The 71866-nt window shown below is 41.9% G+C and overlaps 1 protein-coding gene, 1 non-coding gene and 1 pseudogene across 3 annotated transcripts; 2 read left to right on the top strand and 1 right to left on the bottom strand.

Annotated features, from left to right (window-relative positions):
• The first annotated feature begins 27643 nt into the window (after positions 1-27643).
• On the top strand, positions 27644-28043 carry LOC116877449 (annotated as a pseudogene).
• An 11002-nt stretch (positions 28044-39045) lies between these two features.
• On the bottom strand, positions 39046-39117 carry TRNAD-GUC. The gene has a single exon. It is a non-coding gene; the product is annotated as a tRNA-Asp (tRNA).
• Positions 39118-39545: 428 nt separating this feature from the next.
• On the top strand, positions 39546-71539 carry LTA4H (leukotriene A4 hydrolase). Of its 2 annotated transcripts, XM_032874275.1 has the most exons (19): positions 39547-39791; positions 45960-46090; positions 47932-48052; positions 49625-49693; positions 51504-51608; positions 52597-52649; positions 55133-55205; positions 55692-55832; positions 56633-56656; positions 57096-57166; positions 57628-57739; positions 58504-58648; positions 60067-60170; positions 60609-60679; positions 63137-63191; positions 67255-67350; positions 69499-69581; positions 70273-70377; positions 71256-71539. In XM_032874275.1, the coding sequence occupies exons 1-19, from the start codon at positions 39633-39635 to the stop codon at positions 71371-71373; spliced, it is 1836 nt and encodes a 611-aa protein (XP_032730166.1). In that variant the 5' UTR covers positions 39547-39632; the 3' UTR covers positions 71374-71539. The 2 variants fall into 2 exon arrangements, with proteins under 2 accessions (XP_032730167.1, XP_032730166.1); XM_032874276.1 differs by lacking the exon at positions 69499-69581 and having other exon boundaries at positions 39546-39791; positions 71256-71370.
• The last annotated feature ends 327 nt before the right edge of the window (positions 71540-71866 follow it).

Here is a 71866-nt window from a genome sequence, read left to right as displayed (position 1 = left end):
CCTGAGATCAAGACTTGCATGTTCCACCTACTGAGCCAGCCAGGTGCCCTATAGACGGTAATTTTTAACAAATTACTGTCTTTGTGATTTGCAGTTAGATGAGGCCATGTGTCTGGGTTCTGGCAAATGGCATGATCAGACATGCACTGCCTTCAGGCCTCACCCATTAAAAACTTCCAACAGAAAATCCTCATTTTTTGTTCTCCATTTGCTGGTTAGAAGAGAAGGACTTCGGGGCTTGAAGGTACAGGAAAGCTACAAAATGAAAGGAATCTGGATCCCTAAACTTTCTACCAAACACCTGCAAGTGAGTTACATGCAATGAGAAATAATCATTTATTGGATTAAGTCAACAAAATTTTATGGTTTATTTGTTATAGCAACTATTATTGTCCTCATACAACCTACTTCATATGTTTGTTATCAGGACGGAATGAGTTAATGTGAAAAATGGTGTCTGGTTCTTAATATATGAGAAAGGGGCTACATAAGTGTTGTCTACTCTTATTTGCTTGAGAACAGGCAAAAATCTGTCATGAACTCAGGCTTGGCAGAGAGCAGCAGCAGCCATGGAAAACAACATAAACTCAAGATAATATTCCTAGCTTTAATTGGAAAGTCTTGGAGCCTCTAAGAGCCAGACCCTAATCCTGGGGCACACTTGGGAATTTGTAATACCTCATCTAATCTGCCTCCTGAGCCAACCCTAAATTCCATTCTTTAGTGCCATGTAAGTTTCAAAGCCAAAAATGTATTTACTTTAGAATCCCTCAAACAAAACCCAGGACGATGTGTGTTATGCAAATATCCAGGTAACTTTAAGAGCTTGCTTCACAGAACTGAAGAAACATAGAGACTTTCGGTACCATAGCCTGCCACCGGAGCAGAAAATGGAGTCTCTCCAGCCAAGAGCAAGGCTCAGAACTAGCTGAGTCTGGTCTACCAATCTAAGATTAAAAAAAGAAAGAAAGGAGGAAAAAAAAAAGTGAGGCATGACCATATTCTAAAAGGAGAGTCAATTACTGACTCCATTCACTTACATCCTGAAACAAGTTTTTAAAAGTAAGTCTTGCTATTTTATATTAGACTTTGTAGCTTTGTGATATTCTGAGAAGTTTCATTTCATTCCATTTGACAAATACTTATTAAGGGTCTAGTGTATGCACTTGGCTGTTTTTAGTATATCTGGTTCTGCAAAATGTCACGATGATTACAGAATGTGCTCTTTTTTTTGTATACAATATGCTTACTGTATCATAAGGAATGCTATACCATGTGAACTGTTACAAAAGGAAGACACTGCTGATTGGAGAACTAAGAAACTAAGAATGATGCTAAAGTCCTGTGCTCTTATTAATCAATGGCAAGGTTGAAGATGGCAAAGTTACTCTTGTTTTCAAGGTGAAGGGAGGTAACTCATACAGCTATATGTGGATCTAAAGTTATTTAAATAATCTGATCCCAAGGTATTGGCTTACAAACTCCAAGCCTATGAAAAAACAGATTGTTGTTAGCATGCAAGGCTGTCTGTAGGTCTTTGAGTAACCCCTCCTAACTCACCAAGCCATCACTCTGAACAGGTTTATTTGCATCTCCAGCAGGGATTTCAAGGTAGTGATGACCACCACTTCCAAATGTCACGACCCCTTGACTTTTCACCATGCTACCCTTCCCAGTTGGAAGTCCTGGGTAACTGTTAAAGTCATTCATCATACTTTCCTCTGTTTAGGTTTCAGAAATACAAATGATGCAGTCTTTGGCAACACAATTGAATGACAAAAGATGATTAGCCTTATTATATAAAGAACTCCTACTACTCAATAAGAAAATGCAAATATTCAAAAAACATATAGAAGATAGAAATGGCAAATTCACAAGGTAATTAGTATAATTAGCCAATATACATTCAAAAAACTTAATCTTACTAGTAATCACATTAATATAAATAAAAATATCCTTTTTCTCCAAACAAAAGGAAAAATTTAGAAGAGCAAAATGGTAACATAAGGAAATTCAGAAATGGGCAGTTTCATACTTGCTGGGAGAAATAAAAATTAGCATGATATTTCTAGAAGTCAAAGTGCCTTGTAAATCCTTATAAAAGACAAATAAAATGTATCATTTTTTCTTTAGATTTTTTTAAAAATTCCAGTATAGTTAACATACAGTGTTATATCAGTTTCAGGTATACAATATAGTGATTCAACAATTCTACACATTACTCAGTGCTCATGGTAAGTGTACTCTTAATCCCCATCACCTATTTCACCCATTCTCCACCCCCCCCCACCTTCCCTCTGGTAACCATCAGTTTGTTCTCTATAGTTAAGAGTCTAGTTTTTTTAAACTGTATCTATTTTTGACCCATCGTTTCTGCATCTAAGAATTTTTTTCTATGAAATAATCATAGATAAAAAAAAACTTTAGGTAGAAAGAGAGTCAGTGCAGATTTATCATTACAAACAACTGGAAATAAATTCAACAAAAAACAAGATAAGATCAGGCAAATAAATGATGCTATGCTATTTAAAAAAAAAAAAACTTTATTTCCTTATTTAGAAATAGAGAGTGTGCATGCTCACATGAGTAGGGGGATGGGCAGAAGTGGAGAGAGAATCCCAAGTAGAAATCCTGCTGAGCCTGGAACCCCATGTAGGGCTCTATCTCAGGGCCCTGAGATCATGACCTGAACCAGTATCAGGAGTCAGACACTGGGGGTGTCAGGTTTAGACAATCAGTTAATAGGCTGCCTTTGGCTTAGGTCATGACCCCAGGGTCCTGGGGTGGATGGAAACAGCAACAGGCTCTCTGCTCAGCAGGATCCTGCTTCTCCCTCTCCTCCCCACTTCTGTTCTATCTTTGTCACTGTCTTTCTCTCTCAAATAAATAAATCAAAATAAAATCTTTAAAAAGAAAAAAAAAAAAGAGTCAGACACTGGACAGACTGCACCAACCAGGTGCCGTTTTTATAGAGTGTAACCACTCAAAATAATGTTGTACAAGGATACATAGTGACCAGAAGGATATATTGTTAACAGGGAGAGAAAGCAGAGTACAAATACAGAAGCATCTTATTTGTGTGTGTGCTTATGGCACTGTGTGTGTGTTTCTAGCTGTGTATCTATATCTATGTATCTATGATCATTTTTAAGTTCATATTCATTTTTATGTTCATAAGTTAACTGGCTATCTGTGTGTGCTAGGATTTGGTTAACTGGCATTATTTTATTTAATCTTTACAACAATCTTATGAGTTAGGTTCTATTTTCTCCTTTTTCACTGTGATGAAAACCAAGGCTTAGTGAGGTCTAGAAGTTTCCCCGAGTTCCTTACTTAACTAGCAAGTCAGGAACAGAGCTGAACTCAAATTGTTTGACTTTAAAACCTACACTGTGCTTTTATGAAGGACAATGTAGTGAGTTATCTGTGATACTAAATTTATCCAATATAAATAATAGTACTTTTTAAGAGATTAGATCCTTCGTGCTTTTTTGAGATGAACATAAACATTCTGTGATGAAAAGATTAGATTGTAAACAGTAACTGTTTTATTTTATTTTTTTAACTTTAAAGATTTTATTTATTTATTGAGAGAGAGACAGTGAGAGAGAGCATGAGAGAGGAGAAGGTCAGAGGGAGAAGCAGACTCCCCATGGAGCTGGGAGCCCAATGCAGGACTCGATCCCGATCCTGGTATTCCAGGATCATGACCTGAGCCGAAGGCAATTGCTTAACCAACTGAGCCACCCAGGCGCCCATAACTGTTTTATTTTTTTAATGGCCTTAGTTAGAACATTTAAAAGTTGGTAACCTGATATGAATTCTCCCATTTTACTTTTAATTGCATTAGTCCTAACATTTAAAAGTTAAGGAGCCATGGATGATTAGGGGAGAAGTGTCTGCAAATCTCATGAGATTACATGTAAAAATATGGTTATATGTAACTACATGCTTTCTTCTGAGAGAAGCTCCATAGCTTCCTGGCTGATCCTTGAAACCATCCTGACTAAGGCGATTAAGAGCCTCTATTTGATTGTTTCCTCCTTTATTATCCAACACACACCCCCACCAGGCCATGGGATCCCATCCTCTGAGACCATCTTTCATGAATTATCTTTCTCTCCCCTCCTCTCCTACCTCTTTTCTTTATGCCTTCAATCTCTTTCTCTATTCTGGTGCCTTCCCCCTATCCTTATCTCCTTAACTCTTAAAAAAATCTTCCCTGACCCTACCTCTCCCTTAAATTGTCATTCATCTCTTCATTCATACAACAAGAACATGCTGAGTATCTACTCTATGTCAACCACTGGAAACAGAGATGAACAAGACAAAGTTTCTGTCCTTCTAGAACTTCATTTTTCGGAGAAGACAAGAAACCTTACCAGGTGAGAATGCTTTCAACCACAAGAATGGACGCTTCACTCACAATGGCTTAAACTCTTCTCGATGACACAAAGTCTAAAGGAAGGTGATTGCTGGCATCAGTTGCCATCAAGGACCCAGAGTTTTTCTGTATTTCTGCTCTGGTATCTTAAGCATGTTGCTTTTTCGCCATTATGTCACTCATAGTCACAAGATGGCCACGGCAGTGCCAGAATTCCACTTTTAGCACAGAAAGAAGGAGGAAACGATAGAACAATAGTGTCTATCTCTTTGGTGGGGAAAGCAAAAGCCTTTTCCTAAATATATGAGAAGACAGACTTCCTTCTGTCTCATAGTCAGGATGGCGACTGGGAAAATAGGGATATGGCATCTTTGCATCTGCTTGCAAACAGCAGGTAAGAAGAAGGCTGAGAATGGCTGTGGGTTAGCCCAGACACAGTGTTCAAAACACATAATCAAACCAATAAATACAACAAACTCAAAAAGTAGCAAGGGTATAACACCCCACTCCTCAAACATGGGTTGTGCATACCGACTTCCTTCTAAAGAGTACAGTATCAAATGGAGGGAAAAAAGTAATTTTATAGTGAAAACGTGACTAACACTCCCTCAACCAGATGATCAAGGTCAACACCAATAGTCATAAATCAAACCAGATCATAAATAAAAACTGCTGATAAAATGTGATGAAAATGGTAATTTACCTCTATAGTCTTTCCCCCCCAAACTCATAGCCCAGTATAATCATGAGAAAAACATCAGATAAATTACAGTTGAGAAACATTCTATAAAATACCTGACCTGTACTCCTCAAAACTGTCAAGGTCATCAAGAACATTATCACAGGGGCACCAGGGTGGCTTAGTCCGACTCCTGATCTTGGCTCAGGTCATGATCTCAGGGTTGTGAGATCGAGCCCTATTTTCTCTCTCCCTCTCCCTCTGCTCCTCCCCATACTCTCTATCTAAAAATAAATAAATAAAATCTTCAAGGAAAAAAAGAACATCATCACAGCTGAGAAAACTGAATGTATGTACTGTGGTATCCTGGATGGGATCCTGGATGGGACATTGGGCTAAAAACTGAAGAAATCTGAATAAAGTATGGTTTAGTTCATATAATGTATCAATATTGGCTCATTAATCATGACAAACGTTCCATACTAATGTGAGATGTTAGTAATAGGGGATATTGGGTGCAGAGGTGGGAGTATAAGGGAACTTCCTGTATGATCTTTGGGATTCTACTATAAATCTAAAATTGTTCTTTAAAATGTAGCTTATTTAGATAAATAAAAATAATAAATATTAAAATAAAAATAAAAATAATTAAATAATTATTATTTTAATATAATTTTATATAAAATAAATATATAATAAAATATAATTTTATATATTAGTCATTAATGATTAAATAATTAAATAATTAAAACGATTATATAATTAAAATAAATAATTAAAATAAAATAAAAATTAAAAAGGAGAAGGGTGGAAGGGCTGCTATAAATGGGATAGTCAGAGAAAATCTCTGAGAGGACATTGATGTCAAAACCCAAATGCTTAGGTATCGGACCCTGATGAGTTGGGGGAAGGGCATTTCAGGGAGAAGGAATGGCAAATCAAGGGCCTGAAGGAGTTTAAGGGAGAAAGAAGGCTTAAGGGGCTGAAGCAAAGCGAATGAAAGAGAAAAGGTGGGGGCTTGAGATTAGGCAGATGGGCAGGACTGATGGGGCCTGGTCTGCAGACCACAGCAAGGAATGTGTCACCGCCTCAGGTTGACTTCTGGATTTGACAGCATGAGAATATTAAGTAATATCATTGTACGAATCCCCTCTTGCTGCCAGAACAAATTACCACACAATTAGTGGCGTAAAATAACACAAATGTATTATCTTACCGTGCTGTAGGTCAGAAGTGTGACATGAAATCTTACTGGGCTAAAATCGAGGTGTCACAGGGCTACATTCCTTCTGCAGGCTCTAGAGAACCTGTTGCCTTGCCTTTTCCAGCTTCTGGAAGCTGCTGGCATTAAGGGGTTTATGGCCCCTTCCTCCATCTTCCACTCCAGCAGTCATGGCCCTCCACCCTCTACTACCAGCATCTCCTCCGACTGCCGCTCCTGCAAAGTCAGCTTCGCCTCTCTCACTTATAAGAAGCTTTGTGACATTGGGCCACGCCAGACAATCCAGGAGAATCTTTCCCATCTCAAGGTCCTTCACTCAATCACTCCTGCAGAGTCCCCTTGGCCATGTAAAGGAGCATTCACGGGTTGCAAAAATGAGGATGGAACATATTCAGGGACCATTATTCAGCCTATAATAATGATAATAACAACAACAACAGGACTACAGACATCCGATTGCTGACTATTTTGTCAAGTTGGGGCATTTGAACAAAATTACCATATACTAATGATACTGGAATGTCATCCACAGGTGTTAAACAGAGGAAAGGCATGATCATGGCCTCGCCTGTGCTTGCTACGGAGACTCCTTTGTGAGGATGCTGGTGTCCCTGAGAGATGATGTCCTGCAAGTTTCAGCCTGTCCCATAGCCCAGAAGGCTGGGGCAAAATACAACCACACAACAATAAACAATCATTCTGGATATAACCTCATTTATGTGTGAAAAGTTTGTTTTTAGGAACACCTTATTATAGAAATCTCAAGCAAATACAAAAGTAGAAAATATAACCCATTTCCATGTACCCATCACCCAGATCCCACAATTATCCATACATAGCATCTGTGTTTCCAGCAACCTCCCTATCCCTGGATTATTTGAAGCAAATCCCAGACATCATCGTTTTGCTCATAAGTGGAAATTTTACCCCTGATATTGTGCAGAGAAAGGTTGTAGGAAGAGGTAGTGGGAATGCAAAAGTAGAGGGCAGAGTGGAGGTAGACCAGTTGGATGACTGGGAGTAGGACAGTGGAAGTGGGAAAAAAAAGAGATGTGGACACATTGGGCCCATATCGTGGAGGCAGAGCTGACAGTCACAGCCAGTGGATTTGTATGTAGGTCAGAAGGGAAAGAAAGGAGTCAAGGATGGCTCCTAGGGAATGGCAAGTACTATGAGTTCACCAAACTCTCTTCCCTCTTCTTCCTGGGCACACAGAGAGACTACATTTCCCAGACTCCCTTGCAGTTAAGTGGGGCCCCGGTGGGACTGAGTCTTGGCTGATGGGATTTGGTCAGAGATAGTATCTGCCCCTCCCAGCCCTCAGACCTCCCACACAATCCTCTCCAAGACTTCTCCTTTCTCTGCTGATGCTATGCAGAGATCCAGGACTCTGAGGCTGAGGCCCTAGAAGAGAGGCTCCCAAACTATCTGTGGTGAGGATCTTTTCTTTTTAGTTTTAATCTATCGTGGCATGCTACTTTTATAAAATACAGTAAAAATAATTACTGGAAAATTTTTTAAAAAGCAAAACATAAGCCCAATTCTATTTTTTTATTATTAGAGTCAATGGACCTGAAATTATTCTGTCAATTTGCTATAATTTCTAAACACTCTCAGTTCTATAATTATCTTGGCACAAAATGGTAGGGAAGAGTTCATGAACCAGCACTAGCCTGGAGACCACATCCTGAGTATCACGGTGCAAGATGGCAGAGCCAGGTGGATGACGCCTGGGTCCCAGATGGCTGTGTGGAGCATGGGCAGTCCCCCGCCCCCCAACACTTCCTCACCAGCCAACATACACTGGACTCTTACATGAATAAGAAATAAATGTTTGTTCTGTTAGGCCCCTGAGATAATGGAGTCATTTGTTAGGACAGCGGGCACATCCCAACTAATCCATAGGGTTTTGGTCTGAACAACAGGATAGATGCTGATAATTGAGATGGGAAGACAGAAGAAAGACCATCTCTCTCTTTCTTCTTCCTTTAACCCAAACTGCTTGAAAGTATAATTTAGCCCTACTAAGGACTTTCTTAACGTACTAAAATTTTGTTTCCACCCTTATCACTCTACCAAAATTGCTCCTGGCTGACTCCCTCAGGAAGGGGTAGTTGTTCTGACATCCGTGGTTCCATGCCACTAATTTTATATTAAATTACACTGAATAAGGGCAGGGACCATTTGTGAAGAATGAATAGATTATGCACAATATGGGAGTAATTTCTGTGTGAATCCTATCAACCTTCACACCGCTGAGCAGGGTGAGTCCTCGAGGACGCGTGCGATATTCCCACCAGGACACCTAGCTGGGACTAGTCCGCCAACGTCCCTAGTAAGTGTTGCTAATAGACTCACCCACGGCCCACTTCCTCATGAAGCACAGTTTTAACACACAGTAACCTCCAGGTAAAGTTCTAAGCTCTAGCCAGATTCCTTCCAGAACGTTGGTGCTCTGCCTCTGGAGAGCTATCAGAGGAAAGGTAGCACAGACTTATTTTGCCGGCTCTTTCTTTTGCTTGTTATGATGCTATTCTATTTTAAAAGATACCACCCTGGGGCACCTGTGTGCCTCAGTCGGTTAAGCGTCCAACTCCTGATTTCGGCTCAGGTCAGGATCTCAGGGTCATGAGGTCCAGCCCTGCATGGGGCTCTGTGCTCAGTGGGGAGTCTGCTTGAGTTTCTCTCTCCCTCTTCCTCTCTCCTCTCCCCACTAACGCCCTCTCTTTTTCTCCCTCAAATAAATAAATAAATCTTAAACAACAAGAACAAGCAAAAAAAAAAAAAAAAACAAAAACAAAAACCTGATACCATCCTACCAAAGAGTGTAAAACAAGATCCTGCTGGTTGACCGCAAGCACATCAGCAACCAGACCGACATTCTTTCTTTAAAAAAGGTGAAACTTCAAGGCTGCTGTTTGTTGATTCAACAAACATTTATTGAGCATCTACTCTTTGCTCAAACTGGGTTAGGTGCTGAGGATAGACAGGAAGCAAAATGGATAACATCCCTCCTTATATTTGCTTCCTAGGGCTGCAGTAAGAAAGTACACGGACTGTGTGGCTTAAAACAAAAATTGTTTTCTCTCACGGTTGTGGAGTTGGTAAGTCTGAAACCAAGGTGTCGGCAGGGCCATCCTCGCTCAGAAACCCACAGGGGAGACTCCTTCCTTGCCTTTTCCTAACTTCCGGTGGTTTGCCAGCACATGGGCATTCCTTGGCTTACAACTGGCTGACTCCAGTCTCTGTCTCCATCCTCACAGCATTCTCCCTGTGTGTCTGTCTCTGTGTCTCTTCTTTTTATATAAAAGGACACCAGTCATAGGTAGGAACCCCAATAAGTTAATAACTAATCACATCAACAACAACCCTATTTCCAAATAAGGTCACATTCTGGGGTACTGGGGGTTAGAACTTCAAGACGTCTTTTTTGAGGGGACAGAATTCAACCTATGACACCGCTTTTATGGAGCTTCTAGCTTAGGAAGGAGCCATACAGTAAATGTATCATCAGATAATTAAACATGAAAATGCCATTTGTGGTAAATGCTCTAATGGTGACAAGAACAGGAGGAAATTGTTAACAACAGAAGCTAAGCTAAGGTAGTCAGGAAAAATGTCTCTGAGGAACCGAACTTCAAAAAAAAAAAATTAAGGCCTGAAGAATTTTCAAGCCTGGAGTATTCCCAGGTATGGAATGACAAATAGGGAGCCCCAGGCTGAGGAGAAATTTGACAAGTGACCCATAAAAGACCCTCCACAAAGGGCGCCTAGAGAAAACTTGAGAGAAAATAGAATCTTTCTTGTTTCATTCACTTCAATACTCTGAATGGCCCCGACAGGTTGTGTGTGAGTGGGAAATCCAGTTACCCTGCTGAGTCTAGGAAAGAAGGAAGATCTGTCCTATGATCAAGTTCTCCTACTATTTTAGTGATTGTTTTGTTTAGCCTCTTCAAGGACCACATTGAGTGAGCCAAATTTCATTTACAGTCTTCTCCCTTTGGGATCTGGCTGAGGCTGCCGGGTGTTTTGTCTGACGAGGCAAATGTGATAGAGTCACTTCCAGTTTGAAATGTTTGAGAGAAACATATCGTATTTACAAGATTTCTGGATTAGTGAAAATCAATGCGAGTGTACGATTTCAGTCAGCTGCTGCTGGAATCATTGTGAGTTTTCAGCACAACACTGTTTAGTGAGCAAACCTCTAAAAGTATGCTTTTATACTTTCCACTCACCCCCCCACCCTCCGCCAAAAAAAGTCTCCAAAACCCAACTATCCTAAAGGGAGTTAAGACTTCCTGAAGCAGTAGACAAAGAATTGAGTGTTAGCTCCTTGACCAGGTTTGGATTACCTCTGAAGGCAACTGGGCCATCGGACGTGACATATATTTTTAGAGTTAGAAGAGGAGAAGGGGCGGGCCATTGTAGGGTGTGCTATGACTGGGTGTGGTGGGAAGTCACCCTCCCTCTTTGGGGACAAAGTGTCCCACCCTAAGCCGGATAGTGACATATCACAGCTCACCTCCCAATTTCACCCACTGGCCTCTGTTTCCCATATCATCCAAGGTCAGAGAGACTCAAACCAACAGAGGTGACTCCACAGCCTCACAGGAAACTGAAGCTGTGAGAATAAGGATGTGGCACCCCATGAACATCCCCAAGGAGTTGTCTGTGCACGGGGCCAGGGCTGCTTCCGGGCCAGCGTCCAGGTCTGCTGCTGAGGGCCAGGTGGTGTTGGAGTTGGCCCACTACCCCTCCTCCATCACATTTTCCAGGAAGGGGTGGGTAGGGACGGGTGGTAGGTGGGGACATTGTCGGCAATGAATGTTGGTGTTTTTGAGTGGGAGCCAAAGCATTGTGTGTTTCGGGGGATCTGGCAGACTGCCTCCACTTAGGGAGACACACACGACAAGACTGCCACCTCAGCCTATAGCAAATTTGTTTTAACTCTGCAGGGTCAGGTGGACACTGGGGTAAGTTCCATCGTGAGGGCCAAGACTTTTTTCCCCCGGCCTGCCATCTCCAAGCAAATGAAGCAAAGGGGCTAAATGATGGGCTTCATGAAGTGGTGGTGGGGCGTGGGGGCAGAGTACTGTTTATTACCAGTCCTGTCAATCATTTCCAGAGTTCTTCCAGAGAGTTCTTTTCTTTCGATTGTCCAATGCTGCAGTCTAGATCTTAGCTGAGGCAAGTGGGCATTCATAATGGTGGTCCAGCTCGTAGCCAGGGGAGCACAGTCAGGCCGTGGTGAGTTCCTAACTATTCGCCAAACCACTTTCCAACTGTGCTGAGACTCCTTCCTCACAGAAACTCCTGGGGCCTGAGAATAACCCAGGAGGACAAAAGCAGGAACAGAAAGGTCCAAGTCCAGAATGGCCAGCTTCAAGCAGCTCTCTAGGAACTTTTCTACCAGGCGCGGGTCCTGCCAGCACAATCTTCTTCAGGAGCCAGGTTGCCGCAGGGCTGGCTTGAGCTGGCCCCTTTTCTGTTCTGTCTGATCACAACCTGTATGTGCTTGGAAGCTTCAGTGCTGCAGGCTGTGTCCCACCTGGGGTGCGTTATCAGGGGTACTACTGCACCTGGCCTAGCGTGTGCTACAAACTTGAGGCTTGTGCTATTTGAAGCTATACAATCGTCTGAGAGACTGAATATTCATGATGGCAGCGGGGGTTGAGGGAGGCCAATGGGACAGAGCCCTAGAGTAGACCATCCCCACCCTCAACCCAGGACCTGAGCATAGCCTGGAACCCTATCGGTTCAACATTTCAGAGGCCGTATTAGGTTGCCAGATAAAAAATACAGGCCATCCCAGTAAATTTGAATTACAGCTAGGGAACAAACACTTTTTCTGTAAAATTATGCCCCAGATATCGCCTGGGGTAGCCTTGTGTCAAAAATACTTGTCCTTTACCTGAAATTCAAATTTAACAGGGCACCCTGTATTTTTCTCTTGACAACTCTAACCCAGGTCCGGGATGCCTCCCAAAGCTTCTACTAAAGACAGAAGTCAAAGGAAACTCTGAGAACACTGGCTTCTTCATTTGATAATTAGCCTTTCAACCAGTTGAGAGGCTGTCCAGCAGGTGTGCTGATGGAATGAACAACTTGATGCGGAGAACCTGAATGGCCAGTTGTCACCAACCCAGCCTTCGGGGACTCTTCACACAAAAAAAGAAATGTTGTCCTTCTAGAAAACGTAAACCTTGAGGTATTTTAGCTTTATCTCAACAGCTAGCTGATGCCTCAGCAGGGAGCTGCCTCAGCCCAAGCCCTGCCCCCCCCCCCCCCCCCACCCCGGGGCTTCTCTTCTTTCCTTGCTTGCTCTCCTGGCCTCCGGCTGTGAGGAGGGCAAGCCCCATATCCTCCCCTTGGGTATCCTCATCCCTCCAAGCAGTATCTCCCCCAACCTGGTTACCTGAGATTCTGGGCCACAACTTGGTAGGAAAAGCAATTTATTGTTTGCATGGAGGTGAAATTTACATAGCAACAAACGCAGCACGTTAAAGTGCAGGATTCCATGACTCTCAGGACATTGACAGTATTGTCTAGTTCCCAAACATTTTCCTCACCCCAAAAGAGAACCCCATTAAGCAATCTCTAGCAACTTACTTTTGGTTTCTTCAACACACGGAGCGCTCCCTGCTCGAGAGAAAAGGAGGAGGGAGCACCAATTTGCTCTATGAGCCTCATCGCATGCCTCTCATTGGTTTGTAAAACGGAAGGTTTCACAATTAGAGGGCCCCGGAAGGGGACAGGTGAGGGTCGCCGGGAAAGGGTGCGAGGCAGGGCAGGGCTTCCCTGCAGAAGCTTCGAGGCTGCGAAATTACGGGAAGGGAGCCTTCCTCTTGAAAATGTGACTTGTGAAAGATGTAAATCTGCTCACAGATCACATTCCTGGGGAAGGGAGTCAGGGCAGGGGCACCACAAAGGTGCAGAATTGGGCCTGAGCTTCCGCGTTCAGCGGGAGCAAATGACTCATTTTGGGGAGGGGCCAGGCCCTCCCTGGGACTGTCAGTCCTTTGAGGTTTCCTGATTTACAGAAGGAGTCACTTCCTTCTCGAAGGAACCCTCAACTCTCTCCTCCCCAGAGGGACCAACCCTCCTTGTCGTGTATAAAATCTGGTGCAACTGCATTTTTGGAGACAACTGCAAGAAGTAGCAGTTGTTTTATTTTCCAGCTGGTTCCAGCTTCCTTTCTTGTTTTGCGGCCGACAGGGATGCCCAGCTTACGGCACAATCAGAAGCTTCCTCTTGTGATACAGAACCGGAAGGGGAGCCCTTGGTTCAAGATTTAGCTCAGGTATTGAGCTCATGTGAGAAAAAGAAGCAACCAAGAGGGAGATCTTCAGAGACAGCTCGAACTACCAGGGTGCGCAGAGCCAAACAGCCGTCTACTCACCAAACCCGTACTGAGTGCATGTTTGCACAGGGTCCCGGACTAGAGGGACGCAAGGCAGTGGCAGGCCTTTAGGTGCTGGGTTTTCTGGACCAGGCACTGTCCAGAATGCTGCACTGATATTCACTCATTGAAATACAACAGTCTTGTGATTAGTGACATGAAAATGAGCTTGCCTTGGCGGGGGGTGGGGGGGAGGTGTCCTCTGCGTGGTTCGCCCTCTGTCCACCAACGCCCCAGCCTTTGAGAGGAATTCAAACCCCCCTCTCCTGGGAAGTAACCACAAGACACAAAGGAGTTGCTGTCAGGACAGCAGAGAAGTGGAGGAACACAAATGTGTTTACCCCTCTGTGCACAGAGCCCACCCCCCCAAGTATCTTTACACCCTTCCCTTGCTCCCGTGGCCCACGGAGGTGAAACCACTGCCCACTCTGTCCGGCCTATGACGCTTTGCTCAGGAATCAGAGAAGTAACAGTATTCAAACAGACGCCCTCGTTAACAGAACTGGGAGAATCTCTTTGGCCCAACTGGAAGGTAACCAGTCACTCTTCCTGGGTTTGGGGGATGAGAGACGTAATTATACTTTTTCCTAATAAAGAGAATTTATTAAATGTATAACAATACAAGTTGATTTTATACCCTTATATAATTTCTTTCATATGAATAAATCCATAAATTTGGAAAAAGTCTTTATTGTGCCCTATAGCGGGGATCAGAAAATACAGTCCTTGTGTTTTTCCTGCCACACTGTATTTAAATACAACTGTGATCTCTCTAAACTACAGTCTATCTGAAATTATGTTTCACTTTCAAATGTACTCTTGAATGCCCCATGCTCTCACCTTGTTTCCTACCTTGGATCAGGGTGTAGATGCTCTATGTGTGTGTGTGTGTGTGTGTGTGAGAGAGAGAGAGAGAGAGAGAGAGAGAGGGAGAGAGAAATTGAGATTCAAGTCTTTCAAGGAAGGATTAAAGAGTCCGTTCAAATTAGCTTCTCTCCCATGGCGGGACTCAGAATCACAGCACTTAGAAGAAGTGGGATAATGAGGAAGTTGCTGCTTGAGATATTCCTTCCCTGGGAAGCTTCAGGAAAGGTGAAAAGACTAATTGGCTGGTCTGGCAAATGATTCAAGATGAGTCCAAAAGAAGGAGCCAGCTGCTGTTAGGAAGTGAATGGAAATTTACCTTCACACCGCCCCTTCCATGGTGGTGCACAGATGGGAAAAGCAGAGCCCTTAAAGAGAGAGCAAAGGCCCTTCTCGACATCCCCTGCCAAGCAGAAAGCAAAGAGGATTTGTCATTGACCCCAGGGAACAGCCTTTGCTGTCATTCCAAGACACCTAAGGAGTTTGCCTACATTGCAAGCCTGTTAACATGAGCTTAGTGGCTTCAGGGAGTGTCCAGGCAGCATAACTAGGGAAAGGGTGAGTGAGGCTTTAGTGGGAGTCAAGCAGATGGAAATAATTGGTTTAAAATACTGGACATGAGACACCCTCTAATCTGGGATGCCCTAGGGCAGTTGTGCAGGTCGTTTACTATAGAACACTAGGGGGCACCACTGACATGGAAATGGCATATACTAAGACCAACCCCCCTACCACCATTGGACTCCCCCCACCTACACACACACCCCACCACCACCACAGCGGCAGCTCACAGCCCACACAATTCTCTCTGGCAGTCCTACTCTTGACTTTTTGGAAGCTGAGCCTCCCATTCAACTTCATTCTAAGCAAGAAGCATTATTACAATGGCAGTAACTGCTGCCCGGCATCCTCGTTTCCTCAAGGGATTGGTAGTGTAGGTTTTTTCCATATAGAAACCTCACAGATTCAATTCATGGTGTGGGGGGCGGGCAGGAAATAAGGAGAAAGGCAATATAAGTTGGTAAAAAAAAAAATCTGAGTTCTTATAATGATATGTAATATCTTTATGCTTGAGTACATAGAGAAAATCAGGGTAGGGCTATAATTTTTTTTTTTTTTTTAAAGAACACATCTGGGGCGCCTGGGTGGCTCAGTTGGTTAAGCAGCTGCCTTCAGCTAGGGTCATGATTCCAGGGTCCTGGGGTCGAGCCCCGCATCAGGCTCCCTGCTTAGCAGAGAGCCTGCTTCTCTCTCTCTCTGCCTGCCGCTCTGCTTACTTACGCTCTCTCTCATCTCTCCGTCAAATAAATAAAATCTTTAAAAAAAAAAAAAAGAACACATCTACGTAGCTTAAATGATACTGTGAATTTACTCTCTTACTTAACAAGAAGTCCTATGGCAGGACAGAAGCAAAGCTAGTTAATTCAATGCATCAACAATGTCTAGAAAGATTTGGGTTTTTGACAAGTATGCTATGCCATTCTCACTTAGAAGGTCAGCTTTGACCCTCTGACTACCTTACCTCATGGTCACAAGATGGCAGCCATGGTTCCAGACACTCCACACAAACCTGACAACATCATTTGGACAAAGAGTCATTTCCTGTGTGTGAGTGTGTGTTTCTGTGTAGTTATGTGTGTGTGTGTGTGTGTGTGTGTAGGTACATGTGTGTATTTTATCAGAGAGGAAAAGCTTAGTCAGAAGTACTCCATGCTAGAATACAAGTTAAGCCGCTAAAACAGAAAGTCTCAAAAATATAATGGTTTAAACAAGAAAGCCTATTTATCTCTCATGTACCAATTCCCATGTAACTATGTCTTTTTATCTTGTTACTCTGCCATGCCCTGGAGTTGTGCTCTTGCTTCAAGGTGGGTCACAAATATCACCTCCCAGTCTGAAGAAAGTGGAAAAATGAACACAGCAATCTGCTTCTTAAAAATATGATCTGGGGGGCGCCTGGGTGGCTCAGAGGGTTAAAGCCTCTGCCTTCGGCTCAGGTCATGATTCCAGGGTCCTGGGATCAAGCCCTGCATCGGGCTCTCTGCTCAGCAGGGAGCCTGCTTCCTCCTCTCTCTCTCTGCCTGCCTCTCTGCCTACTTGTAACCGCTGTCTGTCAAATAAATAAATAAATAAATCTTTAAAAAAAAATATATATGATCCGGAAATTAGACTCAACACTTTTTCTCAGAGCTCATTGACCAAAACAGTCCCCTGGCCATACCTTGCAACAAGGGAACCTGAGAAGTACAGTGGTCAGGCATATGCCTAGCTGACACTACAGGACTGAAGGAACAATAACCAAGGGGAGGTGATCAACATCCCCTGCCACTCTCCCCTTGTGGATTTCTGCTCATGCCTCATGGACCAGAATCACCTCACGTGATCAGATCTAAAGCTCTCACTGCACGAGGAATGGAACCACCACGACTGGCTTCCACCAGGGTTTCTTCACCTCAGCAATACTGACATTTTTGGACTGGATAATTCTTTATTTGGGGGGCGCTCTCCTGAGCTCTGAGGAATGTGGAGCAGCATCTCTGGGCTTTACCCACTAGATGTCAGCAGCACAACCCCCCCTCCCCCAGTCTTACGACAACCGACAGTGCCTCCAGACATTGCCAAATCACATTGACTTGAAAATCACTGGTTCACATCCACTAGGATTTTACCAGGGAGCAGGAATAGGATGCTTCTTCCTTGAGTCATATTTGAACACGATGGACATAAAATCAGAGCTACTCCCACTGGAGCGATGGAGGAAATAGCAACCGACAGTGTCTGCTATTGTCGATAGCACAAGAAATGTCAAACAATGCTACCAATGAAGCAACAATACAACGAACGAACAAACAAGTGCCACCAAATGAAGGTCCTGTCAGATCATCTTTAATTAAACTATTTAGTCCATATATATATGTCTCGAGATCATGCCTGGGGCCAAAGCGTTCCGCATAACATTCTTGGCTCTGGACATGCCATAGTAACGAAACAAAGGACAAAATCCCTGCCTTTACAGATCTTGAATTTTAGCACCTAGCTACCTGACTGTTCAAGTCCACTGAGAGGCAGTATAGCATAGTACGGAAGGAAGCACAGGCATCAGAATTCAACATTTCTGCCCCCAGATTCTGGTTCTGCCCCTTATTAGTTAGGTATGTGACCCTGGGCAAGTTACTTTTACCTTTTTTTTCCCCTCTCATCTATTTTTCATTGTTCTCATGTATTAAGTGAAGGGAATAATATTACCCATCTCTCAGCATTATTTCGAGGATGTACTTCTTAGCCCAGCATGTAACCCAGAAGTATCTCTAAACAAGTATTAGCTGTGTTTTAGCAAAAGAGCACTGGACTGGGAGTCAGAAGTTTTTCATTCAACAAACATTTGTTGAGCATCTACTGTGTGCTAGTATGTGCTACTATTTGCATGTATGTGCTAAACTCAGTTCTAGAAACTGGGCACTCAGTCTAGTAGCTAAGACATACACTCTGTCCTTAAATGGCCTTTCAGGTTCAATACATAGTGGGGTGACACTGGGGTGTGGGAGGTAGGACGGAACCTGGGTATAGGTCTTGGTTTAATCTGGCAGTTTTCTTTCTAGCACCCAGGTCGATGCCTGGCACACAGGAAGTATTCAGTAAAATATTTGTTAAATGAAGAAATGAATGAATGTCTCTACATAGTGAGAACAAAAATCCTGACTCACAGAAATGTTTTGTAAGCTTAGAAAGTCCTATGTAAATATTGGTGAGGTCAGGAAACTTGATAATCATTTGTCATTATCAAAATAAATGATTTCTATGCAAACTGAAACTATCAAAACTTTTTCAAGTGCTTGGAAGCCATTTGGCTTCTTAAATAGATTGAAATCTTGTTTGTATTATTCCCCTAGTAAACTCTTTACCCCAGTAACTGGAAAAGTTAAACTTTAAACCAATTTGTACCCAAATCATGGCAAACATGGGCAAAATTCAAATGAATGGGATTTCACTATATAATTTACCCAGATTTAAAATGGTTTAAAAGTTATCATGTTAAATTCATTGACTTCATCCATAAAAATACATTCAAATGTGCTTAGAACTTGTTTTGGCTGGAGACGTGGAAACAGAGAGTAATAACAAATGGTACTCTACAAATTCTAAAAATTATTGGTGACAAAATTGAGTCTGTTCTTCCAATTCACTTGTAATTATTTTACTCTGATTTTTATTATTTTTTCTTTAGAGAAGCAAGCTGTTTCCACTTAGATTACTGCTAAGGCTTCAAATGTGGCGATACTTAATATAAATCAGGGGGCACTTTCAAGGTTTGAGTGAACACAGAGGCCTAAATTAATGTCATACTGGGGGGAAGGGCTGTAGGGACCGTTACCGCAGGCTTCATTTCTCTAAAATATTTTATTTCAATCTAGACAATTCGAAAGGTAAAGGGTTTGTTGACTGGCTGGGGGCAGAGGTGGAAAAAGTACCAGGTAAGTTTTACAGAGAACTAAAGTTGGCCGGAAATTGCCAGATGAGAGTCAGCTTAAAAATATAAATTTATTTACCAAGAAGGAAACTATGAAAAGATCAAAGTACCCATTCTCCCTTGTACATTCCCCCAGCTGATTCTGGGTATGACTTGCAAGATTGGGGTAACCACTACCCTCTGCACTATATTAAAACTCGGGACACTTTACATTTCCTCCTTGCTACTTTGCTTAAAATATGGGTCACTGCCCCAAGGTGCCTGGTGGTACTCAGCTTACAGCTTTGGCCGATGAGATAGGCGTTTGCATGTATGCGTGACTGCATTTCTTTTTATACCCTATAATCCATTTATATATGGGGTTTTTTTTTCATTAAAAGGATATATTGAAATAAGAAGCATTAAGTCATAATTCCAAAAAGCATTTATACAGTCAAGACAAAGAAAAAGCTAGAACAAGAGGTAAAGACACAAAAATATGTCTCATGGAGATCCTTCCTCATTAAGTCAGCTGTTAATAGTGTCTGGTTTGATTTCAGAGACTGAGTGAGGAATTCATTGTGAATCTTAGGGACAAAGGCCTTATAAAGAATTCTTCACCGTCGGAACTTACTATACCTAACAGACACCCCTGGGACATCGGTCCAACCCACAGCCCAGACTTTGTGGCCATATCCTCTTCTTGGGTGGCTTCTTCATGACACCAGCTCTCCACTGGTCTGCAGTGATGCAACTCTTGTCCCCAAGCCTTCAGACCTCAGGATGGTACTGGCTTCTTGCTGTTGTTAATCTCCTGGTATTTCTCTGTCCCTTTTCTGTACCCTTGACTGTGCTCATACCTCCATTAAACCATTAAAGTCTATATGTGTCCCACTTGTTTTCTGCAGGGACCCTGACAACCACACTCCTTGTAGATTTCCTATTGCTAAAAAAGGACCACAAAGTTGGTGGCTTTAAAAAAACTACCTCAGGGGTGCCTGGGTGGCTCAGTGGGTTAAGCCGCTGCCTTCGGCTCAGGTCATGATCTCCGAGTCCTGGGATCAAGCCCCGCATCAGGCTCTCTGCTCGGCAGGGAGCCTGCTTCCTCCTCTCTCTGCCTGCCTCTCTGCCTGCTTGTGATCTCTCTGTCAAATAAATAAATAAAATCTTAAAAAAAAAAAAAAAAACTACCTCAGAGTTCTGGAAGTCAGAAGTCCAAAATGGGTTTGACTTGGCCCAAACCAAGGTGTCAGCAGGGTTTCACTCTTCTGGAGGCTCTTGAGGAGAATTTTCCAGCCTCTTCAAAGCCAGCAGTGTAGCATCTTCAAGTCTCTCTTCCTCTCACCTCTGCTTCTGTCACCATCTTGGTGTCTCTGACTCTCTCTCTCCTGCCTCCCTCTTTGCCTTATGAGGCCCCCTAAGCATAGATTGGGTCCACCCAAATCATCCAGGATACTCTCTCCATCTCGAGATCCTTCATTTATGGAATCACTTTGTCATGTAATTTACTCACAGTTCCAGGGATCTGGAAACGGACATGGACACCTTTGAAGGGGGTGGTGGAGGTTGAGTGTTACTCTGTCACCACACCTTCATTCAAGGCAAAGGACTCTTCCGTTTCCTTTCTAGACATTCTGCTGCCCCACACTCCTTCACAGAACTCCATCAAATTTTATCTGTCCCATTTCCCACTCTGTCTCAACCTCGACAGATCAGATAGCATGAGGAATTAAAGAACACCTAGAGTTCCTTGGTGGTAATGGATTTTTGCATTGCTCCTCCTACACTGCGTTTACATTTACTCAGATCTCTACTGCCCCAAAGAAGGGAAGAATTATGGGACTTACTGGTCTTCAGTGAAAAGATTATACTATTGGTATTTTAGAGCCCATTGAACTGTCCTTCAAAGCTCCATATAATGGTGGTCTTTACTGGAGACGATGAAATTTTAGAGGAACAAGATCTTATTATAGTGGATATATATATATATATATATATATATATATATATATATTATAGTTAGTGGTTAAGGTTAAGCTTGGGCTCTAGATTGTTATTGTACCGTTAGCTTGGGCTCTGAATTCCAATCCAACCTGAGTTAAAATCCTTTTGCTATCATTTATTATTTTTGCAATCTTGGGTGTGTTACTTAACTTCTCTATATTAGCTAAAGAGCAGGCTAAGATGCTGTAACAAAGACACCATATAGTGATTTAAAGAAGACAGAAGTTTATTTCATATTCACATAATAATCTAAAGATAGATGTAGGGTAGGCATGTACATGGCTTTGTCCCATAAGCTCATTTAGGGACCAGATTCCCTCTATGTTTCTCTGTTCTTCCTCATCCTGTCGTCCTTGCTTTCATAGTCAAAGCTGGCTCACGACTGCCTCAGCGTTGTCCAAGCAAGGAAAAGAGGACAGAGAGAGCAAGAAGCCTCCTTTCAAGGACAGAACACTGAAACTGCAGACCTATTTCTACTCACACCCAACTGGCCAGGATTGAGTTGCATGGCTACATCAAATTGCAAGGGAGCCTGAGAAATGTGGCCATTCTTGGGTACCCATGGGGCAGCCAGAATTCATCGGCTTCAATTACTTAATGAAAAAAAAAGAGAAGATAGAAACAAGGCAACAATTAGGAGGCTCTGCTACATTGTCTGCAGCTCATCTACAAAACGAGAGCATAGTTTTGATGATTAAATGTAATATACGGAAAGGGATTTGAATTGTGCGCAGCATGTGGTAAGTGTTCAATGAATGCTGGTTTACAGGGGCACCTGGGTGGCTCAGTTCATTGGGCATCTGCCTTCCATTCTGGTCCTGGTCCCAGGGTCCTGGAATCCAGCCCTGCATCAAGTCTCCCTGCTCAGCGGGCAGCCTGCTTTTCCCTCTCCTTTTGCCTGACCCTCCTTCTGCTTGTGCTCCCTCACGTGCTCTCTCTCTCTCTCTCTCTCTGTCAAATAAATAAAATCTTTTTTTAAAAATGCTAGTTTACATTACAATACTGTACACATTCCCCCCTTCCCTCCCAGGTTTAGGTCCTAATGTCTGCTCCATGGTGAAGGCAGACCGTGAAGGATCCAAGAGTGTTGGAGGCTCATTACACTGGGTGTGGACAGACTGGCTAGTTCAAGGTGCAAGTGTAGGAAGCACCATTTGGCATCCCACAGAGAGCCTGGCCCTAAGGTACTGAACAGTGTGTGCTGTGATGAATTCATCTCTTTATGATCGTGGAGCAGGTTCAGCCTGGAGAGGAGAGTAAGGAAGGAGAGAAGCTGAAAAGAAAAATGGTGAGAGGGACATGAATCCAATGGAGGGAAAGAAGGGGCACTAGCACCTTTCTGTGAATTTGAAAAAGACTCCCCTTCTTCAAGACATGTTACTGCCATCTGTCTCAATATTGTCACGATATACATAGCTATGCTAACATATGACTGATGCCCCCTAGAGTTGTTCAGTTACAACCTGTAAAACCAGCCCTAGAAAAGACATATAATGGTTGAGAGTTGGGGGAATAACAGGAAATAAGAAAGAAGTATGTGAACAGAGATTAGAAATAAAAGTAGTATAATGGTCTGAATTGTGTCTCCCCCAAATTCACATGTTCAAGTCCTAATACCCAAAGTGACTGTATTTTGAGAAAAGGCCTGTAGAGAAGCAATTAAGGTTAAAGGTAGGGCCCTAATCTAATATGAGTGGTAACCTTACCAGAAGAGGAAGGAATATCGAAGCTCTTTCTCTCTGTGTGCACACGGAACCATGTGAGGACACAGTGAAAAGGTAGCCATCTACAAGCCAAGAGAGGGGCCTCACCAGAAATGAACCCTGCGGATACCTTGGTCTTGAACTTCTAGCCTCCAAAACTCTAAGGAAATGTCTATAGTTTAAGCCACCCAGTCTGTTGTATGGTAGCCTTCGCAGACTAATGCAATGATAAAAAGAAGAAAGGTTCATCACAAGAGAGGGCAGAGATTAGAGGAAAAGGAGGGGCAGGAGAGGGAAGGGGTTCAGTTCAGGAGGGAATGTCACTGATAAAGTCTGGTGCTTTGGTTAGCCCTTATAAGTGAGGCACTACTGCCACCTGGTGGCAACACACTTCATCCATCCATCCATTCATTCATTATTGGACAAGCATCTACTGAACACCTGCTCTATGCAAGGAAGGGTGCTAGGCAGAGGGAATAATATTAGTAAATGTTGATTAACACCTACTATGTGCTGAGCTCTGTCCGATGTGCTTTACACACAAAAAAAGATTTCACCTTCATCACAACCCACAATAATGATATAGCAATAGGGTCATTGCTATTTTACAGAGGGGGAAACTGAGATACTAAGAAATTCCGTTAAGTTAAAGTCCCAAGACCCTACAGCTAATACGTTTGAAAGTGAGATCTTGAATCAGGAAGTCTAGCTCCAGAACTCTTTACAGACCCGCTCTCCTGCCCTTACAGTTTCTTCCTAAGAAAAAGTTAAAAAAAAAAAAAAACAGTTTGGGGAAGTTGTGTAAAATACTAATAATTTGAAATGGCAGCATACTGCTTTATTTTTTATGGATTCTGTGTTTGACTCGTGATCAAGAATCCTCCTCTTTAGCTAAAAGAGACCACGTTCAACTGACTCAGTGTGCACCAACGGGGTCAGGGCAATGACCCAGACTGGAAGGGTTTTAAAAAATAGCCCACATTCCATGGGAGCTATTTTAGCAAGAGGGAGAGAGCCAGGTGGAGAAATAAGTAGAAGAGGAAAAGCAGGAGAGACAAGAGAGAAAGAAGCTATAGAGCTGTGCTATCCAATACAACAGCCACTAATCTTTGTTTACATTTTCATTTTAACAAATTAAATTATATTAAATATTTAATTCCCCAGAGCACTTGGGTGGCTCAGTCGGCTGAGTGGCCAACTCTTGATTTTGGCTCAGGTCATGATCTCAGGGTCACGAGATCGAGCCCTGTATCAGGCTCCACGCTCAGTGGGGAGTCTACTTGAGATTCTTTCCCTCTCCCTCTGCCTCTCCCCCCTCAAATAAATTAATAAATCTTTAAAAAATTTTAATTCCTCCATTTTACTTGCCATCAATTCATCTCGAGTGCTCAGTAGCCACTGTGGCTACGCTACCATAATGAACCACACCCAGAACATTTCCGTCATCAGAGAATGTTCCATCTGGGCTGCTGCAGATCCTTTATCCTAGAGTATGGAGCCTTCCCCATGGCTGGTTCAGGTATAGGTCACCTGAGCCCACCTTGCCACTAGCTGTCTGCAGATCAGTGACCAAGCAGAAGAGCAAACAGATAATCGCCTCAGAGCAGAACAGATAGCGCCTCTTTCCCTCTGGTCCTGGGGCAGCCTGAGAGGTTGAGGCTCAGCAGGACTTGGCTCCTTTCTTAGGTGAGGAAATGGGAAGCAAAGAGGGGTCTTGTTCCTCCTTCCACACGAGTCCTGGAGCCCGTTGTCAGATGTGTTGCACATAACCGCCCAGTGGGTGTCGTCTTGGCCAGTGGTTGCAGAAGTCAAGGCTAACTTCACCTCCCAGTCTTGATTTTACTCGGGGCCTTCTCTCTGAGCCGATGCTCCATCATGTTGTCCAGGAGCTGCCTGTCACCAGACGCTGACTCATCTGGGCCTCTGAACTTCTGGTCCTACCCCTAGGAAGACCTAAATGTGTTGTTTCATAAAAGCTTTTTGTGTGTGATAATCATGCTTATTGGCTCATATGGGAGCCTCTGATTGTCCAACATTAATTTTCTAACTGTGATCATCTGGCAGAGATGGGTGATTTGGGCAGGCAATAACCACCTAGGAATATTATATTTCGTTCACTTGGCTGCTAAGAAGTTTGCTAAAACACACAGACACATAAACGCACAGAATGGGGTGGCACTCAAGCTTTAATCTGACTATGGTTCCACCTCCCTCTGTATCACTGCCTATATCATTCCTTGTCTGCTGTCTGTCCCTTTCCTTCAATCCCACACTTCAACCTGACACCCTTGACCACCTTTTGTACCAACTAAGTCATTAGCCTCCATAAAGGTGTCCCTGCTCTAGGCTCAGGTCCCTCCAAACTACTTTTCAGCTAAATTTACCCAACAGATATTTACTGAGCATCTACTACCCCCAAAGGATTATGGTCCAGTTCACACTGGTAGAGTGGAAGATCTATAGATACATAGTAGGATATATCTACTGGTTCCTATTCCTGGTTGACAGTGACAGAAAACTCCAGCTGGCATAGGCTGCCATAGGGAATTCATTAGCTCAACAAGTCCAAAGGTGTATCTTGAATTTTGGTGGGGTGGGACCCAGAGGCTCAAACCAGTCAACTCTCACCCTCATTCCTTTCTCCCTTTCTTCAGTGTGGCTTCATCCTCCAATACACTGTGAAGAGATAAGGCTGACGGCAGCTCCAGACTTACAATGGAATCATGTGTTTCTCTCCACAAGCTCCTGTCATGTCCCAGGATTCACTCTGCTTAGATCAACCTGGCTCACACGGTCGTCTCTGAACTGTGCTGCAAAGGCAGGCTCTGATCTGGCTGGTCTCAGATCACACGGACCACCCCCGAAATCAGGGAGAGGTGCATCACAGAACTGGTGACAGAGAAGGTCGACTAGAAGCTGAGTCGATTTAAAAAGCACCAAATGTCTCAAAAGAATGAATAAATCATAGTAAGAACATGGAGAAGCAGGCGCCTAACTCTGGATGTAGATCATGGATGCCTCCAGCTGAGGTTCGACCTGAGCTGACTCTTGAACCAAAAGGGCAGAAATTTGCTGGTCAGGCGGGAGCAGGGGTGAGAATGGGAGGGACAGGATCCCAGTGGTAAGAATGGCATGTGTGGTCCCAAAAGAGAATGACCGATGTCTTCATATTTTTGTACCAGGCAAAGAGCCTGATTCAAAGTCAGGATCTGCATCTCTAGTGTCTCATATGGATCCCAATTCTGAAATTTACCGGCTATGTAATCTTGGCTGGTTACTTAACCTTAGGTTACTTCGTTGTTGTTGTTGTTCTTTAAAGATTTTATTTATTTGAGAAAGAGAGAGAACACAAGCGGGGAGAGGTGCAAAGGGAAAGGGAGAAGAAGCAGCATATTCCCCACTGGGCAGGGAGCCCAATGTGCTCCTCAGTCCCAGGATCCTGGGATCATGACCTGAGCTGAAGGCAGGTGCTCAACTAACTGGCCAGGTGCCCCACCTCAGGTTGCTTTGTAGATTAGGTAACCTGGAACTTAAGCAGGGCAATACTTGTGCCTCAGTTTCCCCATTTGTAAAATGGGGAAAGTAATAGTACCTACCTCACAGGGTTGTTGTCAGGATTAAAAGAAGTGTATAAAATCATAAAGGTCATCTATGACAAGCCCACAGCCAACATCATACTCAATGGGGAAAAGCAGAAAGTTTTTCCTTTAAGATCAGGAACAAGACAAGACTACCCACTCTCACCACATTTATTCGACATAGTATCAGAAATAATATTGTTAAAATCTCCACACTACCCAAGTCAAGCTACAGATTCAATGCAATCCCCATCAAAATTCCGATGGTATTTTTCACAGAAATAGAACAAATCATTCTAAAATTTGTATGGAACCGCAAAAGGCCCGAAATAGCCAAAACAATCTTTAGAAAGAGGAACAAAGCTGGAGGCATCCCGTTCCCTGATTACAAACTGTATTCCGAAGATGTAGCAATCAAAGTAGTAAGGGCCTGGCATGAAAACGGACATACAGCTCAACGGAACAGAATAAAGACCCCAGAAATAAGCCCAAGTATATATGGTCAATTAATTTATGACAAAGGAGCCAAGAATATACAATGGGGGAAAGGACAGTCTCTTCAATCAATGGTATTGGGGAAACCGAACAGTCACATGCAAAAGAATGAAACTGGACCATCATCTTATACCATATATTATACCAAAAATTAACTCAAAATGGATTAAAGACTCAAATGTAAGACATGAAGCCATAAGTTTCTGGAAGAAAACATAGGCAGTCAGCTCCTTGCCATCAGTCTTGGTGATGATTTTTTTTTTAATTTGTCACCCAAAACAAAGGCAACAAAAGCAAAAATGAAGAAAAGTGGGTCTACATCAAACTATAAAGCTTCTGCACAGCAAAGGAAGCCGTCACCAAAATGAAAAGGCAACCTACCAGATAGGAGAAAATATTTTTAAATCATGTATCTGAGAAGAGGTGAATACCTAAAATATATAAAGAATGACTATAACTCAATAGCAAGGAAACAATCCGAATTTTAAAAACGGGCAAAGGATCTGAATACACATTTTCCCAAAGAACACATATAGACGAGCAACAGACACAGGAAAAGATGTTCAAGGTCACTCACCATCAGGGAAATGCAAATCAAAATCAAATTCAAATGCAAATCAAAACCACAATGAGATATCACTTCCCACCTGTTCAAATGGCTATTATCAAAAAGACAAGAAACAACAAGTCTTGGTGAGGAAGTGGAGAAAAGGGACCCCTTGTTCTTGAACATTTGAACTGCTGGGAGGAATGCAAATAGGATGTCACCACTGCTGAACACAGTATGGAGGTTCCTCAAGAAATGAGAACTACCATATGGTCATTCTCTTCTCCTCCCTAGCTGCTTGAAGCTCGGCCGCCATCATGAATGACGCAGGAACTGACCCAGACCAGGCAGTTTGTGACCAACCAACAACTTCAGAGGAAACAAATGCTCATTGACGTTCTTCACCCCAGAAAGGCAATTGTACCTGAGACAGAAATTCAGGGAAAACTAGCCAAAATGGACGAGAACATACCAGATGTCATCTTTGTATTTGGATTCAGAACCCCTTTGGGTGGTGGCGAGACAACTGGCAAAGAAAAATGAACCCAGCCATAGCCCTGCAGGACATGGCCTGTGTGAGCAGGAAAAGACCTCAAGAAAACGGAGAAAGGAACACAAGAACAGAATGAAGGCGGTCAAGGGGACTGCCAAAGCCAGTGTTGGTGCTGGCAACAAGCAAGCTGGAGAGTGGACAACAGAAGGAGCAAAGATTCTGCAGTGACTTTATCTGTGGTGATCATGCAGATTTGTCATGAGAGGATTAATAAACTAAGAACTTGTAAAAAAAAATAAAAATAAAAAACCAGAACTACCCTATGATCCAGCAATCCCACTTCTGGGTATTTATCCAAAGAAAATGAAAACACTTAACTCGAAAAGATAGAGGCAGCCCCGTGTGCATTACAGCATTAGGTACAATAGCTGGGATGTGGAAACAACCTGAAAGTCCATCTGTGGAAGAACGGATAAAGAAAATGTTCAGGGTGTGTGCGTGTGCGTGTATGTGTGTGTGTGTATGTGTGTAATTCAGCCATAAAAAAATAAAATCTTGCCATTTGCAACAACAGGGATGGAATTTGAGGGCATTATAATAAGTGCAGTCTGGCAGAAAACAATAAATATATACCATATGATCTCACTTTTCTATGGAATTTAAAAAAAGAACCCAGGCTTATAGTTACAGAGAACAGATCAGTGGTTGCCAGAGGTGGGGGTAGCAGGGGAGAGGCAGACAAAATACATGAAGAGGGTCTAAAAGTAAACACTTCTAGTTATAAAACAAATAAGTCATGGGAATAAAATGCACAACATGGGGGCTATAGTTAATAATTCTGTATTGAATATTTTAATTTTTCCTAAAAGAGTAGATCTTAAAAGTTTTCATCACAAGAAACAAATCTGTAGGGGCGCCTGGGTGGCTCAGTGGGTTAAGCCTCTGCCTTCTGCCCAGGTCATGATCTCAGGGTCCTGGGATCGAGCCCCGCATCGGGCTCTCTGCTCGGCAAGGGAGCCTGCTTCTCCTTCTCTCTCTGCCTGCCTCTCTGCCTACTTGTGATCTCTCTCTGTCAAATAAATAAAATCTTTAAAAAAAAAAATCTGTAACTATGTACAGTGACAGATGTTAAGGAGACTAATCGTGGTGCTCATTTTGCAATATATACAAATAACAAATCTTTGTTGCACACCTGAAATTAATCTGATGTTGTATGTCAGTCATACCTCAAATTTTTGTTTAGAAGTTTAAACATGCGTTCATATGTCTCAGGCACTTAGAATAGGGCCTGACCCATAGGAAACGCTTAACTAAATGATTAAATAAAACAAAATGTGTTCGTTGATTAGTGCCCGAGTTCAAAATAATGGCCTACAATTTAGTGCAACTACAGATTTGGTTCATAAAAAATCCCAACAAAAGAACAACAAAACTTTACCTTTCTCATGATCATTTATACCGATAACATTACACATCATATACTCTCCCATTCCTTCTCATACAGAAATTCCCCGCTAGCCAGTCAGACTGTTGGCAAGATGTTATCCCACAGTTCCACATTTTATAGGAAATGTAGTTTCTCTTTCCGGCTTTTGTTGCCTAACATCTAATATTGCAGATTTATTTTAGCATAACTTTGCTCAATTTAGCCCACCCAGCTTCCTGAGAAAACCTGACCCAAACAACCAGGAAGAGAGACATCGAACAGGATATACACACGACCCACTCTACTTTATGATCGTTTCTTAAATGTCAGGCTCTGAAACGGGGTCAATGGTCTTGTTATTCCTAGATTCCGTGTGACATTTTCTTAATTAATTATTTCATTACTGTGTACATGTTAGGGACTTTGGCCAGATAGCCTCATTGGATTTCCTTCTTTGGAAACCCTCCAACCTCCACCTTTAAGAAACAATGACTTTTGAAATGCTCTAAGCAAAAGGAAATACATCTTATTTGCAATGTTTCATGCAGTGGGGTGAAGAAAGGAAGTCAGAAACTAAGGCTGTGGTGATATCAGAGGTCAAGGCCATGCTCAAAAAGGATGTGCTCTGGGGTCACACTCCCTGGGTTTGAGCCCCAGCTCTGTTTGTTCCAAGCTAGTGACTTGAGCGAATTACTTATTTATCAGAACCTTGGTTTCTTCCTTTGCAAATTGGGGTAAAAATAATGCCTACCTCATGGTAGTAGCCAGCCCCCCCAAAAGCCTACTGATATTCGTGTCTTTGTGTATTCCCTCCTACTGTATCAGGGTCGGTCCGGGGGACCAGTCAATTATGAGAAGTGATCATATGTCCCTTTCAGAGCTCAGTTAAAGTTGCAAAGATAACTTTCTGGGGCGGGGGTAGGGGGAGCTATTTCTTCCCCTCCTAGGGGACAGAAAGTCCTGATGAATCCCCACTCTGATCACTGGGCCGGGGTGGCATGGACACCCCCAGGGCCCATAAGCCTCTCGGGTAAAATGTGATGGATTCATTCTCTGGAAATACATCTAGGGTTTCCAGAATTGTGAGCTTTTTTTCTGCATTTGCCTTTGGTATCTGACTAGATCTTCACCATTAACGTCTTTGGAATTACTGTTCCTTTCAATTACCATGCAAACTTCCAAAGGGGGAAAGAGGCGTACATGCAGGCGGTCATTTGGGTACAGGCAGAAAATATTAAATCTCTAGTTTTGTTTATGTAAGAGGTTGGCTTTGCAAGAGATGACTTGTGAGATGTAATCATAAACAACTATACTTCATTCTTCTACTTTCCCTTTAACTTTTATCAGTGAGCTGGCATTTCCTTTGCTCAGGGCCAAAGCCCTCTGCAGGCTCATGACTTTTATGGGCACCCAGGTAATTCAAAGTTCTATGGTCATGTTTCATAAATTGCAGCCTCAATGCCTAAGGTACAATGTAAGTACAAGTGAGCAAAGGAAAATGGCAGAACGAAGGCTTCTGTTCCAAGATAAGGTGGCCAAATTGATTTAACAAACAAAATGAAACAATGATGACCAAATCAAATCTGACAGGAAGGTAGCTCCCTGCCATGCAAAGCAAAATTATTAAAATGGTTATTTAAAATTCAGGATTTATATTCACTATCATTGACAATGACCCCTCCTCTCAATGTATCTTGTGCCATGAGATATTCATTAATTACATTAGCACATAGTAGAGGATTTATAAACAAGCAAAAAAAAAAAAATCCCAACCCCACATTTATTGAGGGTGTACCCCTCAGTTTGTTTGTTTGTTTTTTTAAGATTTTATTTATCTGTTTGACAGACAGAGATCACAAGTAGGCAGAGAGGCAGGCAGAGAGAGAGAGAGTGAGTGGAGGAAATAGGCTTCCTGCTGATCAGAGAAGCAGATGCAGGGCTTGATGTGGGGCTCAATCCCAGGACTCTGGGATCATGACCTGAGCCAAAGGCAGAGGTTTTAACCCACTGAGCCACCTAGGTGCCCCCACCCCTCAGCTTTTATGGATACCGGTTGGCAATTAAAAAAATGAGACTCCTGCTTTATGTTTCCATGCAAGCTTCACTGCTTCCAGAAAGATGCCCACAGACCTCTCCATTGAACTCCTACAGCTCTTGTGAACAGGCCTGCCTCAATACACTTCAATGATTCAGTCTCCCACTTTGATCTCTCCCGGTTTCATTTTATGGTTTTCATTTGCCCAGGAAGGTTATGAACTTCCCAAGGACAAGCCAACATCCATGCTACTTGCTACCCACGAAAGGGGTCTGATCATACCACAGAGGTGTATTATCGTCCACTAGGAGTTCCACTTTCTTTTGGCCTAGAGTTGGGGAATTATAAAATTATCCTAGCCCAAGAAAGACAAGGGGTGGAGAGTGGGCCGGGGTGGGGAGGGAGGAGAAGGAATAATTTTTTTAAAGCCCCAAAGAATCTGGATGATTTGCTCTGTTTGATTCCTTCAAGAGCAGAAAAAAGCCAAAGCTATCACAAGAGATCACATAATTTCTAATTTTCTATTATTCTAGTTAATCTATTATTCTATTCTATTATTCTATTATTATATGATTCTTCTTGGACATAAAGAGGAAGCATTTGAGGACCAAGAAATTGTGAAAATCTGGAAACCCAAGCTCTCTTCAACAAAGCAATAACCTCAGGCTCCACAGGGCATCCTTCCTTCCTGCCATCGCTCTTTCCTTTTTTCCGTCCTCCCTCCCCTCCCTTCTTCCAATCCCCTTCCCATCTACTGAGGCCCCACCGTCTTTGTCCTGAGCTGGGTGCCCTGAGAGAGTTGAAGGAAAAGCAATGTATGCCCAAGAAAAGCTTGTCACTTCAACTCCTTTTGGGAACAGAGAGAGAGGCTGAAGGAAACAAACGGGAACCATCTGGAAGGGCAAGGAGTATACGCAGTTGATTCTCCTTATTTGCAGCAATGACGCTCTAGTAAGTCATTGTGAACACGGAGTGAGTTGGCGAGGCGGGAACCGCTGCTCCCAGGGGAAACAGAGTAGGGTTCTGTGAACTTTTGGTTGCACTTCCCAGTCAATAATGACCTTGTTTTATGTGTGTTTCTATCCAAAGCACCTCATCGAATACACAGTGGATTCATGACCGTCACGCTCGCGGCCCACCGTACTTGAGTCACGCCGGAAGGAAGCTTAGCTGACACATGTATGCTCTCCGTGGGCCACAGCCCTGCCTTCCCGTGCTGAGGGACATGGACAGCACTTGAGCATTTGCTTAGAGGACATTTTAAACAGTGAAATGACCGATAGAAAGCACGAAAATGTGAAAACCATGATATTAAACAGACCACGAAAAGGACACTCGTTTACAGAAAAAAGGCAGAAACAAGAAGGCTCAGCTTTGCCTTGCTCAACCCCAGCTGAGAATGGGAGCCTCGGGCCACTCAAACTCTTCCCCGCTCTGTGTGTGCCCGCAGGCGACCACGAAAGGGCTGCCAGTGTCGGTTCAGGGGTAACAAATGCATTTCAGTGAGCGGACAAATTGACGGATATGAAAGAATGAGGGCTGACTCGTGTGTGTGTGTGTGTTTAAAGTTCCTGTTCAGAAAAATTAAGGACCAGCAGGGGAAGGACCATACATCAGGGAAAATATTTCTAGAGAAGTGGGAGGTGGGGTGGGAGATAGGGAACAGAGGTGAGAGGAGTGGGCAGGGAGCCCCTTCTAACCCTGTGACCCAGGGGGGCAGGGTAAGGTGCAGCTGTGGGAAAGGATGTAGAGTCTGGCTGGAGAAGAGGCCGCGCTGGAGGCCTGGAAGGGAGGCGGAAGCCAGGGCGTGAGGTAAGGGGAAGTGCATGGCTCCTCTCCAAAAACACTGAGACACACATCCGTTGAAGAAGGTGAAGAGTAAGTCAGCCGTGGGAGTCTCTTACGTGAGTTTGCTCAACAGCGAATACCAAGCACAAGAGGCCTGTTGTAAGAGATGACAAAATTCTAGTTAGTTCCTCAAACACAAATCAGTAGGTGAGAGGAATGTTCCGAAGGAAAGCCTTTTAGGTTGGTCTTTGCTGCAAACCTATTTTACAAGCAAATACCAACAACCTGCTCTGTTGGCAAATGAGCGAAACTCGGCTCCAAGCCAGCCACCCCGAGACAGAAATACGGCTTTCGAAAACAGTAATGGCACTTGTGAAACCCCACTCAGGCTTTAAGCCATCAGAATAAATGGTGTTAGGACCTGCTCTGATGAAACACCGTCAGGGGCTCAGCGGGAGGAGTGTGAGTCGAGCGAGAATCTCTGAGTCAGGAAAAAAAGCCCGCTAGAGCCGAACCTTACAATCAGGTGCAACTAGAAAAGAAACAGTAGTGACTGCGTGTGAGGGGGGAGAAAGATGATCTAGATCATCATTTGTGAAGATTTCTTTTTTCCTTGTAACTTGAAAACAGCTTCCCTTCCTGCTTGATCCACCGTCCCTTGCTCCAGCTGGGAGCTCTTGGGTCTGTGTCCATGATTACAGAGCCAGGGTTGCTGCAAGGAATGATTTTTGGCTTGGTGCAGCAGTCACAAAGCAACGTCACCTGGCGTGGGTTATGCTGTCCAAACTTCAAGGCAGCACATCAAAACCTGGCTGTTACATGTTCACCAAAAGATGTGTTCTGGAAGGCGCACAGCAGCACCATTCATGACAACTCAGAACCCAAAATCACCCTGGTGTCCATCCACAGTGGAATGGGTCCAGATATCTGGTCTACCCACACATGTAAGACTCCACAGCAATGAGAATGCATGACCTACAATGATATGCAACAATCTAAAGGAATCTCGCAATTATAATGAGCTGAAGAATCCAGGCATGAGAGCACTTACTGTACATTTCTGTTTAAATAAGGGGAATCTACCTAGCAAAACAGGTAGGAGTTCTATGTGGTTGGAAGTCAGGCAGTGACTGCCACTGGGAGCAAGGTTTGCAGAGAATAGAAAGGAATTTGAGGGGGCCATAGTGGGGTCCCGGTAATGCTCTGTATCTTATCTGGGTACTGACTACACTGGTGCGTGTTCAGTTTACGAAGCTCAATGAGCTATACACTTACGAGGAGTGCACTTTTATGAGTGGATACTATGCATCCATAAAGAGTCTGTAAAGTAAGTGTTTCCCATTAGCAAGAGGACGGTAAAGGGTATTTTCTTTCTTTCTTTTTTTGAGATTTTATTTACTTATTTGACAGAGAGAGGGAGCACAAGCAGGGGGTAGTGGGAGAGGGAGAACCAGGCTTCCGGCTGAGCGGGGAGCCTGATGTAGGGCTCGATCCCAGGACCCTGCTGGGATCATGACCTGAGCCGAAGGCAGAGTTCACAAGGCCGCGTTCTCTGTGCCCCAGAGTCAACAAAGAATAAAGCACTGAGTAAAAAGATCCCTGGGGCCTCATGGGAAATCTCATTTATTCATTTATACCTTTGTTCATCCATCCAAAGAACATGCTCAGAGAAGGAAAATATTTCGTCTGGAAATTCAGGACAGGCCATCTCATCAGGGGGAAGGACAAATAGACCGACATTTACGTGGCCTGGTAGGTGCTGTGTTGGAGTTGACAGAGGATAACAGGAGTACTGATTTGAGGATCCCGGGCCAGAACTCCAAAAGGAGTCCTGACATGTCTTAGAAACTCTTGAACTGAATTTCCTCCAATCCCAAAAGTATCGTTTCAGCCTCTAAGGCAGTGGTTTCATTTAATATGCACACTGATCACTGGGAGTATCTTACTAAGATGCAGATTCTGATCCAGCAGGCCAGACACGGGGCCTAAGATCTGTGTTTCTGATGGGGCTTTTAGGAGACACTAACACTGTGGGTCTTGAAACCATACTTGATGTGCAAAAGAGAGACGGTCATGTGACCAGCCATCCTATCCATCATGGCCTGATAATCTATCCAGTTCAGGCTAGTGGGCACCCGCAGAGGAACAAACAGCAAATCGTGGGAGGCTCTCCAGATCTAGCCTGCTCCCAGTCAGGATTAGGGGTCAGAATGGGGGGAAGGCGTGGGGACAAGTGGAGAGGATCCCTTATACTATTTAACTAAATTGGAAGAACTTCGTCTTGTGTTCCTTTTATCTCTGCCCTCTCCAGCTGCCCAGACCTTTTCTTGGCATGAACACACTAGAGATATGCATAGTAAGTATACAACTCTTGCACAAACAAAAACAGATTTAACAGAAAAATGGAGAAACGGGTCCGGGCTGCCTCAATCATTTTGTGAGCTAAACATGAAAAAAAAAAAAAAGGAGCTAAAATAGTTTCTTCCACTTTCTCACCCATTGGAAGGGCATCACATACACCTCTGCTCTGTTAGGACATGAGACTCTACTAGACTCCTGCCCAGATAGGAGGGTGGGGTGACAGAGTCCTGGGAGGGAAAAGGAGAACTCTTTCCAGGAAAGATGGGGGCTGGATGGGGATTCAAGCTTAAGGAAGAACATGAGAGAGCTCAGATCTCGCTCAAGCTGTTTTCAGCTTGACTGAAACCTGGCATGTGAATGTCACCCTGCAGAGCTAGACATGATGGAAACAGGAAGTCATGTGTTAATGCACCTATTACAATTTCCATAATTTCCTAAATATAAATATATTTCAAAAAAATATATTTCAGAAAGATGATCGTTGCAAACGCTTTTAGAAGTCTATTTTGGCACAATCTGTTTATTTCCCATGTCTTAGTTGCTTCTCATTTCCCAGGTCTGCCTAAAAACTCTTGCTAACAAAACAAGGAATAATATGTATTAAAATTAACAAAATAGACAAAATAAAAACCCATAGAAATAATACTGGCAAACACATAATAGATGATCACAATGCCAAGCACAACCCTAAGCACTTCACGTACTTTATCTCATCTCATCCTTTCAACAGCCCCATGAGACACAGGCATCTCAGTTTTTCCCCCAAAAGGGTTGAGGCTTTGCGGTGGTTTAGTAACTTTTCCAGGTGAGCAGTTAAGCTGGAATACTTCCTGTTCAAATGGCTGTGTAAATATATGTATACTTCTTTTTATAAAACTTTTATCAATCATCTTTATCCTTAATAAAGTCTCCTTTTGTATATAAGCTCTGATATTATCCTTATTTTATAGAAGCAATGGAAAACTTCATTTTTTAAACTTTCCCAATCCACCACAGGATATGAAGGACAGTTCTATTGTTTGTGAATTGCTAATTTTGTACACTCTATATTTGGGTGTCAGCGGGATCTTAGAAAATAATTGCTACTGTATATCTGTCTTTTGATTAATCTATTAATAAATTTGAGGCATTCATTTGCAGCTGCCTGTGACTATCTTCTTTTTTTTTTTTTAAGATTTTATTTATTTATTTGACAGACAGAGAATACAAGTAGGCAGAGAGGCAGGCAGAGAGAGAGGGGGAAGCAGGCTTCCCGCCGAACAGAGAACCCAATGTGAGACTCAATCCCAGGACCCCTGAGATCATGACCTGAGCCAAAGGCAGAGGCTTAACCCACTGAGCCACCCAGGCGCCCCTGCCTGTGACTATCTTCTTGAACACACTGGCATAAACTCTGTGGGCTTCTGGTATTATTGACTACCAGTCAATAATGGAAGTCAATGATATTGACATTCTTTTATTAAGAAAAACAAATTATCCTTTCTCCATAAGGAAGATCATTTGATTGTGTATTATTTGACTAAATCAAGTCTACTGCACCATGTTTGTCACCCTTGATTTAGGAACATCTAGAATATTTTTAGGCCTCAAAAAATGTATGCAAATATCAACCACATCATGGATTCTTAGGCCATATAAAATTCAGACTTTTGCATTTATAAGACATTGGATTTCATGGTTTGGCATGTTTTAATTTTATTTTGTTTTCCTTTGCCTTGCTGGGGCCAACATCTGGACACCCCCTTACATATCATCTTTTTCTGTTACTGGAGCCAGATTTCATTGTTAGATCATTTTGCTACAGAATGGAGTTATGGAGCACTGGCCAAGGCTCAAGTTATCAACTATCTCCCACACTTCTTAAATCTTTAATTTTCTCTAGAAACCCTTTCATCCCTATATCTAAACGTGTTAAAGGTTCTCTTTCCCTAAAGAAATAAAGAACACTTTCTTAATGCCATACGCCTCTCTATTCCTCTTTTGTCTTCCTTTCTCAAATTGGCCAAATGTCTTGACAGAGCAGCCTGTGTTCTATTACCCTCTTCTTTTTTATTGCTTAACCTATTGCTCTCTGGCATCCAGCTTCCACAAAACTTCCACAGAACTCAACAAAACCACCAACCTCCCACATCCACCCCCATTGCTAAATCCAAAGGAGGCTTTTTAGTCCTTATTTTAATGGTCCTCCCTGGATTTAACATTGCTTAACCTATTGCTCTCTGGCATCCAGCTTCCACAAAACTTCCACAGAACTCAACAAAACCACCAACCTCCCACATCCACCCCCATTGCTGAATCCAAAGGAGGCTTTTTACTCCTTATTTTAATGGTCCTCCCTGGATTTAACATTGCTGATTGGCTCTTCTGAATTTATTTCATGAGTTCTTCTTACTCTACTCCTCCCTTCTGAAAAATTTCAGCTTTATTGAGCTATAATTGACAAAACTGTAAGATCTTTAAAGTGTACATTGTGGTGATTTGATATATGCATATGTTGTGAGAGGACTGCCTCTATCCTTCAGCCTTTTTTTGTTAAAAGCTCGTGCTCTCCCGGAGTTCAACCTGTTTTCACTGCTCTTCTCTTTACACATGCTACTTGGGCTGAGCTCATCCATGATCATAGCTTTACCTACCACATTACGTGACCTTCTCAGATCTACCATAAACTTCCCCAGAGCATGGACTTAAACATCAAGTGATTCACAGACATCTCCACTTGAGTTCCATACGCTCTCAAACTTGGAATGTCCAAAATTAAATTTACATCATCCCCACCTATATCTGTCCTCTTCAGATGGTCTCTGTCTCTGGTTAATGATTGCCCACACACCGGAGTCAAAAATCTGAGAATCATCTTAGGCTTCTTAAACTGTGTATCCATTTATCTCTTAAATATTCCTTCCATTCCCCTCCTTTTCTCTATCTTTATTTATTCCTTATGTGAGGCCACCACATCTTCTTCCTGGACTATTAACAGTTTCCTAACTCACATGCTTCTGGTTTTGATAACTCCTATCCATCCTCCGAATGAACTACCAGTGTTCTCTGGATGACATGACTCTGACCATGTTCCTCATGCCTTTAAAATTCTTCAGGGGGCCCCCCATTCATGAATTCAGGATTAAAGATCCAACTATTTGAAGCCCTCTGAGGCCAGCCCTCTTCCAGTCTCTACAGCTTCAACTCTGAGGTCCCATCCCCAAAACAAATCATCCTTCAACCCTTCCTCACCTTCTGAAAGGGCCCCAGAGCTGAGCTAGATGTCCCAGCTCTGCACTCCAGTGTTGCCACCAGCACATACTCCTATAACAGAATTCTCTCATTACAGTATATTGAAATGACCTTCCTAGGTTTCTAAAATGGGAATATTGGCTTATTCAGTTTTTGCTCTCCAGGGCCTGGAAATGTACGTAAGTAGCAATAAAGAAAAATTCGATGAACTGACACAATTTAGCGTATGTTGGGTTGCCAACATGGCAAGCCAGTAATGAAACAACTCTTAAAATGTGAAGTTGACAACTAATTTGACTTTCTTTCTTTCATATTAACTTTTAAAACGTTGGGAGAAATATTTACATCACGGTTGTTGCATTGCGATTAAAACAAAAGGTTTGCCGTGTCTCCCCGTCGGGGAATCGAACCCCGGTCTCCCGCGTGACAGGCGGGGATACTCACCACTATACTAACGAGGAACCACACGGACACCGTTCCTCCGACAAGGCTTTTATTGCTTATCACCCTCCCCCGCCCTCACTATTGGCTGCCACCAAAGTTTCTGACATTCTTGCATCGTCATTGCAACGTCCACCGAAGTCGAACGAAACTAAAATGGAAGCATCCAGTTGTTCTCCCCGTTGCACTTCTGATCACTTCCGTCGACCCACCCATCCTCCAGCTGCCCCCACTCCCCTCCTCTTCCTCCTCCTCCCCTTTCAGGAATGCTCCCAGTCCTCTCAGCTCCCCTCCACACACACACACTCCCAGGAAGCAAAGCGCACTCCTTCTCGCGCTGCACCACGGAACTTGTAGTTCCATCCACGCTATACCTCGCTCTTCTCTCACTTTACGAAACTTCCCTTCCCGGCGGGCGTCACGAGTCGGTCTTGCTCTTCTTTACCTCCCTCCTTCTCTCCTCTACCTCTCAGTCGAGTAGTCTGGCAACTGGTTTTAGGGTGTGCATCCGCGTGCGGAGAGACTCCCCAGAGCCATGCCCGAGGTAGTGGATACATGCTCCTTGGCCTCTCCGGCTTCGGTCTGCCGAACCCAGCACTTGCACCTGCGCTGCAGCGTCGACTTTACCCGCCGGGTGCTCACCGGCACCGCCGCGCTCACGGTGCAGTCTCAGGAGGACAATCTGCGAAGCCTGGTACGGTGGGACGCGCGCCCAGTGCCCGCCTCTCCCCGGCCGCCTGCTTCTCGTCCCTCACCCCGCTGTTGCCCCTTCCCAGCCCCACGTTCGGGTCTGCCTCGCGCATCTCTCGGTGCCCCTCCGCAGCCCGCAGCTCATTATTCCGCACCTCCCTTTCACCCTCACTCATTTCTCAGCCTCCCCTTCCTCGGCCCCCACTCACCCTATATCGCCTCCTCCCAATCCCACTTCTGTCTCTGCATCCCTTCGTCACCCGCTGCATACACCTCAGTGACCCCTCCTGCACCCCACTCGCCAGACTCCCCTCCTCAGTCCTTAGGCACAGCCTAGCGCCGCATCTACGTCCTGCCCTCATCCAGCTTCAGGCTTCATTTTAGCCCGAATCCTCCCTTCCCCGCTATCCTCGTTCCCAACGCTAAGCCCCCTGTGGCCTCCCCATTTCCTTGGCCTGCAGCCCGGAACTCCCTTCTCGGCCCCGAATTTCTTCCAGTCCCCAGCCCACCTTCCTCAGGCCATCGTCTCATCTAAGTCTCAGACTGTATGCCCTGTCGATGTTGATCAGACCCTTTCCTCCAGCACTAATGCAGGATAGTACCCCTCGACCCATCGGAGTCTGTCCTCAGTCTCTCTACCACCCATTCTCAAACCCCTCTCCACTGCTTTGATACTTTCAGTCTCTGCTAACTCTAGATGCAGCTTTTTTTTTTTTTTTTTTTTCCCCAGGATCGTGGTCCTTGTACCTTTATCACCCTTCTCTTCTGTTAATATAATGAGGATGGGCCATTCAGGCTTTCTAAGCATATCTCAATACAGTGTATTACATAGCTGGTTTCAAGGAGCGAGTAATTATTGCGCTTCTTAGAAATAGACTTCTCCAACATCGCTAAGCCACTTCAGTGATGAAAAACTTGTTTAGATTTATGGAATGTTATTAAATTATTTTCTCTGTACAACATAACCTGTTTTCAGTGTTCTTACTCAAAGTGATAGTATTTAGATTGTACCTTTCACCTGAAGGATTTCATAGGTGAGAATTTTGGAAATAAGAGGGACAGCGAAAGACCAGCCACAGTGTATGGTGCATAGAGCATTGTGATATCTACTTAAGCAGGCCATTAAGCAACCTAATCACTGAATGTCGTAGGCTTGGTGGTGGGAAATCAGTGGGGTCAATTAATTGGGCATAATTATAAGTTTAGATAAGAATTGGTGGTTCTCTTGACTCCTTGGGTCATAGGCGTGTATTCTGAGTTCATTAATATGAACTAATAGACCAGGTAACCTACTCTTTGTCCTTTAACATCTTGCTAGACTAATGCCAATTTGAAAAGTTGGTCGACTCCCCTATGTGTTGATATTTAATCACCAAAAGCACTACAAGGAAGATAATAAGGTATTACAAGCAAGAAGATAACCATTTCCCTGTAGGTTGTACTTTGGTCAACTTGAACTACCATGTTATCTTTCATTGCAGGCAGCTTTGCCCAGGCAGGATTGGCCAAAGTCCCATCTCAATGAGATTTCCCTTTTTATTATAAGAAAGTAGATTTTGATAGTTTATTACTATTTAGTATGACCTTGCACGTTCACCTGTTTTGTAAAAATAAAGGTTTAACTCTGATCCTTGAGGAAGCAAGGGACAAGATGCCTAAATTTTGAAAAGAATGTGCCTTCAATGTCCTAATCTCACAGCTGTCCATTGTTTTTGCATTCCCCACATCTTGAGAGAAGACTTTCAAATCATGATGTGTGGGTGGCATGTCTGTTTGGTAAATTAGAGCCTAGAATGATAATAATGTTAGATTTTATACAAGGAAGGCTAGTTTGGTAGAGTGACATCTGTTTTTAATTGTTCGCTTATTTGTAATGACAACTTGAGGCCAAGAGTTGGGTTTTATTTCTTCAAATTCAGCTTCTTTCCTTCACTAGAATACAGTCTCTTGAAGGTAGGACTGTTTCATGGCTCTATCAGGTTCTTAGTATGGCACCTGCCATGTGGAGGACACTCAAAAAGTTTGATGAACTAATGGATAAATTCAATTAGAGTGCAGTGCCTAAACCTTAATATGGGCCACACTAATAATAGTGCTAACAGTGTCTTGAAGGTGAGAAAATACCATACTTCACCACCACCAATAGAGAGGACCTAGTGGCAGTGCTTGGTGAGGACATCAAGTCTCCTTGCTGTCTCCATTCTTGAAGTCCTTGAAGCTGGGGAAATGTTGAAGGAGCTCTACTAGGACTAAATCCCAGCTTTTCTAAAAATCCTTTTGAAGTTTGGGTTATTTGCGCTCAAGATCAGTATTCTTTAGCGATAACTTCCAAGCATTTGTTTCTTTTATTGAAGTTTGCAACGTTTTTAGTTCTGTCAGCTGGTGGCTCAAAGAGGTTTTAATGTCTTGGCCAAGATCATATACTAGTAAGTGGCAGAAGCCATGAAGTGAACACAGATCTTTCTGACTGCAAACCCTCTAGTGTTCACTATGTAAATGGCTGAGCTGGAAACGAAATTAAAGTTTGGTTTTGATTTTGGTTTTAAAACCAAAATCAAAACCAAACTTTGCAGGGTGCTGCAATTTAAAAAAAAAAAAAAAATTTAAATTGCAGCACCCTGCAAATAACAGAAAATGTAAATAGAGACATAATACTGAGGACTAAAGCTTTTTTATTTAAGCCATGCTTTGTCACAGAAAGAATTTGAGTCTGTTTAAAACAACATATACAGTATAATTAAAAATAACTTAAGAATTCAGAGGAAGAGAGAATAAGGATCGGGAAAAACAAAACACATGGCCCAAGGGAAAAAGAAGTGGGTTGGGAGGCTTACTTGGAACTTCCCAGCAGCCTGTGCAAAAAGGGAATTAGTTATATATTCCATGGCAATTAGCCAGCTGCTTAGAAGTAAAAGTGTTTTTTGGGGTGTTATTCAAAGAGGATACTGTGAGATACAGTAAATTATATCCCTAGTAACTTCCTACTATTGGTACGTCTGTTTCCTGTAACTACTTATGGTATCTCGGCCTTACATATATAGTTGGTATTCAGTGAAACTTTGTTGAAAAGTACTAGTTCCAACTTTTCAGCTACCCAGTTTTCTTTTTTTTTTTCTATCACTGTTTTTGATCAATTGTTTAATAACATTTATTAGTGAAATTTGAAGGGGAATTTCTTAAGTTATTTGAGAATGATAGTTGAGGTTAAGACTTGGCAATACACAGCTTAAACAGTGCATTTTTCTCTTTTCCCTTGGCTCAGGATTTGCTTAATGCCTTAATTGATACCTACAATTTTTTCAGGCACTGTGCTAAACTCTGGGAATGCAAGCCTAAGTAACATTCTACGTCTTCTTAAGAACCCTCCGTCTAATAGAAAACACATACCATTCTAATGTGGTACAGTAAATGCTAGAGGAGAGATTTGGACTGACTAATAAGTACGGAGGATTTGAAAAGATTAAAAAGAAAATAGTCAAGACAATAATCTGGCTCTTCCTTTTTTTTTTTTTTTAATATGTGTTCAAGTAAGTCCCTGCTTTCAATTCTTCTTTTCTTTTCTTTTTTTTTTTTTAAAGATTTTGTTTATTTATTTGACAGCAAGAGAGATCATAAGTAGGTAGAGAGGCAAGCAGAGAGAGAGGGAGAAGCAGGCTCCCTACTGAGGAGAGAACCTGATTCGGGCCTTGATCCCAAGACCCTGAGATCATGACCTGAGCTGTAGGCAGACGCTTAACCCACAGAGCCACCCAGGCACCCTAATCTGGCCCTTCTGATTTCTGATTAGATTAGAACAGCTTAGGCAATACAGATAATCACATATGCCCCTCTGGGAAATGAGTCAGTTGATTCATCCTGTGGTTATAAGAGTAGTATAAACATGAGAAGTTACAGACATAGATATTGTAATCAAGTTTCTAAAATAAGTCCGATAGCCAGAAATAGATCCTGGAATATGAAGGGCAAAAGGAGGAGCCCTATTCTTAATAAGATGTAAACCTAATAAAACCAAGTATTCTGAATATGCAAGTGCAAGAAGCTAAGTCAGTTCTACTAATTTAGAGTAGCAATCGTTGAGGTACCCCTGAGAGAAAGTTAACCCGAAAGGAATAATTACCTATCAGAGGGAAACAGGTGGCACCCCGAACAAATTTAGGTGCTTTTAAAACAAAAACAAAAAAACAGAATGGAGATTTCTTTCTGCCCAAATACTGCTGACAGTAGAGAGGTAGGAATCAAATTAATGATTGCCGCTGTCACTTTTCCTGAGCTTATCGTGCAATTAACTAACTGGAAAGAGAGGCAGCCGGCCTTCTAACTCCCGGTGCTATTGCCGGCCAGATTTCAATAGATGCCAGAGGTAGAGAATCCGCATCACATGTAATTCTAAGGCAGGGTCTGACTGAGAGCGGTGGTAGACGGAAAGAGAAGAAAAGTGTAAGGACGGTGTGAAAGAAAAACGTGTTAATTGGCCATGGGGGCTTGGGAAAGGGATCAATTGTGGATTATTTGAATATCTCAAATCTTAGGTACCTTGTGGATTCTGTTAACGGAAGGGAGAAATCAGCAGAGAGAACTGATGAGGGGACATAAGGCTAGCTTTGTTTTTAGAATTTTTAGAAGGCCACTGACTATGAGGCAATATTGCCCATGGAAATGTCAAGCGGGCAACTAAGAGAGATCCTGTGGCAGTCCTGGGGAAGGGATACCAGCCATAGAAACAGACCGTACTCATCGGCAGAGAGGAATTGATGATACGGGATGAGCAAGAACTAGGGAGTGTCGGTTATGGTAAGAAAATCCAGGGATCCAGGGCACCTGGATGGCTCAGTCAGTTAAGCCGCTCAAGATCCCAGGGTCCTGGGACGAGAGCCCCACACAGGGGCCTCCCTGCTCAGCAGGGAGCCTGCTTCTCCCTCTGCCCCCCCCCCCGCTCACGTTCTCTCTCAAATAAATAAATTAAATCTTTTTCTTTTTTAAATCAAGGGATTGAGGCTAGAACATTGGGACAAATCCATTTTTAGCTAGAAAGGAGTTGGGTTGGGGGGGGGATAGCCTTAGACAAGTAAGAAAACCATTTATGTGTAAAGTCAAAGAAGCCATGGAAAGGACTTCAAACAGATGGTGTGGCCCATAAGGGCTATGAGGGGATGGAGATCCAGATGACTGAGCAGAGAAGACCTCTTGATCAGGAGGCATGCCCTGCCCTTGCAGTAGCAGAGTTGCTGCAAGCCAGACTGAAGAGAGGGAAGGAGAGATTGACGAAGAAGTGGAAACAGCAGCCTGTGCCCATGGAGTTTGAGAAAGGGATGAATAGTTATCAGGGCAGAAGGATAAAGAGAAGTTTTAAACATAGGATGGAAGATGTGTTGAGGTTGTTTGGAAGCGGTCTTGCGGCACAGGAAGATTGAAGATTCTAACACAAGAGATGAGTTGAGAGATAGTGAAAAGTATGGTCTCTAGGGCTCAGAGGATTCGGGGGATGGAAAACACTCAGATGCTCGCTGCTTCTCGTCTCCTGCGTAAAGCAGGAAAGTCCTTAACTGTCCTTAATGGGCCACAGCAAGTAGATAGGCTCTCAGTTTTCCATAGGTCTTTCAGTTGGACTTGGCACACCAGGTCAGGCTTTTTCTATATACATAACGGTAAGGTACAGCCCACTTATTTGCCTAAGGAGTGCCAAGGTTTGTTTTAAATTTCGGATATATGAAAGTACATAGGAGCTGGACTATATGAATTCCAGGAAGAAATATATGATAAGATACATCAAGGATTCATGATGAAAGAAACTTAAGTTACAGATTTTTTTTTTTTTTTTTTTTTTTGCAGAGAAGTTAAGTTTTAGGAGACAGGAGCAAAGACATTCTAAGTTAGATTAGACTTATATTTAAAACCTTAAATTTGTGTGACTATCCCAGAATTACCTAATTATCATTTATACATATATGCAAACTTTAGAATGAAAAATCTTTCGGGAAGCATAGAGTCCCAAGAGATGGGACCTACACTAATATTTGGCTCCTTTAATTCTTGTAATTTCACTCTGTTTTACTTTCTATGAGCAACTAGTTCTATTCTGTAATCACTATAGTTAACCTCTATCTAATATTACTTTTCTCTGGTATATACTAAGCAATTTTCTTATCATTTAAAAATACTAACTTAATTCTAGACCTTGGATACAAAGGACCTCACAATAGAAAAAGCAGTCATCAATGGACAAGAAGTCAAATATACTCTTGGAGAAAGACAAAGTTACAAAGGATCACCAATGGAAATCTCTCTTCCTATTGCTCTGAGCAAGTATGAATGTTATCCTTCTCTTTTATATAACTAAATGATGGAGAAAAATGTTTTTAATTTAGACAGTTTTCCTTTCCTATTTCTAGTTTGTGTGTATGTAGTAATTGGTGCTCTTACTGATCTGTTCAGATTAAAGCTTATAGTGAAAATTATATGTTCTTAAGACTCTAAAGAAATTCATTGTATGAAATACTCAAGAATAGGACTTTTGATAACTGTTACTTCTTTACTGATCATGGGAGTGATCTAGAGTGATGATGGGAGCATGCCATCTTAAGGAGGCATTTCAGGACCTGGGAAGTCCTTCCAAGCTGCAGTTTTCACTTTTTCCCCAAAGGCCGGCCACTTTTATTAATGGGATAATGACAATGACATACATAGAATGGCTTCTGTGTACCAGTCTTAAGCTAATGCCTTAGACACATTCCTTTTTCTTTTTTTTTTTTTTTTAAGATTTTATTTATTTTATTTGACAGAGATTACAAGCAGGCAGAGAGGCAGGCAAGAGGAGGAAGCAGGCTCCCTGCTGAGCAGAGAGCCCGATGCGGGGCTCGATCCCAGGACCCCAGGATCATGACCTGAGCCAAAGGCAGAGGCTTCAACCCACTGAACCACCCAGGCGCCCCGACACATTCCTTTTTCTAATTCTTATGGTAGCTCTTTGTGGTTTGATTTCCATTTTACAGATGAGGAATGGGAACTTCAGAGAAATAAAGTAACTTACTCAAGAAAGAGGCAGCCACAATTGTCATATTGGGAGTATATCCCACTCCTTGATAAATTAGGAAGGGAAAAAAGGGTAGAAAACCATCGGCCTAAAATAAAGGTGATCGACCCCACCTTTCAAAGGCCAATGTTTTCATGCCTTCTCTTCCTGTTTAAGAAAGCAAAGGGCAGGCTGCCTGGGTGGCTCAGTCAGTTAAGCGTTAAGTGTCTGCCTTCAGCTCAGGTCATAATCCCAGGGTCCTGGCATCCAGCCCCACATGGGGCACCCTGCTCATGCTCATTCTCTCTCATGCTCTCTCTCTCTCAGATAAAATAAATAAAATCTTAAAAAAAGGAAAAGAGAAAGAAGGGAAACACCCACACGTAACTTACTGACCCCATTCTACAGATCAAGAACTGCCGCACAGAGTGGCCAAGTCATTTGCCCAGTTCACAGCACTACCAGTAGGTGGCAGAGTCAGGATTCACACACAGGCACGCAGCTCCTCTCCCCTGCTCTTTGCTATTTCCTCATTATTGGTGCTGCTCAAACTATCTGGGGCCAAGGACCAGTTCTTGTTATTTCCAATCTGTCACAGACCCATTCTTTTACACAATGCAATAAAAGTGAGTTACTAGGAAGAAGAGATTAAAAGCAAGCACCCTTTTATGATCCCTAGATTCAACAGACATTAAAGTGACTCTAAAAGCTTCTAAATGCTTACTCTCCATTTCTTGACTGGTCCCATACCCGTTTGCAGACCAGTACTACTCTGTGTCATGCTCCAGCACCCACCACTGTGTGGTAGTCAAAGTTCCAAAATTCTTTCTTCCACTTTCCTGCTGTCATGAAAGATTGCGTGATACCACAGGTGCAAAGTGTGTGACACACAGTGGGGTCATTGACGAATATCGGTCCCTGTTACGTCTTCTGAAGCACTTAGAGCAATAGCGTAGAAGGCAGCCAGAGGTAGCCATCAGGTAGGAACTGAGGACCCAGCATTCCTACAGCTGACTTGCCATCAGTAGCAAGACCTTATAAATTATTATCTATATCATTTAGTGTGTGTATTATGAATTAAAACTTCAGTTAGATTGAATTATACTCTACTAATGTATTTGTTTGTTGCATACAGAAATCAAGAAGTCGTTATAGAAATTTCTTTTGAGACCTCTCCAAAGTCTTCGGCTCTTCAGTGGCTCACTCCTGAACAAACTTCTGGGAAGGAACACCCCTATCTCTTTAGTCAGTGCCAGGTAAAAAAGATCTGGAATGACTTGTTGTACAAAAAGACTCCCAGCACAGTTTACTGAAGCAAAGTAGACAGTGGTCTTATGGATATTCGGGTCTTCCCTAAGACAATGTTTTAATTTATGTTCTAAAAATGATATGCATTTTCATTGGTATCTCATTATTAACACATTCATATATCACTTTTAAAAAGAAACGCCCTTCAGTTTGAAATCATGTCCACTTAAAGTGGACTGTCTAGGTCATATTTCCTGAGTGGGCACTCAAGAAATCATTATAAAATAGAAAGGAAAAAATTATTAAGATGAAAGTAATAGGTAGTGGTTATGAAAAATGTTAACAGTAAAGAAATGGAAAGTGAAAGGTCAGATTTTTCAATCTTCTCCAGACACTATTGCCCAGAAGTAAGCATCACTGAGATAGGTGTGCAGCCATTTCCAGATTTTCCTTATACTTTAACAAATGTATATGTTATGTAAACATATTAAATGTACGATTTAAACTATTTCTGTTTTCTCTTTAAAAACTAAGAATAAAGAATCCTATCATTAGAGACAATCTGTCACAAGGGTAATACATATGAAACTACCTTCTAAAAGGGGAAAAAACCTAATTCTGTTAGTAATTAAGTAATTTACAATTAAAGGAACTCATTTCATTAAACACTTACTGTAGTTTTTATTAGGTGCTTTGCACAGTTAATCCTCTCAGTATTCCTAAGTGATAGACACAACCTTAGACTCAAATGTAAATAGGAGTCTAGATGGTATTGAGAAAGGCTGTTCTTTTCCCTCCTTTTCTTCTTAACTTTTACTTTCAAAGTTTGCTGCAAGATTGGAATGTCAAGCCTCTAGCAACACTCCCCACGCAGTTCTCCTCAGAACACGGCATCCCATTAGATGTTAATAAGTAACCAGAACAAGATGGTTTCCTGTTAAAACAAGTGTAAGAATTCAAACAGGTTTCTTCATTGTGGGTCTTTTCAGTCTCCAGGAGGCTAATGCTCCAAACGATTCTGTAAGACAGGAATGTAGTATGCATGGTTCTCAGTTTTATTTCACTAAAGAGCCCTTTTTTTCCTCGGGGACCCTAATAGCATCTCACTGAGCACTGCTGTTACTCAGGGCGGTGAACAAGAAACAATGCTTAACATTGCTTCATGCTTCAACTGAACCGTGAGGATTGACCGTACATTAAAATGGGAAATCAGGGGCGCCTGGGTGCCTCAGTTGGTTAAGCTGCTGCCTTTGGCTTAGGTCATGATCCCTGGGTCGTCGTGGGATCGAGTCCCGCATCCTTGCTCAGTGGGGAGCCTCCTTCTCTCTCTGCCTCTGCCTGCTTGTGCTCTCTCTCTCTCTCTCTGATAAATACATAAAATCTTAAAAAAAAAATAAAATGGGAAATCAGACTTTTCTATCCACAAGTCTATTTTTGTTCCTCCAAAAGATCTGAAAAAAATATGAGACATGTTTTTTAAAAAGAACGTGCCTAAGGGCAGTGCTGCAATTTTAATGATTTCTTAACAATTTGATCTGTAAGAAAGGGGAATAGCTTTTTCTTTTCCCTCCCGTCCCCAGGCCATCCACTGCAGAGCAATTCTTCCTTGTCAGGACACTCCTTCTGTGAAATTAACCTACAGGGCAGAGGTAAGTATCACAAATTATTAACCAAATTAAATGACTCCTGTAAGTAAATGTGCTATAAATGATAAGCAGAGTGAAGAGTTGGATTTTTTAGTTAGTAATATTTTAATTAAATTCTACTTGAAAAATAACAAAGAAGCTGTGGACCTCATTTTGCATCTCTCTTTTAAAAACTTTATTTTTAAGTAATCTCTACACCCAACTTGGGGCATGAACTTACAGCCCTGAGATCAACAGTCACACGCTCCAGTGACTGAGCCCGCCAGGTGCCCCTGCATCTCTCTTTCTAAAGGCAGTTTTGAACATTTCTAAAATATATAAACTCAGCCAAAAAGTAAGAGGAAATGGGTACTATTCTGATTTTAAAGGGAATTCAGAATAGCAGATCTCAAGACAAAAATTTGGGGACAATGTCTTTTAGCTTTTAAAAATTAACATTTGTAGGATTATAGGTTCTAGAAATGCACTCTATAGCCATGTGAACCTCTGTCTAGGTCCCCTAACAGGCTTAGATTGCAGACTTACCTGAACGTTTCCACCTGATTCTTGTAGGAACTGCTACTCGTTTTACAAAAAGGACTATAATAATAAGTGAGTCCTAACTAACTAAATGATACTAAATACATACCTACCTACGTATGTACATACTAGGTCCCAGGCCAGACCTACTCGGACCAAGCAAATAGAATTGGGGACCAACCTGTCTTTATGGGGGCTTCTTGATTCCAAGATCGTCGCACAACCGAACCACACCTAGTATGTATAGTGCTGTAGAAAACTGTATACTCGGAGACAAAGAATCTCCAGTTTTGGACTCTTTACCACTTACTGACTGCATGACCTGGGGCAAGTCTTATGACCTCAAAACCTGGAGTTGTCTCATCTGTATAACACACCACTGCCTAAACGAAGGGAGGAAGCAGAACTAAATTATTTCTCGAGTGCTTTTTAGCTCTAGATATATGGTTGTTGTAGTACTGGCTTTGGAAGTTCTGATTCTGTGTCTGCCTCCAAAATAAATTTAAATACTGGGCCAGGCAAGAATATGAAAGTCTAGAACTTCACGGGATGTATGTTTGCTAGATCATTAATATTGGAGGGCTAGTCCTTGATTCTAGCATTCTTTAGAAATAAAACTTTCAGAATCATAGAGCTTGGGTATGCATTTAAGTGACCCTAAGTTATGCCCCGTCAGCATCTTTTCCAAACAAATTCCCAGAGAAAGTTATTTCACGGCTCTGGGCAATAACTTTTAGTTTCTCACAATCATGACCCTTAAAAAGCTCCTTGATTTGTAACTCCAAGTTTATGGTTTAAATATAAAACTGTTTAAAACTGTATTCGCTGTCCTAAAGTGAGTATACAACCTTGTGAATCTGTTTTGAGGGTGTGGAGGAGGACACAGGTGGCCAGCCCTGCCAGGAAGGTTGCTGGATTGTTCTTCTGTAATTTACTCTTTGCTGCAATCCAGTGAGGTTATTACCCTTGTTTGATGGGGAAACTGAGGCTCAGGCAGGTCATTTTCCAAGGCCATGCAGTTAGTAAGTAGCAGAGCTGGAATTTTAATCTAGTTTCTACCAGATACTCTTAACATGGATGGATGAATGGATAGATAGATAATTCACATTCATTTTTAAAGAAGCCAGTTTTATTTATTGCTAGTTTATTTATAAACCTGCTAAGTCCAAACTTACTGGGCTCACTGCCTATAGCATAGTTAAGAAGGGGGAAATCTGTTATTTTACACATATAAAAATTAAGGATACATAGAATCTTTTCTTTGGAACTGGAAATGACTTCTCTTCTTGATTAGGTATCTGTCCCTAAAGAATTGGTGGCACTTATGAGTGCCATTCGTGATGGAGAAGCACCTGACCCAGAAGACCCAAGCAGGAAAATCTATAAATTCAGCCAAAAAGTAAGATCTGAGGACCTACATTTTTGTTTTCATTGCTGGTGAACTATAAACAGCTTTTACCTATCCAGAGAGCAAAATTGCTTTTGAAATATTTCAGAACTTAGAAAGCAGCTTCTGTGGTCTTTTGCGTTCTTTATCTCTTTTGTGCTTGTGAAATGTTGGGCTCTATTCACAGAGTTGGACTAAAGAAAGGGGTCGTTGAATAAGCAAAGTGGGGCGCAGAGCCTGATCCCATTCTCTCTCATCACAGTTAGCAGCAGGTTTTCTGTTGTTTCAACTTTGCCCACCCTCCTACCGCAGGGCAGGCCTGTGGTTAGCGTTTATAAACAGAGGACCTACATTAGACCAAAACAAACAAAACAAAACAAAAAACAACTCTGTTACAGTCTTTAAGGTTAAGATTCCTATGTAGTTGGTAATTTGACTTGTATCTCTGACCTTTAATGAATTGCGTGTGTTTACACATGCTTTTTTTTAAATTGACCTTCTTAACAGAACATGTAATTGAACCACAGTACAGTTTTGCTCCCAACCAGTATCTGGGATTCCAAGCTCCCAAACCTTCAGCTTCCTCTTACTGCTGGATTATTTTATATGTCTCTCAAATATACCAGGAGTGGTTTTTAAAAAAGGAAGTAAAAAAAATTGTTTCACGTCAAAGAAAAACCCGAAAAACTTTAGAAAAAAGCACAGTTCCTTCTTATAGGCTAATTTTTGAGAAATGCTTGATATGGACCTGGTAATATTATGTGCAGGCATGTTTTTCACATCAGACTGCCTTTCCTAGTAAAATAAAAGAGAAATAGATGTTCTGAAATGTTTTACATCACAATTTTAAACTATTTAACTCCCTAAAAATGAGAACGGTGAGATCTGAAAAGGAATTTACATTTAAATATGGATTGTCTTACTCTTAACATTTCTAAGCACTAATTCGTGTGTGTGTTTGTTTGTTTTTGTTTTTGTTTTTTTTTTTTGCTCCTTTTAGGTGCCCATGCCCTGCTACTTGATTGCTTTAGTTGTTGGAGCTTTAGAAAGCAGGTGAGCTTTTGAACAAATTTTGAGGTTTACGAAAAGATTAAGTGTGAAGTATCTTGAAACTCTGGCAGGATTAACTAGCAGCTCATTTATGCACATCACAAGATATCAAGCTGGAAAAATTCAAATCTAATTATAAAATGTAAATGACAATGAATTTTAAATGAAAAAAGTCTTTACCAGTCACTGTTCAGCTTTTCCAGGTATTCCAGAGTGAGTATGCTCTGCCTTTAGTTAGAGATCTGGATTCTAATACAAGTTTGAACTGGTCACTTCTCTTAACTTCCATTTCCTCAACCTTGAAATTGTAATATCTCCCTTTCCCTGAACAAGTGAGGTAAGATATGTTAAAGCAATTGGAAGGGGGTGCCTGGGTGGCTCAGTGGGTTAAGCCTCTGCCTTTGGCTCAGGTCATGATCTCAGGGTCCTCGGATGGAGCCCCGCATCGGGCTCTCTGCTCCTCGGGGGACCTGCTTCCTCCTCTCTGCCTACTTGTGATCTCTGTCAAATAAATAAAATTTTTTTAAAAAGCACATGGAAGCCTATAAATACTACAGAAATAAAAGATATTTTATTAAAAATTTACCAATAGCTAGGGTGCCCTTCCTTCTTAATTTTTTGCTAAGTCTTACTGCTAAATAGCTGAAAATTAAGAATATGGGTAGGTCTTACTTTCTTTAAATTTCCAGAAATGTGGACAAGATCAAGAAGTCAGGCAAACCCAGCTCTAGCTCCAAGCAGTTAATATGAGCATCCTTGGGCAGCTCACCTCTGAGTTTCCTTTTCTTCTCCTAATGGCTGGAAAGAAGAGTATGTACCTCAAAGGATTTTTGTGAGAATTAACTGACCCAATATAGGTAAAGCTCCCAGCCTATGTGAAACACTCATTAGATGATGATTCTAGGAATTGTCGGAGTGCCGACCATTACAAGGGCTTATCCTGTGCCGACCCTCAAGCTTTAGGGCACGGAATCCCCCCAGTTCCGTGGAGTAGATGTGATTGCTTTTCCCATCTGACCTATAAAGGAACTGATGCTCGGTGAGTATTAATAACTGCCTCATGGTCACACAGCTAGGAAGGGTCAGGGCCAGGACCGAGATCTAGGCTGGTTGACTTTGCAGCCCATGCCGCAAACATGTGCCCTGTCGGGCAAGATAGCCACTGACCGCATGGGGCCTGCTATGTGTGTGAAATATGCACTAGATTGCTAAACACTTGGTAGTAAAAAAAGGACGTCAACTCTTTCATCGGTAATTTTTATGTTGATTACATCTGGAAATGATACTAGTTTGGATGTATTGGGTTAAACAAAGTGTGTTGTTAAAATTGATTTCATCTGCTTCCATTTTGCTTATTTCACATGTGGCCGCTAGGCAACTTAAAATGACATATGCAGCTCATACTTGGGGCTCTCATTAAATTTGTTGGCTAACAGCAGGTTGGTTACCATCGCTGCCCAGTATGGTTCCAGAGACTGGTAGCTTTGGCATCACCTGGGAGTTGGGTAGAAATGCAAATTATTGGGTCCTATCCCAGAGCTACTAAATCAAAATTTGCATATGAACAAGCTCCTCAGATCATCAGTATGCACTTAAAATTTGGAGAAGCAGCTCCTCTAGAGTCTACTGCCTCTTTGGGGCATGACACCTCAGCAAAATCTTGTCTGGGGTTTGGCGCTGCAGAAAATTTTTAGGATGCAATTTAGATGAAAAAAATATTGTTGTGTTCTAGTCCTTTGTAAGTGATACGCACTTCTATTTGTTTCTTCTGGTTTTACACTGTGGCTAAAAATCCCACAAAATTTACTCTCTTAACCATTTTTACGGGTACGGCCCAGTAATCAGTATCACCCAGTAAATCCACATTGTTGTGAAACAGATTTTCAGAACTCTCACTTTGCAAAACTGAAACTCTGTACCCTTTAAACAACAACTCCCATTTCTACCTCCTTCCAGCCCCTGGTAACCAGCATTCTACTCTCTGTTTCTATGAGTTTGAACACTTTAGAGACCTCCTAAGTGGAATCAGAGTATTTGTTCTTTCGTGACTGGCTTGGGTTGTTACTCAGCATAATGTCCTCAAGCTTCAGCCATGTTCTAGCACGTGACAGGATTTCCTTCTTTTTCTATTTGTTTCTTCTTCTGTGAGTGTTCAACCTTTAAGTACATAGCAAATAACCCCTTACTGAGCCTGACTGGGAGATCCCCAAAGTTCTTACCAGAGCCAGTTAGCTAATCTTCAGGGGCACCTTACATCTCTGTTTTCATGTGGCCCAGACGGTGCCTCCTCAGAGAGCTGCCTATTTTCTGGTGTGCACACAGCAGTGGACTCTATCTCAGAGAAGCTGTTAAACCTCCCCTCCTCCCAGAGCATATGGTAAATCTTACTACTGTCGGGCTTTTTATATACTACTTTAGCTCTTTCCTAGAACCAAATGAATAATGTGTCTTGAACTTCATTTTTATGAAGCTTTTTAATTTTGCAGGCAAATTGGCCCAAGAACGTTGGTTTGGTCTGAGAAAGAGCAGGTGGAAAAGTCTGCTTACGAATTTTCTGAGGTTGGTCATAGAGTTACCCTTTTTATTAATCCTGGTAGACAATAGATTTAAGACTTTAAGTATGGCGGTGCCTGGGTGGCTCAGTGGGTTAAAGCCTCTGCCTTCGGCTCAGGTCATGATCCCAGGGTCCTGGGATCGAGCCCCGCATCGGCTCTCTACTCAGCAGAGAGCCTGTTTCCCCCCCCTCTGCCTGCCTCTCTGCCTACTTGTGATCTCTGTCTGTCAAATAAATAAAAATAAAATCTTTAAGAAAAAAAAAAAAGACTTTAAGTATGAAATGCAATGGTGTTTAGTGATGTGGTCAGAGAATCAAATATCTCTTATTCTATGTGGTTTTGCAGTTGCTACCTTTTTTTTTTTTTGCATCAGTATTATTTAAAAGGAGCATCCTTAATTCATAACCTTCGTAGAAAGCAATATGTACTTTCAAGAAATTCATCACTGTAATGACTAAGACACATAAATATATATGCGTTCATTTTCCAGACTGAATCTATGCTTAAAATTGCAGAAGATCTGGGAGGACCGTATGTATGGGGGCAGTATGACCTGTTAGTCCTCCCGCCGTCCTTCCCTTATGGCGGCATGGAGAATCCTTGCCTCACGTTCGTAACCCCCACTCTGCTGGTGAGTGTGAGCCTGTCTGCGTGCACGGCTGAGTTCTCCTCGCGTGTACAGCTGGATGTGAAGAGCCTTAGGCTCCTGATCATCTTTTTTTTTTTTTTAAACAATATTTTCTCTTATTTGTATAACTCCTCTTCCTGATATTATTGCTTATTATGGTTATGTTCGTCATCTCATTTTATCAAAAGGAAATAAGTTAGCCATTAGGGAGACGAGAACCAAAGGTGTACGGGGGCTGTGGGGGAGGGGAGGTGGTGTCACTCCAATGTAGGGACAAATTCTGTATCCAGACAGAGAAACTAGACCATATACACTCAGCATGTAGGGACGGGTTGAACAAAACGAACAAAAACTCACTTTAGCGTGTATAGGGAAGGATTAGACCTACAGTATATAATTTATATATAAATTATGCTGCTTTATGTATGCTACTTTAAATCACTGCAGACTTTTCTTAAGTATGCTGTGGGTAATTAGGCGAGAATAAGGTACATAAAGGAAATAAGAACAGATATTTTAAAAATGGAAGGAGAAATGTTTCCTGGAAGTTAGAGATAGGTATGCTGGGCTTCCTGGTCCTGGAAAAATTCCCCAGATGAGGGAGAGAAAGAGTCATGCTATTTTTTTTTTTTTAGTCCTGCATGTTTGGTTTTATTTTCCCAATACATACTCTGGTCTTGAACCCCTTTGAGTACGATAGTAGAAATACAGTGCACTATTAATGTCGGAATACATCCTGATGTAGGCAGTCTTTTAAATGTAGTCTGTAATTTGAATACTAAGGTACTTTTCTTCTTTTTTAGGCAGGAGACAAGTCACTCTCCAACGTAAGTTAAAATTTATTATCGCAGTCTTACCCTCAAAGAACTAAGAATTCAGCTGATTTTTAAAATATCCATTGTATTGTTATGTTGAAGATACGGTTATAAAAGATAACTCGGGGGTTGTTGTTACATTAACAGATTTAATAGACGTCATAACATTTTATGGTCTGATTTCTTCATATGTTTATGAAATGCATTTTAAAGGAGTGATGTGTCCATTTAATATTTTCTAAATAACTTTTTGTTTCTTTTAAACTATCCTTTTGTCTTTGGCTAAGTGATGATTTGTTTGCTCAACTAACTCCCTAAATATCTCAGCTGATGTTAAAAAGAAATTGAACAATGTGGAACTCAAAGAACTAGAATGCTTCCGTACAGAGTTATTTTAGAATAAGGCAATGCGTTCTACTAATCCCTTCCACTGTTTACGTTTCTACTTTAGGTTATCGCACATGAAATATCTCATAGCTGGACAGGAAATCTAGTGACCAACAAAACTTGGGACCACTTTTGGTGAGATTTTTAAATTATTGTTACTGTTTCTTTATCTGTTCTTCTTATTAATTTCCTTCCCTGCCTCCCGCCGCTCCAAATTGGTTTTGCGGAAATAGCTTGTTTTTCTTTGTCGTCATCTCTTAGGTAGACAGTTAAAAAAATTCCACAATGCTTGTCAGTGTTAGGAGGAGTAAGAGTATTCGGCTCATGCTTCTTACTTAGTGCTGGTAGCATCACATTTTAATACGTGGGAACAGAAAACGAGAACTGTGGCAGGATTTTCCCCGCTGCCGTCCGGGTGGCTGCATTTCCCAGTGCTCTGAGCGGAATCTGCTTAGACAGTAGTGTCCATGCTTTACAATGTTTTACTCTGTAGCAAAGCCAAAAAGAAAATACCTTGTTGATTAAATTTCTTGTTCCTTTCAGCTGTGTCACTGTTTTTATTTTATTTACAAAAAAAAAAAAAAAAAACTTTTTAGGTTAAACGAAGGACATACTGTGTATTTAGAACGCCACATTTGTGGACGACTGTTTGGAGAAAAGTTCAGACATTTTCACGCGCTGGGAGGATGGGGAGAACTACAGAATTCGGTAAGTGAGTCATGCTTCGAAAAGCATTTCTCCAAAGTTGTACAGGCATTTGAAAGTTTAGTTTGTAAACTAGCTTTCCTAAGTAGCAACAAGAAAGCCAGGTGTGGAAAATCAAGCAGATACTGGTATAATATTCTAGTTTTTAAGCTTTTATTTATTTGTTTGAGAGAGAGAGTGGCGGGGGTGGAGGGCCTACATCAGAGAGGAGGGGCAGAGGGAGAGAGAGAAACCCCAAGCAGACTTGGTGCTGAGCACAGAGTCCTACATGAGGCGCAGTTGGAGGACCCTGAGGTCATGACTTGAGCCAAAGCAAAAGAATTGGACGCTTAATCCACTGAGCCACCCAGGTGCCCTGGTATAATATGGTATTGATACATGCTAGTCATTATCTTGTATAATGTCATGTTCATGACCAGTAGGACCTCATTGGGTCTTTGCCATTAATACAGTTACTTAGTTTGAATTTTTCATTGTTCCCTCCCAAAGGCTGAATTTGCTGACCAGGCATTGAAACATTTTCCTAGTTTTTTATAAGAATAAAGCCTACTACTGAACAGGAAATACCACGGAACATGACACAAGTAGGCATTCCATTTAACAGACTTAGAGAAATTTGAGCTAACATACCCCACAACTTCTAGTCTTTCAGTGTAAGTTCCCCTAAAGTTATGCCTTTGAGCGAAGTCATACTTCCTTATTAGCTTGCTTGCGTGCTAATAACCAGTATCCATATTTGAACATTCATCTAATTTTGCGTCTTGCAGATAAAGACTTTTGGAGATACGCATCCTTACACCAAACTTGTGGTTGACCTGACGAATGTGGACCCCGATGTAGCATATTCTTCAGTGCCCTACGAGAAGGGCTTTGCTTTACTCTTTTACCTTGAACAACTTCTTGGGGGTCCAGGCAAGTAGTTGGCATTTTCTGATTTTTGTTTGTTTGTTTGTTTTTGAGGGCAATGTGAAGAATAAGGAAAATTTTTAACTGTTGTTTTTGTCTCATTTTATTCTTTTGTTTCATTTTGTGTGTAGCTGCTAAAGAAAACCTGTATCATTTTCTAATGTGACCTCTCTACTTTAAACCTTGAATAAGCTGAATGCAAAACTGTGTTGCATGACTTTAAAGAAAACTCATCAGTATTTATTTATTTATTTATTTTTAAAGAATTTATTTATTTATTTGACAGAGAGAGAGCACAAGTAAACAGAGCGGCAGGCAGAGGGAAAGAGAGAGAAGCAGGCTCTCCGCTGAGCAGAGAGCCCCATGCGGAGCTCGATCCCAGGACCCTGGAATCATGACCCGAGCCAAAGGCAGCCGCCCAACCAACTGAGCCTCCCAGGCGCCCCAGAAAACTCATCAATATTTTAAAAAATTAGGAAAATAGTATATGCTCCTTGAAAAAAATTCTGTAGTACAGAAGTTTCTAAGCATGACAAGTGAAGAGTCCCTCAGCCCCTTTCCAGTCCCCAGATGACCACTGTTAGCAGTTTGGTGTGCATGGTTCCCAGTCTTTTTCTAAGCATAAATGAACAAACAGACAAATAAATATATTTTAATTACAGAAAGTAGATCATTGGGGCGTGTGTGTGGCTTAGTGGGTTAAGTGTCTGCCTTTGGCTCAGGTCATGATCCCAGCATTCTAGGATCGAGCCCCACATTGGGCTCCCTGCTAGGTGGGGAGCCTGCTTCTCCTCCTCCCCACTAGCATTTACAGTCTTTAAGTAAAATCTTTAAAAAAATAAGAAAATGGATCACTTTATACACATAGACACATACATTTGTTCTACCTTTTTTTTTTTTTTAAATTCAGCGGTGTTCCACATACATCCTTCCATGTCAGAACATAGAAATCTACCTTATACCCTTTAATGTCACTGTAGCTGTCCATGATGTAGATGTGCTGAATACATGTAACTTTCCCCTACTGATGGGCGTTGGGCTCTTATCCTTTGTCCATGGACTTCGAAGACCCTCCCTCATCCACACGCATTCTGCCTGTCCCATCTCCTCCTCCTCTCAGGTCACACTAAGGCCATTACTTTTAGAATTTATGTTGTGGGTTCCTTCTCTGTTTCTTCATTGCATTGGCCTCTTGTCATTCAGATTTCTTTTCTCCCTTCCACCAAATTACATATATTTTTCAAGGCCTGGCTTAAGTCCTACGACCTGATTTGAACATTCTTTCACCCCCAAAGCCCTTGTTGGTTTCCCTATTCTCTGAAAGCTCTCTGTTCTCCCTGTCAAGAGTATCATACCAAGCACCCCCAAAATGTTCAATAGTTACCTTTCCATTAATCAACTTTTTTTTTTTTTTAAACTCTTAGAGGTTTTCCTAGGATTCCTAAAGGCTTATGTTGAAAATTTTTCCTACAAGAGCATAACCACTGATGACTGGAAGGATTTCCTGTATTCCCACTTTAAAGATAAGGTTGGTTTTAAAAAGCTTTCTTATTTTCTCTGCCCAGTAAACCTGTGTTTAATGGCTATTTGTTAGGCTGATTTGAATTCCTTCACAGTAGTACTGGTTTAGAATTTAAGATTCAGCCTTTCATGGTACTTTTTCCTATGTAAAATGTGATCTCAACAATATGAACTAACTTGAATATTTTGGAGAGATCTGCAATAGTAGGTTTCAGAAATTTAGTTCTTGTATATAATTAATTTTCCTGCTTTATTTAACAGAATAATGCTGATTAATATAAATTTATTTTAGGAAAGAGACTTAGAAGTTATCTTAACATGTTAGTGCAGGTAAATTATAGATTTGAGGACCTAAAAGTTTGTTTTAGATAGTCACATCTCCCCCACCCCACCCCCAATGGAAAAAGTTATTCCGTAGCAACCTTGGTGTTCTTTGTGTTCACAGGTTGATCTTCTCAATCAAGTTGACTGGAATGCGTGGCTCTACTCTCCTGGAATGCCTCCTGTAAAACCCAAGTCAGTCCTTCCCGTTAATGCTTTCCTTCTCACTCTCCAGAATTCTTGGGCTCCTCAAGATACTCGACAGGGTTTGATGACTTCTTAAGCTGTAACCAGTTACAGAGCAGACGTCGTAGGTGTTTGACCCTTAACCCTGAGGTCAAAAGAAACATTTCCATGAATTATAAATTCAGTTAATTCCAAGTCATGATGGAATGCCTCCTTTCAGCTGAAGGATGGTGATACAGAGAAGATATTTTCTTTTCTTTCAACACCTCTGAAGTAAGAAATACAACCTGTATAAGTGTAATGTCCATCATTACGGCAGTGTTCTAAGATGTCAGCCGCATTTCCAGAAGAGGCACATTAGGCTTAGTGAGGTAAAGGTCTTCTGCCGAAGTTTGCACAGTAAGTAGTTAGGGTTGAGATTCAAACCCTGGCAGTCTTTACCCCTCCTCTGTACTGCCTTTTATACCACCCTTGAATCAGAGACCTAAACTCTGAGCCTCACATATCATGTGAGGATGCAAACTACCACATGTTCCAGCTGGGACCATGTTGTCCCCTCCACCCCCCTCTGGCAGTACTCTTTGCCAGATCATTCCAATCTCAGCTCAAGAACCACTTCCTCATGGAAGTATTCCTTGACATCTCTGACCAAGTCCGGTTCCCATTTAGGGTTTCCTGGTGCTGTGTATGTATGGCCTCTTCATTGCTATTACCACATGGTAATTTTAATTTGTGTGATAAAGTCTTTCTCCTTCACGACACTGAAGCACCGTGAGAGCTGGGCTCCTACCTGGTTTTGCTCCCTGCTTTTCTTAGGATCTTGCCATAAGTAAGGGCTGCTTCCCTTCCCCGGGCTAATCCTTACCTAGTTCTTATGACAACGAGAAGGAAATTTCAGGACACCCAGAAAGAGATCAGCAGAGGTTTTGTATGGTTCTGTTGTTCCTTATGAAATCAGTGCTAAGGAATGTTCTAGTTGAAGGTGATTTACTGCCTGAGCAATTTACTGCCTCTGATCCCATTTGGTCTTGGAGACAAACAAAAGGCTTTCTCTGTAGTCCACAGCCCAACTACTTCATGAAGATTAACTGGCAGCTACTTCAAAGGAGGGCACTGCGTTAACTGGCTAATAATCTCCCCTAGGGCTCAAACTCTCTTTCAGAGGTGCAGAGGCAACTTCTAATCAAAACTCATTTCATTTAGGCCCACAGGGGCAGGTACCCCCACTGTTCTCTAATAGAAACATTTCACAGCAAGCAAGCATCATTTATGGACAAAGAGGGATGTTTTGCAAGAATTCTTGTACCTTATACAGTCTCTTCCACTGTTGTTGCAACACAGGGGATTTATTTTCTAAGTTAAGAACACACAGATTTTAGTGCCATTTGCTTTGCTTAATGGTCAGAGTTTGTTATTTTCACTTTCTTCTGAAAAGAGAGGAATAAAATCATCACATGATGACTCGGAGTCTCCCAAGGGTCTCTCATGACACCATCATTTCCCTGGTGTCTAGAGCAGGGCCTGCCGCATAGGCGCTCGCAGATTTGTTGGATGGTTACGAAGTCGGAAGATAGTTGGAACAACAGAATGTAATATCCATGAAAGCAAGGACTTTGTGTTGTCATGAGCCCCTAGAACTGTGCCTGGCACACAGCAAACCCTAAACGTGCCCACCTGGGTCCCAGCACCTTCAGCAGATGCTACTGAAGCATCTGACCGTCTTCGCTCTGGTGGTGAGGCTTTCTCTCTGGAGGATAATCAGGTGTTTCATTAATCTGGTAACCACTTGGATTTCCAAATTTTCCGATGACATCAGTATATTGAAGTCAGGTAGAAGATGTCCTGTTTCCAACAGTCAGGAGTTCCTGATTGGCCTTTCCTTTCCTGTTTCCTTTCCTTTCCTTTCTCTCTCACTCTCTCTTTCCTTCTGACTCCTTTCTCTTCTCTATTTATTTTTATTTATTTGAGAGAGAGAGAGTGAGGAAGAGAGAGCAAGCACATGAGCAGGGAGGAGGGGCAGAGGCAAAGGGAGAAGCAGACTCCCCGATGAGCAGGGAGCCCAATGCAGGGCTAGATCCAATGACCCTGGGATCATGACCTGAGCTGAAGGCAGACACTTAACTGACTAAGCCACCCAGGTGTCTCCTTGAGCTTTATTTAAGAACTTTGAGGGGCACCTGGGTGGCTTAGTCAGTTAAGTGTCTGCCTTCAGCTCAGGTCATGATCTCAGGGTCCTACGATCTAGCCCTGCTTTGAGCTCCCTGCACAGCGGGGAGTCTACTTCTGCCCTGCCCCCCTCCCAGGCAGTCTCTCTTGGACTCTCACTCTTTCTCTCAAATGAATGAATAAAGTCTTTTAAAAAAAAAACTTTGGAAAGTTAAGTATGTTCTGTAACTTTAACATTACATTTATGAAAAACCATGTAATTTTTATGAAGTTGAATCTCTGGTATTTTTTCACTTGCAGTTATGATATGACTCTCACAAATGCCTGCCTTGCCTTAAGTCAACGGTGGATGACTGTGAGTACTAACGTGTGATTTTGACCCCTTTTTGAATTGTACAAATATGTCTCTACTCAGGAAGGCAGTGGCGGGGATGGGAGCGGGTGGGTACTTGATTCACAAACTCAAGTATTTGGAAAAGTCACTCATAAGTCAAGTTTGTCTGAAGAGGTAGTATACCAGCCCTCAGTGTGTAAAGTTAAGTTTGCCCAGGGGAGCAAATAGATATTGGTGGTATTAGTTCTCATTTTCTTGCTTCTTTTCAAGTCTTAAAAAAGGTATGGAGAAATATTTGCCTGTTCTCTTGCTTCTTTTTCTCATGAGTCATTTGTAAGATACTGCTTCAAATAGCCCTTACCCATACAGGTGAATCTAAAATGATCTTAGGTGAGCGCTGGTGTCACCTGTGAGGGAAGAACAGGGGCACTTGGGTTCTATCTGCCGGTGTTAGTGTTGACCGCTATGGAACCTCCTAGAAAGAGCTGCTTTGTGCATTTCCTGAAATAGAACCCTTAGAAACCAGAGTGCAGATGTGCCCTGGGTAATGCTTTTGGGAAAAATAGCGGAAAGTGTAGGAATAATCCTTGTAGGGGAAGAAAAGGAATTTTCCACACACCCTCTGAGTTCTTAGTGGAGAACTCTGTAAGAAAAGGAAGATTAACAGGAGAAAAACAAAGATATCCGTGTGTCTACCTCATGTATTCATGGGAGGGGCCCACGGAAAAATGAGTAACTCAGAGGTGGCTCAGAATTCAGGATTAAATACCATTTCGGTAAGAAAAGAGAAGCCTGTCAGGCGAAAATAAAGGATTTTTAGGAAAGATAAATGGGCCCTTAGAAGAAGAGATAAGTATTGGGACAAAGTTTGTCTGGGTGTGGTGTCAGCTTTTTTTTTTTTGTTCCTGATAAGAGTCAATCTTGCCTGACTGATGAAACTCCCATGGGAGGGGATCTAGGACAATTGGGTTCCTTTTGGAAAATCTGTCTGTGTGCAGTTGGGAGAAAACCTCTCCTTGCCATTCCTGTTTTTCAAGAGCCTACACTAAAAGAATCGGTGTATTTGGGGCTGGCATATTCTGCTAGTCTTCATGCTGTTACTGCAACAAATTTAGATGTCGCCTTTCGACACTTATTCCTAAAGTTTAGAAATAAATAATGATACTGAACAGGAAGTGATGCGTAGCATGAAAAAGACACAGATGAAGTAACAAGAGGTCACCAGAAAGAGCCAATACTTGCACCTGGTTTGGGTGGGGGTGTTGGCGTGAAGTGCACTGAGGTTGGCTGCAGCGTGGAAGAGAGCTTTGTCTAGAAGAGGGTAGTTCAGCTAGGACTGAGCATGGTTTGGGCATGGAGGAGGTAGAGGAGGACATTCTGGGTGGGAGGGACACAGTTCGAACAGGTTTATTTTTTTTTTAAGCAGCAACGAAACATGGAGCCTAGGTGGAGAGGTGAGATAAAGAAAGAGGCATAGAAAGCTCTGGGTTTTGAGGGGAACTCTCTGACAGCCAGAAGAAGGAAGAAAAATCAGGAGTAAGGCCAATCAGAGTAAGTAAATGGAACCAGAAACCCCAGGGAAGAGATACTGTCCTTTAAAATAAAATATAAACATCTTTCTGAAGATTCTTACAACATCATAACAAAGTCAGGATATTACTAACTTTTTAGATCTAGGTCAGGATCTTTTCGAGTAGGGTAGAGAATATCTAGGCCGCTATCTCCACCCCCCACCCTAGGCAGGCTAGTCACACACGTCTGCATGTGCATGGTCAGTACCTGGCCGGGAGAGGTAGGCTTCCGGCGTTCAGTGTCATAACCACAGGGACCAGAGGTGTTAAGTGATGATTAGAGGAGGGATTTAATTACGTACGACAAATCATTTAGGAAAGCTTGATCCCTATGCAGGGTGAGAAATCTGGTAACACCTCTTGCCACAGATCATGGTTCGCTATTCTTCCTATGTCTTGAATTTCGTGTTTGATGTAGTTCACAGACGTGTCGTTGGGGAAAAAAGCGAAAGAGAAATCCAAGGGACACTGGGTCTTTTAACAACAATGTGTTGTGTTAGGACCTCAGTTTTCATTTGAAAAATGTATTCCAGCCCCCCGGTAGAACTGCTCCTGATCTCTGCTTAGAAACTCCTGTAGGCTCAGGGGTCAAGGTGGAGGACTGTAAATAGGGCAGTGTCAGTAGGAGTGGGCAGTGTCGGGGACAGACTGAGGGCTCGCTGTCATCTCCGGAGTCACTAGTGACTCGTTGCCTTGTGTGATTGCCCAGTTGGTTTTCTCATATTAAGTAAAAGCAAACAGAAAAAATGTACATCACCTGTTTGAAGGTGTAAAAATCAACTGTCAAACAAAAGCCTGTGTACCCACCGCCAACCTCAGTAGGTAGGTTGGAGCGCCCCCTCCCCACTTCATCCGCTCTCTGCCCACCTTCCCTTCCCAAGAGGGTAACCATTACCTTGAACTTGGGCTTATCAGTCTACTGCTTTTCATGTTTTTACCACTTATGATAGGTCTTTAATAGATAGTTTAAATTTGCACGTTTTTGAGCAGATAATGAGGTCTGTAAGTTTTGACACTAACGTATGGTTTCCCAGTGGGATAGAAAGGGGAGGAAGGTGTAAAATAATATTTCGTTACAAGGATATGTATTTATACATTAAATTTTCTGGAAGGATAAACAAGGAACTATTAATATTGGTTACTGAGGAAAGACGGAGCAAAAACAAAGGAATTTTTCATTCGGCCCTGTTTGATTTTTAAAACACTGCCTATATTTCTTTTCAACTTAAAAAAAAAAAAAACAAAAACCCTAGTTTGTGTAGAAAACAGTAGGGGGGGGTTCCCCAATAAGTTAAAAATAGAACAACCCTATGATCCAGTAATCACACTATTTAGTATTTACCCAAAAGTAACAAAAACACTAATTCAAAGGGATACATGCACCCCTATGTTTATAGCAGCATTATTTATAATAGCCAAACTATGGAAGCAACTCAAGTGTCCATCGACAGATGGATGGATAAGGAATATATACGATGGTATACATCTATAATGGACTATTATCAGCCATAAAAAAGAATGAAATCTCATTTGCAAGGCCATGAATGGAGCTAGAAAGTATTATGCTAAGCGAAATAAGTCAGATACTGTACGATCTCACTCCTATGTGGAGTACAAGAAACCAATGAGCAAAGGGAAAAAGTGAGAGAGACAACTGAAGAAACAGACTCTCAACTAGAGAGAGCAAACTGATGGCTGGGGGTGGCCAGGGGGATGGGTGAAACAGGTGATGGGGATTAAGGAGTGCACTTGTCCCATTGAGCACCGGGTGATAAATGGAAGTGTTGAATCACTATATTGTACACCTAAAACTCATATGACAGTATATATTAACTATATTAAATAATAAAAATAAAATAATAAATATAATTAACTATATTAAATAATAAAAGGAAACCTTAGTTTAAAAAAATTTAAAGCTGGTTTTAAAGAATTAAAAATACTTACTTTGGTAAGCTTTATTTAATATTTCTTAATCATATCCTCCAAGATTTTTGGCAGTGAGTCCTAAATAGAAAAGTACAGACCGACTTTTCTTTTTCTCAGATGATTTCCAAGATTACCTGGGAAAAGCAGAATGTGTGGGGATGGAGGGAAACCTCCGTTTGTGGTCCTACCAGTTCATTAGTGTGATATTTAAGAGAATGTGCAATTTGATCCTTTACCCAGATTTTTTAATTGGCCTATTAATTAGTTGATATGCTTTTGTAATGTTTTCTTTACTTTGAAAATCCATATATCTGGAATGGTACAAAGGATGTCAAAAGTTTCTTCCACTTTTACTAGTAATAGTCTAATTTCTCTTAAGTAATACAGATTTTAGGAATCATGTCAGCTCTTTAAGCTATAGTAACATCATCTCGAAACTATTAAAGTAGCTAAGGCTGAAATATATTTTTCACCACCTTAGGTGTCCTTGTATTTGTCTTTTTCTTAATCTTTAATGTCCAATAAGCCAATAAATATTATTAAATCACACATGAATGGAAATAACCAGGTAACATTTATTGTAGGCCAAAGAAGAGGATTTAAATTCATTCACCCCAGCAGACCTGAAGGATCTCTCTTCTCATCAGTTGAACGAATTTTTAGCACAGATGCTCCAGAGAGTAAGTACGAGTCCAAAACATGAGAAATTACAACGGGTGTAACAAAAGCACGGTATTTATGTCAAGCCCAGTTTGGGGGGGAAAAAAATGTTAACATGAAAACTAATGGAAAAAAATAACTTCTAAAACTCATTCATTTAAAGACACCGGTTGAATGCTTATTATGTTTAGTGTTTTTGAGAATATGAAAATATGCAAGAAAGAAATACACCATGTCCTCAAAAAGCTTATAATCTAGTAGGAAAGGTCACATGTACAAAATGTGGCAATAAAAGGAGGCATATTTTAGGTACCAGTTGAGAAAAGCTGAGTCAGTGAAGGAGAATTCCCTTCCTAGTGGCATTATCAAGGAAAGGTTTTGTGGGAGTGGGGCTTGCTTTGCCCAACATTAGCAGAGGTCTCAGGGAGTCACAAGCCTCAATGTTGTGGAAGTTAATGAAGATAATTCTAGAACGGCTAGTGGGATCAGATGTGATGAATCTTGAATGCTAAGCTAAGAATCTTGGGTTTTGTTTTAGTAGGTGGTAGAGTGGGAAATAGCTAACATTTTTAACAGGAAAGTCATTTGATGAGAGGGTGGGTTATCAAAGAGTCCGCCAGTAGATCAACATGAGGAACATGGGTGGAGAAATTCTTGGGGAGACTTGGAGAACACGTTGTGAGGGGGAAGCAGGGGGGGAGAAAAGGAGGGAATAGGCCAGATGAGCAGGGTTGAAGGGTGAAGGCATGTGATTTGTGACTGACTGGATTTGGCAGTTAACAGGAAGGAGTCCAAGCAGATTTTAAGGTTTCAAACCCAGGTAATTAAAAGAATACGAGAAATGGGAAGGAGAGGCTACATTTTGAGAGGGAGAAAGTGGCGGGGTCTTTACCGTCTTGGGCCTGAGGACCTTGAGAGCGGTAAAGAAGACTGGACAGACTTTCCTATGGAAGCAACACAAAAGGAAGAATAGGATTTAAGGCAAGAGGGGCTTTGCAAGAATCCATTTTTAGGGCATCAAGTCACCGAGGTTTCATAAAGCCTGCAGCACCTGACGGGATGTCTCCAGAAGAGGCGTGGCAAAAATTAGTGAAAGTTGGGGGTCTAGGAGGTGACCTCAACCGGTGGACCTACCAGGGTGGACTTGGAGTTTAGCTGAGGGCAAAGGATTTGGGAAGGGTCTAGGCCTCCCAGCAAAGATGCTTCCCCGAGTGTGGGGAGAGTTTCGTAGGATGGGTTGTGCTGAGAGAGGAGAGTCGCCACCGGCCCAGCAGCCCCTCAGCCTCCCTGCTTATCCAGACTGAGCTGCCCTTCTTTCCTCACCAGACTTGCTCTGCCTGTTAGCATGGGTTAAGATGGGTACGGGGGGGGCCTATGAACCCCCTGCCATTGTATACAGATGTTTGTGTTTGTACAGTAAATCTCTTTTTCCTGAAGAAAAGGTCCATACTACTCATCAGGTTTTCAAAGGGGTCTGTAATAGAAAAGTTTAAAAAGCTGTTTTGTAGGGATAGAGATCATGCAAAAGGGACTTCAGAGGAAATTTGCAAAGACAAAGCTAAGGGCAGTGGGGCGCCTGGGTGGTTCAGTGGGTTAAGCCTCTGCCTTCTGCTCAGGTCATGATCTCAGGGTCCTGGGATCGAGCCCCACATCGGGCTCTCTGTTCAGCAGGGAGCCTGCTTCCCCCCGACCGCAGCCATCCTCTCTGGCTACTTGTGATCTCTGTCAAAAAATTTTTAAAAATCTTAAAAAAAAAAAAAAAACTGAGGGCAATCAGTGAGAAAACAGTTAAGGGACTGTGGTTTAACATGGAGAGTGGAATAAATTTAAGATCTATAAGGTATAAGGAAGAACCTGAAAGACTCTGGAAAGGGTTAGAAAGTTAGTGTTCATATATGCTAAAACGTCTGAGGAGAGTAATTCTCATCTAATTCTCTGTGTATCTCACCAATTAAGTTATCCCTTTGCTCCCAGCAGAACGTCCTTATCCAGAATAAGTTTGCACAAAATTTATTGTAGTGTGCATTTGTTTCTTTTCTTTTTATCTGACTTCTTTCTATATTATAAAATATTTAGGGTTTTAATCCAGCTAAGAATTTCTCTCCAGCTCCTTTCTTCCAAGGAATCCTGTTGAAATGATACATCGTACTTCTTTATTTTGCTCTTAGGCGCCTCTTCCATTGGGGCACATAAAGCGAATGCAAGAGGTGTACAACTTGAATGCCATTAACAATTCTGAAATACGATTCAGGTACATCATTTTAACTTGTCTCTGTGGAAGAAAGCAGAAACTAGTTTAAAAGGTGGAGAAAGGGAAAGCAGTCTGAGACATACATGAGTTTGAAGAAATCCTTGTGAAATTTACTGCACTTGTATAAATAATGATAGTGGTCTTTGAGGAATAGTTGCGCTATCTGTAAGATGATAGTATTAATTTTTTTATTAGAATTTGTTGTAAGCTTCTCTTGCCTTATCAAAAAAAAAAAAAAAGAATTAGGAATCCCTAATTCTTAAATTAAATAGGTAATAGGCATTCTTCCACAACTAGCCAAGTGAACTCTGATATGGGAATAGTTAGAAATCTCTAATTTTGTTATGTGGTTAATCTTTCTTAATTCTAATTTGTAGTGTGAGTCTTAAACCTAAGTTTAATTCCTTCAGAAACTGTATATATAGATAAGGTACATGAGCACCGACATAATCTAAACCTTTTTAAAAACATATGGTCTCTTGCAAGAACAAACTCCTTTTCACTTCTCCAGTTACTGAATTATATATACGAGGACTTGAGATTCTCAGAATAAAGACATAATGTAAAGTGGTGTAAGCATAACTTGAATGGGATTATTCATCATTACAAAAGTAATCTTCAGATATGCCTGTATATCCTGCCCCTTCCTCCTCGTTTCCTACCCCACGCCCCCCCAAAATCCTCTCTCCAGATGGTTACGGCTCTGCATTCAATCGAAATGGGAGGAAGCAATTCCTTTGGCTCTCAAAATGGCGACTGAGCAAGGGCGAATGAAGTTTACACGGCCTCTATTCAAGTAAGAACCAGCTCAGACTGTGCTTTGAATTTAGATCAGGAACTGGGGGGATGACTACATGGGTGGCTCAGTGGGCTAGGCTTCTGTCTCTTGATTTCAGCTCAGGTCATGATCTCAGGGCCGTTAGATCCAGCCCCACAGAGGGCTCTGCGCTCAGCTCAGAGTCTGCTTAGGATTCTCTCTTTCTCCCTCTGCCCCTCCCCACCTTACGAAAAAAGGAATGGGGAAGAACAATCTCATATGCTTTTCCTGTTGCTAAAATGCTTTGTAAAACACTATCTAAAAATAATATTTTTAAATCTGTTAAAGATTATAGCTATAATTTTGGAATAGGAATTAACAGTTCTAAATATTTAAAATTTAAAGTAATTTCATTAGCTTTTTTAGAAACATCACCTATGGATTACCTATTATGGGCCAAATTGGTTTAGACACTGGTGAAAAAGAAAGAAATAGAAAACAATCTTAGGTCCCCAGAAAGATCTTTAAAAGCAAGTAGGAGATAATTGGTGGGTAGGCACAGACACAAAAGAGTCTGAAGTTATTTAAATGTTATAAGAAATGAGCCTTTGGTAAGGCCAAACCTTTGATTCAAATGCTGCAATGAGTTGGAAGAGTAAGTTGCTTGACGTATAAGGAAGCAATGCTTTGGTAGATGGGAAACAAGTTGTATCTTGGCTACAAGACAGAATTTAAGAATATCTTGGTGAAGTTATTTTGACTATGGATTTAGCAAGAATTCTGAGAAATACAGAACCATGATATATATAGTTATGATTAATCTTTTAATTTACTTCACAAGTATAATAAAGTTATACTTGCCAAATAAAACACTATTTGCCAAAATCAGTCATTATCCATCTTTCTTTCCCTGCCAGGGACCTTGCTGCCTTTGACAAAAGCCATCATCAGGCCGTGCGTACCTACCAAGAGCACAAAGCAAGTATGCACCCCGTGACCGCCATGCTGGTGGGGAAAGACTTAAAAGTGGATTAAGGACCTACCAACTGCTGATTTCAGATAGTTCTCTTTTTTAAACCTAATTCACGAAGAAATATACAAGTTCAGCTCATATGTAACTAAAAATGTTGTTTTTGTTCTGGCTTTTTATTGTTTTGTCAGTGATTTTCATAAATAAAGCTGAGCTACCTTCCCCCCCACACCCCCACAGGGGCCATGTTCTTTGTAAAGTGCATTTTAGCAAAGTTTAACCTTTTAATTCATAAATGTAGAATTTTTCATTACTTACATATTTATTTTTCCCAGCATGATCACAAGAGTGTCAGCATAGTATTTACCTGGTATTTTAAGTTCTTTAAGTTCTTTAATTTTAAGTTCTTTTAATTATTTAAGTTCTTTAATTTTAAATATTTTAAGTTCTGCCACATGCCAAAAATTCAACATGACAAGAGTTTTGCTTTTTTTTTTAAGTTTCAATATTCAAATTATTTAGAATTTACATACACTGACCCTGCAACTCATCTTCTAG

Source organism: Lontra canadensis, unplaced genomic scaffold, assembly GCF_010015895.1.
Source record: "Lontra canadensis isolate GAN:19392208 unplaced genomic scaffold, GSC_riverotter_1.0 scaffold52, whole genome shotgun sequence".
NCBI classification, from domain to species: Eukaryota; Metazoa; Chordata; class Mammalia; order Carnivora; family Mustelidae; genus Lontra; species Lontra canadensis.
This window is presented reverse-complemented; position numbering and strand designations above follow the sequence as displayed.

Bases quoted from the DNA above. Each gene is read 5' to 3' on its own strand.
- LTA4H (XM_032874275.1), top strand. From the start codon at position 39,633: ATGCCCGAGGTAGTGGATACATGCTCCTTGGCCTCTCCGGCTTCGGTC. The intron at 46,091-47,931 runs GTATGAATGTTA...TGTTGCATACAG, and splicing joins CTTCCTATTGCTCTGAGCAA to AAATCAAGAAGTCGTTATAG. The intron at 51,609-52,596 runs GTAAGATCTGAG...TGCTCCTTTTAG, and splicing joins TCTATAAATTCAGCCAAAAA to GTGCCCATGCCCTGCTACTT.